This window comes from Crotalus tigris, unplaced genomic scaffold (assembly GCF_016545835.1).
Source record: "Crotalus tigris isolate CLP2741 ecotype Arizona unplaced genomic scaffold, ASM1654583v1 scf7180000018941.1685476, whole genome shotgun sequence".
NCBI lineage: Eukaryota > Metazoa > Chordata > Lepidosauria > Squamata > Viperidae > Crotalus > Crotalus tigris.
Window position 1 is genome coordinate 663,833 of NW_024097285.1, and position 72,089 is coordinate 735,921.

Below are 72,089 nucleotides of genomic sequence, written 5' to 3' on the forward strand. Positions count from 1 at the left end.
CACTTACTGTGGCCTCTTCTTATGTCTGCTATGGGGATTCTGGATCATCAGACTCAGACAAAAAGGATAAATTGCACTGATGCTTCTTACAGAAATTGTGGAGGTTCAATAAATAGTCAACATGATGAATATCAGTTCACAGCCTTGTGTGCTTGGTATTACTGAATGATGACCCCCTATTAGTACTAATCAAAACATTATGTAGCAGTCTATTTTCCCTAACTTAACAGTTTTTCTCCAATAAGAATGGGAGGGAAAGCTTGGAAAGATTTCCAGTTAAAAAACCATTATGACAGTCCCCTCTGTAAAATTCTATGGTTATAGACAGAGTAAGCATGTTCTAGGTTGCCTCAATCTACTAAATTATACCATCTTGCAGAACGAAGGAGATGTATCTTCCCTGAATTTTGGAAGGTCCCAACTCACTTGATCTTCCAGAAACTGTTAAAAGATGGCTGTTCCCCAGAAATTAGGGCTAGGAGGTTAGAGAGATCCAATATGCATGTGTTTATTCTGTGAACTTGTTGTATGATTTCTTTTCTTTTATATTATTTCTAACTTTATTTAGTTATGGGATAATATTTTAAAATACTGTTTTTATAAATGAGTTGTTAGTCACTGAAATTACAAATCTAAGATTGGTAGCCATATAAATGTTATAAATAAATAAAATAAACTGTAAACAACAGTGTAATTTGAAAGCGTCCTAAGTACCAATGGGATATTTATTAATAAAGACAACTTCATCTTTCAGTTTCTGTTTCTTGACTACTGATAGATCTTCTAGATTTGTATACCATGTTAAAGCATGGTAACATTTGTTGAAAATCATGGGATAGTATGATTTTTACAAAACGCTAAAGAACCCACAAGTTGAAGTGTTGGTGTATGACTGTGGAAACACTGGTTCAAATCCATCTTTAACTCAGTGACTGATGTTGGCCCAATCCCACTCAGTCCAATGTACAACTTTGTTGTCTTTGTTTCATTAGGATGAAATCATAGCAGTAATCCAACCCTGGAGAAAAAGCAGGATACGTCAATACTCCTCCAAAACCATTATGATTTGATGTGATATGATACAGACGGTAAGATACCTCATGACTAGTAACTGTTGATAGCTTACTAACCAGCTCCTTCTTGTTGTTTTTCTTCATTTCCCTTTGGGAGTATTGTGTCCTGCTTAAAATTGCATTCATTCTCTCCCAGCTTTGGGGCAACTAGGAAAGGTTAGAAAGATTTAAGCAAAAATAAAGATAAATCCCTCTACCCACCTCCCCAAATCTCCTGAATAAGAAGGAACACTATTCCTTCACCAGTTTAAGCATGTTCAAATTATATACACTATGTGTGTATTTGAGTGTTTTCTTCACCAGTCTAAGCCTATTCAGCATATGTATGTGTGCCTGTTCCACTTTTGTAATGAATTTGTCAAAGTTTATGAAAAGAAAATAGAGAGGAAATCACATTTGGTTTGTTCATGGCACCACTTCTAGCTGGAGGGTGACTGCTTGGAAAAAGGTGATGAGTGCTCAGTTGGTGACTAATATTAATAGAGGGTCAATGGACAAATTGATTTCAGGTTAACTCTTTCATATGCTAAGTTCTCAGCCTCTCCTCCACTGTCACTTAAGAGTCACTTCTTAGACTCAGGCTGATAAGCTGTTCCCTCTTTTCCTGTTGACAATTGCCCACTAATAATTTCTTCACAAACAGGGAGAAAGTAGAAAGACTGGAGAAAGATAGGAAATACTGCTTAAATTATGGGGAAGATTGGCTCTTTCTACTAAAGTCTACAGAATATTGGCCAATCTTAGTTTGTTTCCCAGATTTCTGAGAATAATACACAAAAGGAGTTAGGGTCATTTAACAACTGGGAATGAGAAGATAAATAGCAGTTAGCTGCAAAGAAGTTATCTTGTCATTATTTGTTTCCTTATGAGGAAGTGATTGAATAACAATGTAAAGTCTAGTTGGTCTTCTTACAGTAGAAGTTTTGCATTCATTCTGAAAGTCATGGAATTTTTAAAGACAATACACAGCTAAAGTCCAATGCCCTACAAAGACAATGTGCAAGTGAAAATGTATATTATGCACCCTTCTCAGTGAATTCTAAAGACTGTTATTTTTGTTTGCAGATTGGGAAGCTCTGGAGTATTCACTTACGTCCTATTCTATCACATTCAAACAATTCTCCCTTCCAGGAAAGGCAGAAATAGATTACATGGCACATCTGCTTCTCTGTTTCTGCACAACCCCACATGAGGTTCCAAATGGTACAAGATGGAAAAAAACAAGTTTATCCCCTCCCTACTAGTAATAAACTGAAGGGGAGCAAAGGATAGCTTGTCTCTAGAAAGATCAAAAAGTTGGAATTCCAGCCATTAGCTCTATGGAAGTAGGAAAAGAAATCAATTTGTCTTCATTGCCTTTGTTCCCTCTGCACTGGAAAAGTGCCTTATCCATGCCTTGATGCTGTACTTTAAATGACTATTATTATGGTCAAATGTATGTTCTAATGACTCTCCTAGGCTGATTTCACCAATTGTAAACTTTGGCTCCTCCTACTATCAGTCATTGGCTAATTTTTTTCTGTTGTCTACATTCAGTGCTTTTTTTTAAAAAAAAAAAGGTGTCAGAACTCACACACATCATACAACCCGCCTTGCCTACCTTGCAAGATTTACCTTTGTAGTTGAAAAAAACCCTTCAATTTTTAGTGTATCTAAAAGACTAGGATTTTGTTCAAGATAAGTTAATACTATTAATGTTACCATGCACTGTGTGGCTTTAAATTACAAGAAGGCATTTTATTAATCTTTTGGGACATTTACCACTGGCATACCCATTTAGTTTAATGAGTGGAAATGTCAGCTTTCTATGTGGAATGAAATTGGTCCAATAAAACAAAATTTGGTTGCTTGTAAAAGATTGAATTATTTTTAAGAAGTTGTCAAACAAGATGGAAAAATTTACATTTGGAGTTTAATATGGATACTGACTTGAAACAAATTAAACTTGAACCTTTGTCAGTGAACAGATTACTTTTAATTTACCTTTCACTTAAACCAGATTTAATAAACAGATCTGATTAAACCTCATACTGTAGATCTACCTTTACATCGGACTAATACATAATTAATATATATAATTATTAATAATAATATCTCCAAATCACAAGACATTGGCTTTATTCTTATTCTTCCCCTCTGCAGTTTGAATATAAAGTATAAAAAACTAAAAAGAGATTTTCGTAGACGTTTCAGGCTTTGAACTACCCAAGGAACCGAAACAGCAAAGTTTCACTGTTGGGCAAGCTTCCATACCAGCCACCTTTCTTTCCTCTCACTTTGCCTCTTTTTAACCTCACACCCCACCCTCTCATGAAAGATGGCCTCTATGTTTATGTGTGTCTCACCGCCACCATCAAGTTCCACACCACATGGTCCAACCCAGCCAATCGAGCCATGCTCTGGCTGTGGTGCTCCAGTGCCTTATGGCTCCTCCTAGAAGAGGCAGACAGCATCAGAGGGGACTCCACTCACACCGTACCGCCAGTGGGTCATTTTCAAAAACAAACAAGGATAGGAAGGGAAACAATAGGAAAAGAACAGAACTCTGGAAAATCCATCAAAAAAAGGTGCCGGAACTCCATTCTGGTGCGTTCTATGACAAAAAAAGGCCTTGTCTATATTAATCATTTTATCACCTTTCCCAATATAGAGTCCTCCGGATATATTGGGAATGTAAATCTTGATATTCCCAGACATATGAACATAGGAGCAGACTTCTGGATCAGGTCAAGAAATTAGATCATCATTTTGATTCTCATAGATTTATTTATTATTGAAACAGTTTCTATTAACTTACTTGTGTGACTTTAATTGCTGTACAATATAGGCAAATTAAAAACAGCAATAAAACAATTAAAATATTTTATGATCCTCTGTTAAAATATCTTCCACTGAATGCTGTATGAAAGACTGTATTTACCAAATTCCTAATGTGGATGCAAGCCTTTATAAAGAGAAAGAGCCCCAGTGACAACATCTTTCTCTGACCCTAGAATCTGATGCCTCAGGCATAGGTGCGCCACCCTCCTCCAAGTCTCACTAAAAGTCATGCACATCTATCCCTTGTCCAGACTTGAACCCTGACTGGAAATGTCCCTGATAAATCTACATCCTTACCAATAGCAGATTGAAGACTTATTAGTAGTTATTTCAGGACAGCTATATCGTAAGATGGCTTTTTAGAATGCAAAATGTAACAAGAACATGTTTACCACTTTCTTTATCCAAGGTGTTTGCATTCTTTCTGGCTGCATGTATCAACCTAGAGGTGTGATAAAAATAATCCTAATTTACAGATAGCAAACTTCAAATTACAGAGGAGATTGCCAATATCCTCAAGGATCCAAGGCTTGAATCCTAGAAGATTTTGCAAGGCTTTACCTCTACCATCCCAGGGATAACTCAGAGCAAATAGGAGTAGATGATCGCACAGCTATTTTTTCCTAAATTAAGAATCAGTGAAGAAATAGTTTTGGACCCATAACAGATTTTTGAGGATTCCACTTTTTATTTTCCTCAATGGAGAAAATTGTCTCATTTATTCCTACTTTTTGCTTTTTTTTTTTTTTTGAACTATTTAGCAATCCATATAAGGACAGATTCTCTTATCCTATATGACCACTATATTCATCTACGTGCCTGCAGCACTTAAAAAAAATAGAAGGAGAGGTAAGCAAATTTCATCTTCACAGAAGGCATCCTGATTTTCTTTCAGCAAAGCTTATTCCTCTAAGTGTTTATTTTTATTTATTTCATTATTGTTTCCACTAATTTGACTGGCTCCATATTAAATTATAATGTTCTGGTTTTCCACTGGGTTTCTTTTTAAAAGTTGGTGTCACATTGGTTATCATACAGTCGAAACCACTTTTAAAGGGCGAATTATTTACTTTTCCTTGGAGGCCAGAAATTTCTCATTTGAGTCCCTCAAAACCTCTCAAGTGGATGCCATCAAGACCTGGCAATTTGTTACTATATGCAGTCTCTTAAAATATCCCAGAATATCTTTGCCTATGAAATTTACTAAATTTAGTAATCCCAATTTCCTATTCAGAAACAGGCTGAACTTTCAGTCTCATATCTTCTCTCATAAAGTAAATTGCAAAGAAGCTTTCTGGAATTTCTATGTTCTTTTTATCCTTGTCATGCCTTTGCTGTTAGGAATATATACACTGGAATGTTACGTTATGTCCATCTTTGTTTTAACTGTTTTATAAATAAAAAACTTTAAAAAAAAACACTTCCTGGTTGTTTTTCTGCACTGAATATATTTTAAAAAGTATTTATTATTTCCCTTAATATTTTTTGCCATATGATCTTTTTTTTCTTCCATCTTATTTATCACCTTCTCCTTTTGTGCCAGGACTTATTTTTGTTTCTCTTAAGACAGGCTTTCCATTTCCTCAAGGAAAGCTTCTTAACTTTTACAGCTTCCTGGACTCTACAAGAGAGCCATGATTGCCTTGTCTTGGACTCAGTTGACCCTTTCTTACATTATAAAAAACATTCTAGCTGAGTGTTAATTATTGTCATTTTAAAGAATTTCCAGTATTATGATTTGGTCTAGCTTTTCCTTGCCTTCTTTGTTTCTTTCAGCAGTTCCTTCATGTTTAGTCACATGTTTCCTGTTTTGTTACTGTGTTCAGCCCTACTGGCCTTTTCCTATTTGCATATATGCTAAATTTGATAACAGTATAGTCATTGTTTCCTTTTCATTTCACAACTCTTATATCTCGCACCAGATTACACTCACCTTTCAGTAGGGCTATACATCCATCCAAATTTGAAAGGGAAAAGGTGATTCAGGGTACATGAGAACATTCACAGAGCAGTTGTCAGCAACTCCTTAAAGAAGCTGCATCTTTTCCTGGCTGCTGTGCAATCTCAAAAAAAAAAAGTTATGTTTGATTTAAGAAGATGTTGACAGATGCTCTGTACTGGGCCTTATTCATGATGACAATGAGGGTGCTTACTGCAAGGAGATGGAGGGGTTGGTAAACTGGTGTAAGGATAACAGCCTAGTTTTAAATACCAGAAAAACCAAATAAATCATTGTCAATTTCAGAAAAAGCAGGCACAGCCACAGTTCTCTGTGCATTAATGATTCACCTGTGGAAATGGTTACCAGCTTCAGTTAACAAGTAGGCTGGCTTGGTCGCTCAACAGTGAAACACTGGTGAAACAGGCACAGCAATGCCTGCATTTTCTGTGTTGCATGAGAAAAGCACATCTTCCTTCCCCAGTCCTTACCACTTTCTACAGGGGGACAATTGAGAGCATCCTGTCATACAGCATCACAGTCTGGTTTGGAAGCATCATTGCTTCAGACAGGAAGGCGGTGCAGAGAGTGGTGAGGATGGCTAAAAAGATCATTGGCAGTTCCCTCCCTCCCTCCCATCCAGGACATAGCACATAAGTGTTGTTTGAGCAGGGCCCATAAGATTGTCTGGGACACTACCCATCCTCTTCACAATCTGTTTTCCTTGTTACATTCTGGGAGGAGGCTCTGTGGTATCCAAAGCAGAATATCCAGATTCAGCCACAGTTTTATTTCATACAGTATAAACCTTGTGAACCCTCAAGCATATGTAGGGGTGTAGGTCTATATAGATGTTGTATATAGTATGTATATGTTGTATATAGTATGTTTAGGTATGTGTCTTGTATATGTTTACTTTGAGAGCTGGCAACTAAATTTCTTTTTTGATGTGTGTCGTTGTGCCCACAGTAAAAAATGACAATAAAGGTTATCTTATCTTATCCTACTGTATAAGCCCGCACACAATCACATTTTCCTCTTCAAATCCAAGTTATGGCAGAACCTTACCATTTAGGATTTAATTTAGTGTTCCAGGACCAGCTGTTTGAAGCTGCAATCATGTAGGGCTCTAGAACAGGCTGGCCAGGAATTCTGGAATGGGGTCTCCTGCTTGAGCAGGGGGTTGGACTAGAAGACCTCCAAGGTCCCTTCCAGCTCTATTCTAATTGATTGGTTGATTGATTGATTGATTGATTGACTAATTGTGAATTGCAGATTGGAAAGCTGGCTTAGCATGAAGCTTATATAAAATGTATTTACCCACTCATGGATCCATTAATTAATGGATAAGGAAGCATACTAAAACCCAGCCATCTCCAGATTTAAAAAAAACAAACAGAATTATGGAATTGGAAGACACTTAATCAATAAAAGAATCCAGATTAAGGACATCCCTGATAAATGGCTGTCTAGGGAGTGTTAGGTATCAGAATTTGAATAACTCTTCACTCAATACTCTGAAAAACTGCCCCATCCTTTGATTGTCCAATGCAACATAAGGCACATTCAGAGGTTAAGCAGGTATCCCTCAGCAGGATAGAGCAGAACAAAAGGGTTCTGTCTTTAGCTACAGCCTTGGTCAGCATCTAACATCCACCAAAGCTATTTTGATAGGTTTTGCAGAGAATGTACCTATCTGCATGTTCTCTCTACATCTTAAAAGGTCTATTTTTTCAAAAATGATACTATTTCCTACATAGCCCCATTTCCATTCATTAATATCGCCTTTTTTCATATTCTCATACAGTTGCATCCAGGCAAGTTCTGCTTCCTGCCAGTTTTGTGAAGCAAGACATGGATATGTGGTGAATTTGGGCATTCACAGAAAAGCTAGAATATTTTCAGGGCAAAACGACTGTTATTCAGTGACTGAGGTTTCTTTTTTTCAGAGCAATTTTAATGTTAGGGTGGGGTTTGTTTGTTTTTTTAAGATTCTGACCTCTGATTGTAAAAGGAGTTTGTTTTTCATCTTCTTGTTTTCTCATAGATTGCAAGGAGTCTGAGTAATAGGATGACAATACTCTTCCAAAAGTATAGTCAAGGATGCTCAGTGGTGTTTACCTTTTGAAAAGAGCCCTCAGTCAGTTTTATACAAATGGATGAGTCATCCAATTTGCTTTTCAAAGGACAGGCCCCATATAAAACAGTTCTGGTCTATAAATAATCTAGCTGAGAGAGTGGCTAAAAATTTTAGAGAAGGTTTTGCAACTGACAGATCATGTGCTCCTCCTTGAGTTGTAAAACTGATGGATTTTGAGGTGGGTGTGAGAAGGTTTTTTTTACCCTTATCTGTCCCTGAATGAAGATGGTATTTTAATACTATGGCTTGTGAAGTGGTGTTATACAAACAGAGAGGAGAGAGTCAAGGGAGTTGGGTGGCTAATAAATTCAAACAAACAAACAAACAAATAAATCAGGGCTTTTTTTCTCATAGAATGCCCAGAATGGAGTTCCGGCACCTTTTTTAGATGGAACCTTATAGTGTAGGCAAGGCGGGTTGTACGACATGTGTGAGTTCCAGCACCTTTTTTTTTTTTTTTAGAAAAAAAAATCACTGAAATAAATAATAAATAATCTAAAACCTCTTTGGCAGGTTCTTTTGAGAATACCTTAGTAACAGATTACTGTGATAGGCTGCAGCCAATTAGACTCAATCTCCTGACACCTGAATTTTTATATTTTCTCCTGAGCCTCTTATTTCAGCCCAGTTCTAGGAAAAATAGAAAGGCCCTTTTTTGATCTTACCCCCAGATGATATTGGGGTAACTGTCTATTGCTTTGCCCAGTAACATTGATTGTTCCTTCTCTGAAGTCCTGAAATAATTACATAGGTTTCTGGCTTTTATATCAAATGATGTAGCAGAATAGCCCATGTTTCTCTTCTCAGTCATAATACAACAGTAACAGTAGTAGTTTTCCCAATAAACAAATTGGAATATTGTATTGTGTTGCATTGATCTAACACAGTGATGGTGAACCTTTTAGAGACCGAGTGCCCAAAAACCGGCCCACCCCTTCTCCGCCCGCCCACTCCCATCCTGCTCCACCCTCACCCTGCCCACCCTCTGGGCCATCCACAGAATGCCGCAGATCATCCAGGCAACCCTGCAGCGCCATGGTGGCCATGCCCTCTGCCTGCACTCCGCAGCATTATCTGCTGCCCAGCTGCCATGTGCTTGGCTGTGCAGCTCTGCACGGGCCGCACCCAGGGGTGATTCTCCTCCGGGGGGGCTGTTGTTGAGGAGAGAGCTACGGGAGAAGGCGGGGCTGGAGCAATGGCATGCGTGCATACAGAGAGGGCTCCGAGTGCCGCCTCTGGCACTAGTGCCATAGGTTCACCACCACTGATCTAACACCACTGGACATGAAAGTTATGTTTTAAAGTTTTAATTTCATGCATTGTTTGTCTGCTGTAACCAATACTTTGCTTCTCAAATAAAACAATGTTATGATAAGAATTCTTATCTTTCTTAAATATCAACATTACATTGGTCATAGTTTCAATTGGCACTGAATACAAGCTTGTGAAAGGCCACCAGCATTCTGAACACACAAATTTCTTGAACCATCATTATTCTCTCCCTGGGAAGGTTTTTTTGAAATAATTATTTAATAACAGTAATAAATAATGTACAAATAGTTCTTCAGTCACAACTTTCAGTCTCTTTATTTGTGGTCTAGGAATAAAACATGGTTCATTAAGCTAAACTTCTGTCCCAATGCTGTAAATATTATTAGCTGCAATGTTTTTCCCTGTTCAAAGGGAATGATTTCATACTTGAGGAAATAGTGAAATGTTCCTAATTGGCACATTTGTATAAAATCCCTTTGTAAATACTGTATCAATGCCAGCAGTCAAATGGACAGAAAGATCTACCTGCTCTTTTTATCTTCTAAAGAATGAAGTCATTTCTTGTTGGCAAACTCTTCCTATTATACATGAGAAATAGATTATTCCTATTGTACATTTTGTGTTGAAAACAATCCATTCTGCATGGTTTCAATAATTTTATTACATTAAAGTAATTAACAAAAGGAAAATGTGCTTAAGCACATAAACATTTTGCTAAAATAATGTATCTGCAAGTATAACCAAAATAATTTTAAAAGACAAAATAAGATAAAGAAAGAAGAGTAAGGCTCTAGAAAATTCTGCTAAAAACAAAAATCCCTCCCAAACATTGATCATATTAGGCAAAAGTCTTCCTTTTAGCCAGTATACCAGTAAGCCAGTAAGCCAGTAAGCCACTAAGTCAGTAAACCATTACTGCTAATTAGTGTGCATTTCTCAATCATGTATCATATAATTCTTTTAATCAAACCCCATGCCACTGATACCTTGCTATATTCCAAATACTACAGATATAATCTAGAACAGGCATGTCAAACTGCTGGCCCATGGGCTGGATGCGTCACACCAAAACCGAGCCCACCCCATTGTCAGCAATGGGGAAAAAGTCCCGATACGTCATGCGACATCACGTGACATTGCAAGTTTGACATGCCTGATCTAGAAGAATATATGGATTTTAACACACAGTGATTGATCCAGAATCAGATTAATAATCCTGTCAATCTCAAACCAAAATGTGACAATAATAAAACAGATCACATCATATAAATCAATGATCTTCAGTTGCATCTTTAACAGAAGAGTGATTGTAATCAATTTTATTAAGCATTCTCTGAAATACCAATTAACCTACAAACCTAGGATTAAGATCTTTATGTTTTTGCAGTATCACTGACACTGGAATCAAGCTGCTTTAGAAATATTTTCACTTGTAGAAATGTGGTTAACAAAAAAGGAACCAGTCATTATTTGCATACAATTTTTTTTTGTTAGGGAGTGCTGAGTTTCCACAACCATAATTACATTTAAAAAACATTCTGAAATAACACCAAACTTAGCCATTTCCAATCCATTTATTTGTACAGAAAATAACATTCTGAGGAAGATACAGTTTTTGGTATCTTTTCTTATGGATGTTCAGTTCACTCCATAGAAATGGGGGAAGGATCACTGATAGAGTGCAGTGGCATCATCAAATGTAACAGAATCATTAGACAACAAGTTAAGACTGTTTGAGTTGGTTCAGATATGCTAAGACATCATTTGATTAATTATTGTTTTGTCCACTAAGGAAATTGTTTCATCTCTGATGATATGGGTTTGGTCTAGTCAGGAAATCAGTAAATTACTGGGCAAATGGACGCACTTTTCTTGACTCACTTGTGGTTGAATGATAGAATTCATTTATTTTTCTCCCTCCTCCCCCTAAAGCAGACATGTCAAACTCACGACGTCATGTGACATTATGCAACGTATCAGGACGGTTTTGCCATTGCTGGCAATGGGGTGGGCACAGCTTCCAGATGACACATCCGGCCCGCGGGCCAGCAGTTTGACACCCCTGCCCTGAAGGCACGCCTTTTCCATATATTTATTTTTATACAAACAACTGTAGACTTTTTTTCTGGCTTATTCAGACCATATTTATTCATGGGGTCACTTTGCTATAACAAAAAATAATATTTGTTACTCAAATCAGATAATTTTCAATGGCCACAACAGAGAGCATGGGGGATCGTTAAACAAAGCCTTCTCTCTTAACAGGTATCACCACAAGATGTTATGGGCAGGGTCCATTATGGCTGTATCTTCAGGACTACCTGTACTCTAAACATTAGATGTACCTAATAAATATTTGCAATAGAAAAAATAATTACCTCATACTTCATATAAAATGTATTATACATGCATTCCTCTCCATGGAAATAGAAAACAAATCACTGCTTGTGAAGCTAAGTTTTGCCTATGTAGTAAACAGATATGTAAATGGTAATGTATCAGGCAATTTTGACTTTCAATAGACAGTTATGTTCATTTTAATAATTCCTGTAACAATTAAGGAGGAAGAGAATGAAAATGACAGAAATGCTGCAGTGCATTCTCTTGGTGCTGCTTTGCTTTCCATCTTTTAATGGTCTCCCTAACAATAGAAAGCAGGAAGGCTGTTGTTCAACCTTGTTCCTGTTTAGTAATGGGAGCAGTGATTTCCCACAGCCATTTACTTTTTTTTTTTTTTTTTTTTTTTGGCCAAAGAGTTCCAGCCAGCTTAATAGTAGATAAAACAATGAAGGACTTCTTTGGGCATTGGAACATTTCATAAGGACAGCAATGTCACAGGAAAAGAGCCCCCTAAAAGAACATAAAATTATGAAAATTCAAAGAAAGTCTATATCACAGATGACACAGATCAAACAAGTGTTTCCAGTGAACATAAGCCTGACAAGAGTTGTACTCTAGTACAGGCGTCCGCAGCATGCCTGCAACCAAGCAAAGCCCCATCCATGGCATGTAGGCAAAACGCAAAACCACACCCCCTCAGGTCCACAGAAAAACTTTTCTCCATGGAACCGGTCCCTGGTGTCCAAAAGATTGGGGGCCGCTGCTCTAGTATGTTCTGATCAGGGATGCTCACAGGGCATAGAGAAAAAGCTCAAAGCCATAAAAATATAATCAAACTCAGCCTCTTTTTATGTATGAAGTAAGATATTACATATACTTGAAGATGCAATCAAATTTTATCAAACTATGCACTTCACATTTTACTTCTCAAAGCCCATTTTTAAAATAGTAAGTGGTAAATGAGAAGACATGTAATGGCAGATATGTGATGTAGTATTAAGAGTGATGAACCAAGATTGAGAAGACTAAGAACAATTCCCTGTTAGACCAGTTTGAAAATTCAATTCCTAAAAAGCAACTTGAAACAGAGCCATAAGCATATCATCCAGTCGCTATCCTTTCTTCTGAACTGCATTAGATCCTGGAACAATAATATCAACAAAAAGTAAACTCCACCTCATATAAAAAGGACATAAATTTCAAATGTTCCTATTTAAATTTTCAATATATTCTGAATACGTTTATCTGATGGTTTCCGGGGGGGGGGGGGAGGAACAGAGCACTTGCTATAAGATAAAGCTTCTTAGCCACAAAGGTTCAATTCCTCTATATAAACTGAAAAATTATTGCAAATTGTCATAATGAAATGACAGCATACTCTATGTCTGTGTTTCTTATCCTTGGTCACTTAAAGATGTTTAAACTTCAACTCCCTAAATTCCTCCGTCCAAATATCTTTAAGCAGCCAAGGTTGAGAAACACTACTTTATGGTATCAGAAATGAGGGAGAGAGAGAAAGAGGCATTGTTACCCTTACAGGAAGAAGGGGATAAACATAGAGGAGGATAATCATTTTCAGAGTCCAGGAAGCAGAGTGAGGCAACACTTCCCACTAATGGGAAAATGACCCACCCCCAACCTTTGCAGTGCATTGCTTTTCCTGCAGCTTTGAACCACAAACAGATTGGCTCAGCTATTAAACAGACAGCAGTGAAAGAAGTGTTGGACCTATTTCTAGAGCAATCCAAAGATGTCTTATCAATATTCCCTAAAATTCAATTCCCTGTCTAATCATGAAACTTTTGGTTGATTGGGGGCAATCATCTTTTTATAGAAAATTCAGGAAATTATTTTATCAAAAATTATTTCATAAATAATTGATGGCATATTTGCACAAGGGAATAAAAATGTGCAAGGGGACAAGATATTGTTGATTAAAGCTGGGGATCTAGCATGTCTCTCTCCCTGCCCCTTGTCCCATCACCATGGGGGCTAGTATATGAAGCCAATATTTCTTAAGCTCCTGCCCAGCTTCTTCTCCTTTTCTCTCTTGATTTTCTTTATTTTTAAAAAAGAACAATAGAACTCAGAAAATGAAAATGGTGATGGGTGCAAATCAGTGATTGGTTTGGGATGGTGCTCTCCTGTTCAGAAAAAGAGAAAACAAATGTTAAATTAGAAGTGAGTATTACAGAAGTTTGTGAAAGGCAGCCTCTCCAATTTGCCATCTGCTGACAGGTCAATGATGTCCATGATGGCACTTATTGTGTGAGTGCCTACTACAGCATACTTTCACAAAATTCAAAGTGTGCCCACCAAACCCACAAAGTTTGTGTTTCCTGTATTATATCCAATAAGGGAGAGAACACATACTCCCCTCTTGAAATGACTGCAGCTCTGCTGAAGGCCACAAGTGCTATCAGCAGTTCCCTGTTTATCAAACAACAAGTTGAGTGAACATCCATCTAAGCAGTAAAATAGCCCACTTAATACTGAGGGATTTATAAGCTGATTAATGGTGAACAGCCAATTCAGCTATAACATAGTCCAGACTCTCTGGCCCCTTTGATGTTGATACCTTGAGAACCAGGGCATCTATTTGTAGTTTAAAATTGCAATAAAAGCTCTGATTTAAAGTTATTCCTTTCAACACTTTTAAGAGTGAGAGCCTGAAAGTTTCAAAAGTAGCCAGCTGTTTTTCCAGAGCATTAAGGTTAAGCAAATAAAATTCTCTGGGACTTCACCAAAGCATTATCAGCAGTAAAAACTTTGAATCATGATAAATATGGTAGCCAAAGCCAGGACAGGATCTGGAAGTGCTTATCATACAGAAGGGATGGGGAGGGCAATGGAAGCCCTGGACCTGGCTAGTGTCAACTATGAGTTGATGACAGAAATCTTTAACACTGAGTTTTCTTTCACTGTCCTTTTCACCTCATTAAAGCACTAATGTTTGGGATATTTTTTTTCTTCCATTCAATCTTGTCTGATTACAACAATATTACAACAAGCCAAAAGAGTTGTGGAGCAAAGAACATTGCATGTTGTGGACCATTAAAAAAAAACCATAGAAATACAGTACCAAGTTTAAATGTGGATGCCAGAACTCTAAAAAAAAAAATGTTTTTCACATAAAATACTTATGATACCATTTGGAGATATTTTCAAAAACCCTCCTCCCTGTTCCAATTACAAATAAACTTCACTTGATACTTTAACATTAAGTATGTCTAATACCTATTCAGTAAATGCAGAGATAGCACTCATTGCTGGCCAAGGACCCAATGATTATGATAGAATAGGTAGTACCTGGCTCAATAGCAGTAACTGTGAGAAGGATATAGGAATCCTAGTGAACAATCATTTCAATATGAGCCAGCAGGGTGCTGCAGATGCCAGAAAAGCCAACACAGTCCTAGGTTGCATTAACATAGGGATAGAATCAAGATCATGTGAAGTATTAATACCGCTTTATAATGCCTTGGTAAGGCCACACCTGGAATATTGCATCCAGTTTTGGCCGCTACAATATAAAAAGATTTTGAGACTCTGGAAGAGCAACAAAGATGATTAGGGACTGGAGGCTAAAACATATGAAGAACGGTTGTAGGAATTGGCTATGTCTAATCTAATGAAAAGAAGGGCTAGGGGTGACATGATAGCAGTTTTCCAATATCTCAGAGGTTGCCACAAAGAAGAAGGGGGGGTCAACCTATTCTCCAAAGCTCCTGAAGGCAGGACAAGAAGCAATGAATAGAAAATAGTCAAGGAAAGATCTAACCTAGAAACAAGGAGAAATTTCCTAACAGAACAATTAATCAGTGGAACGGCTTGCCTTCAGGAATTGTTGGTGTTAGGGATCATCATTAGAGATTTTAAAGAAGAGATTGGACAGCTGTTTATCTGAAATTGTATAGGATCTTCTGCTTGAGCAAGCAGTTGGACTAGAAGAACTGCAAGGACCCTTCCAATTCTGTTATTCTGTTATGTTTACCAGTAGAGTAACTAATTCCTACTATATGGTCATTAATGGTAACATGGCCAATAAAAATGAAGGTATTGTGAGCACTGTAATATTAATATGCTCAATAAGAAGTACAATCCCACTCTCATTGCATGAATAAGATTAGTAAGAACATTACCATTGTGTCATGGCCTCCAATTGATCTCTTGGACTAGCCCAGGGGTGTCAAACTGCCGGCCCGTGGGCCAGACACGTCATGCAGAAGCTACGCCCACCCCATTGCCAGCAATGGCAAAACTCTCCCAATACCTTGTGGGATGTCATGTGATGTTGTGAGTTTGACATGTACGGATTAGCCCATTGGAATTTGGGGATGGGATAGATACTTCACCTAATAGAGAGGTTCTGTTGTAGCTATCAGCTACACTATAGTGCAAAATGACATCAGGAAACCATAGTGTATCTGTCTTGCCTTCCTTCTTGCTTGGTGGTGAGATTATTGCTCTTATACTGACACAGGGGAAGAATATTTGCTACTTGCACATTACATACAAGAATGTTTTGGCTTTTTCCATTGCTTTGTGAGCTCTTTATCCTATTGTTAAAATGTTAAGTATGACCCAACATAGAGAGGTTGCGTCTCACTGCCATCATTAATTTGAAGAAAGTAGGACAGTTCTGGGAATGAAATGCCTCTCTTTGTAATTTCAAGGCCTCATTCTTGCAGTAAATCTGTGAACAACCGAAATCCATACCTGTCATTTATCAGTCTTAAGAAAATAGGACTGGAGTACAGAAAATGAAGTATATTCTCTGATTTAGTTCCTTTGAATGCATTACAACTACTTCCTTAAGAGATCAACATTTGCCATTTTGCCCCAAAAAGCATCTGACAAATTATTTCCTTCTCAGTTTCACATATATAATAAAGTCTCCCAACAAACATTTGCAAAAAAAAAAAAAAAAAGGCAATCTCCTCTTGTTCCTTATGCAGGCATCCCTTCCTGCCCTAAGCATCTGACTTTCAGATTACTTCTCTTTAGCTTGTAAGTAACATACGTGGATCCAGCTTTTAAAGAGAAGAGCACTTTCTCCAATATAAGCACCCTGCAGCCATTGTTGAAGTGTACACATTTTCATTGGAGAAGGGGGGAACAAAAGGATAGCTGGGTGTGTACTGTAAATGGCAAAATACTTGTGCAAATGGGTAGATAATGACCAGTCAAGGATAGAGAGGGATAGCAACTGAGCCCTGTGGTACCAGTTCTCTCCTTAACTACAGGGAGGAAATAAAAATGGATCATGTCCTAAATATGTAGCATTCGCCCTAAGAAGAAAAACTGTAATTTCCTCAAAAATATTTGCAAAAACATTCCCATTTAGCAAATTTGCCAAAAAACAAGAAATAGGAAGACAAGAGTGCTTATAAAGCAAAGATGTGACTTATAGCAAATATTAACATACCCAGCCCTATGCACACATACACAAAGTGAAAGAATAATGGGTCTAAAATTAATGCCTCTGTCAACAGAACTGTTCCAATATTGTTCACTGTCTCTTGCAAAGAATGTGAGGAAGTGTTGGTCTGCTTGCCTGTGATTTGAAAATTGTCTTCCTAGGGTTGTAACTCCCCTGGTTTCTGACATAAAGGGAACTCAGAGAGGAAGAAGCTGTTTGCCTGTCAGGTTTAGAATTTGTGGAACTCTGCCTAACACAATAAAAGAGAGCATTGTTTCAAAGAACACATAGTCCAACCAACCATTTCCCTTTGTGCATACTCCTCCTGCTTGGGCCTTTGATCACTGCCAGCTCTCCAGCTATCATCCTTAAAACAAACAGGGTGCATCAACCACTCCCTGCCTTAGATGAAAACGGAAGCATCCAATAGCTGGTATTCTTCTGCATATTCCTAACCTTCACCTTGTCCTTTTGGAGAAGCCATGTACGATGGTCTTTTCTAAAATTGTCACTCTTTTTTTTTAAAAAAAATGTAATAACCAGTGATTAAATTTCCATACATTTACATGTGAGGAAAAAAATCATCATTCAAAAGAAAAAAAGGAAACCCTTTGTAAAAGATGCAAACTTTTATAGTAAGTATCCATTAAAAGAAACATTTCCAGTTGGGCCTCACAAAGAATACAATGCATCTTTGGAAATGGTCACTTATATGTGTGGTGTATATGCATATTAAAACTGCAGCTGTCTTTTACCATGCCAGTAAATTATGACATCTTTCAGTCACCTCAGATAATCAAATCAATTGATTGATTGAGTCAATATTTTGGAGGATGTATACCACTAGTGGATGGTGATAAAGATAGTAGTGGGCAAAACCACCTCCCTTTTGTGTTATTTCTGCATAGTGGATGGGATGCACAAACAGAGGGAAATTGAGGTTAAATAAATTATAGCACAACACACCCAAAAAATACTGCAAAAGACAAATTAAAAAAAAAATTAAATAAGCAAGAAAATGGTAAGAGAACACCTTTAGGATAGAATAGAGCTGGAAGGGACCTTGGAGGTCTTCTAGTCCAAACCTCTGCTCAAGCAGGAGAGCCTATACCATCTCAGACAAGTCACTATCTAGCCTCTTCTTAAAAATCACCAGTGATGGAGCACCCACAATTTCTGGAGGCAAGCTGTTCCACTGGTTAATTGTCCTCACTGTCAAGAGGTTTCTCCTTAATTCTAGGTTGCTTCTCTCTTTGATCAATTTCCAACCATTGTTCCTTGTCCTGCTCTCTGGTGCTTTGGTGAATAACGTGACCCCCTCTTCTTTGTGGCAGCCCCTCAAATACTGGAATACTGGCAGTGCTTTTTTTCTATAAAAAAAAAGTGCCGGAATTCACACATGTCATACAACCTGTCTTGTCTACCCATCCAAAAAAGGTGCCGGAACTCCGTTCTGGGCGTTCTATGAGAAAAAAAGCCCTGAATACTGGTATCATGTCTCCCCTATTTCTGCTTTACTTTAGACTAGCCAAACCCAAGTCCTGCAGCTGTTTTTTGTATGCTTTAGTCTCCAGGCCTTTGATCATCTTAGTTACTCTTTTCTGATTTTTTTCCAAACTCTCAAAATCTTTTTTGTGATATGGTGATCAAAACTGGCTGCAGTATTCCAGGTGTGGTCTTACTAGGGTTTTATAAAGCAGTACTAATGTGTCACGTGATCTTGATTCTATGCAGGACCAGACAGATTACATCCCAGAGCTCGGAAGGAGTTGGCAAATGTTATCTCAGAACCATTGCACCATATCTTTCAAAAATCCTGGAGCACCGGGGAAGTACCTGAGGATTGGAAAAGGGCTGATGTGGTTCCTGTTCTGTTCCCAAAGAAAAGGGATGGAGATGAAGCGGAGCAACAAAGAACAGACTTTCTTTATTCAATTCATCAACAGAACAATGAATAAAATGGCACAGGCCCTTTTATATTCCCCTGTTAGGGACAGCGTCAGCCAATCATTCCACGGCATTCTCCCACCTTGCGCATGCGCGCAAGGCTGGAGACAGCCTGTCTGGTCCCAGGCAACCATGTGGCCTGCCCGTGTCTCTCTGCAGCTTTCCAGAGCCTGCTGAGCAATTCAGAAGACCCAGGACATAACAGTTCCCATCTTCAAGAAAGGGAAAAAAACAGATCCAAGAAACCTCAGACCAATCAGTCTAACATCAATACCTGGGAAAGATAATCAAGAAACAGATCTGTGAACAACTAGAAGCAAACAAAGTTATAGCTAGTAGCCATCACAGGTTTGTTAAAAACAGATCATGCCAAACCAATCTTATTTCATTCTTTGATAAAGTGACCAAATTGGTAGACCAGTGAAACACTGTGGACATAGTATACTTAGATTTCAGTAAGGCATTAGACAAAGTAGCCCACAATCTACTGCTTGGTAAACTAGAAAAAGGTGTAATACACAACATCACAGTCAGATGGATTTGCAGCTGGCTGACAAACCATACTCAATGAGTAGTCTTCAGTGATACTACAGCCACATGGAGAGAAGTAAGCAGTAGGGTATCGCAAGGCTTTGTCTTAGGCTCAGTACTCTTCAATATCTTCATCAACGACTTAGATGAGGGAATAGAAGGGGAACTCATCAAATTTGCAGATGACACTAAATTGGCAGGAATAGCCAACACCCCAGAAGACAAGCTCAAGATTCAAGAAGATCTTGACAAACTGGACAATGGGCCCTATCCAACAAAATGAGTTTTAATGTGGAGAAAAGCAAAGTTTTATATTTAGGTAGGAAAAATCAAAGACATAAGTACAGATTAGGTGAGACCTGGCTCAAAAACAGTAACTGTGAGAGGGATCTTGGAATCCTAGTGGACGATGACTTGACTATGAGCAGCAATGTGCAGCAGCAGCCAAAAAAGCTAATACAATCCTGGGTTGCATAAACAGAGACATAGAATCAAGATTACGCAAAGTATTAGTACTGCTTTATAAAACCCTAGTAAGATCACACCTGGAATACTGCAACTGATTTTGGTCACCATACTACAAAAAAGATGTTGAGACCTTGGAAAATGTTCAGAGAAGAGCAACTAAGATGATCCAACCTGGAGACTAAAACATATGAAGAACGGCTGCAGGACTTGGGTTTGGCTAGTCTAAAGAAAAGAAGAAATAGGGGTGACATGATAGCAGTATTCCAATATTTGAGAGGCTGCCACAAAGAAGAGTGGGTCAAAATATTCTCCAAAATACCAGAGGGCAGGACAAGAAACAATAGTTGGAAACTGATCAAAGAGAGAAGCAACTTGCAATTAAGGAGAAACTTCCTGATAGTGAGGACAATTAACCAGTGGAACAGCTTGCCCTCAGAAATCATGGGTGCTCCATCACTGGAGGTTTTTAAGAAGAGATGAACAGTCATATGTCTGAGATGGTATAAGTTCTCCTGCTTGAGTGGTGGGCTGGACTAGAAGACCTTCAAGGTCCCTTCCAGCTCTATTCTATTTTAAATAAGGAGAATATGGGCATAATATATTATAAGACTGTTGAACTATCACTGAATTTATTCAAAGGGTAGCATTATAACTTGGAAATAGGAATCTCCAATATTTATTCTGTTGCATTAATATATGAGACCATGAAACTATAACCATATTTCCCAGGGTTCTTTTGGGATGCCTCAGGAAATTTACATGGCATAAACCCTCTATAGATTTGTGTTGAGAAAACCCCAAGTAAGTAATCTATTGGAGCGAAGTCACATGAAATTTTAGAGACCAATACATATATACTGAGAGATAACCTTTTACAGACCAGATCAACATATCTGGAAAGTATCAGGGTAAGAAAAACTAATTAAACCTTTGTAAATCAGTAAGAGTTGGAAGCAAAGCAAAGTGACTTGCTGCATTAAAGGGAGTTGTTTGTTATATCTGTGCTTAAGTTTAACATAGAGAAGATTGTTTCATAATTTAACTGTTGTCATACATGGCTGCTAAAACAATAGCTGATCCTAGTTTACAAGTATTTCACACCAAATAAAATCTTTTTTATCTTGCCAGTTCACAAATCTGCATATAAAACAGTAGGACTGTTTGACAAAAAAAGGAAACATTTTCACTCTAAGATTCTTTTAAAGGCAAAGAGGTTAAAGCATGCTCCAAGAAATGGGCCATTCTTGGGATCAAGGGAAGCAAAAGTTCTCTGTATATTGACTGTTAAGTGCTAAAACCAAGGTTCTTGACTATTTAACATCTAAATTTCCTTTTTTTGATTCATTAGACTTTCAGAGTGGGGCTAAAAATCAAAAGCACTTCCAAGAATAGTATAAGAATAATCATTGTTACCATAATCATCACCATCAGCAGCAATACCACCATTACTTTAATTATTACTACATTTATAAGCCACTCTTTCTCTGGGCTCTCAAAGCAGTGTATATAGGAAGCCTCCTCTTATTCACAACAGATCTGTAAGATGGTGGCAAGGGACAGGATTGTGACAGATCTAAACTACCTAGCACCTGATCCCTCTTCAAGCTTTACCACTTCACTGGCCAAAAGAGATACGATCTAGCCTATTACTTGCTTAGTATAATACCATCAAGAAAAGTATTGGGATCAAAAAAAGAATGACTATGACCTTACCATCCTATAAATCTATGGTCTCAGGATATATGTAACAACTCTAGTTGTTGTCGTTAATGCTGTAAGCACAGTACTATAAAGATGGATGATTAGAATTTGAAGATTTAGATTTTTATTGTTTCTTATATCAAATTAACCAACTAATATTTTTGATGGAAGTTATAATATTTGCTTATTACATCAATCATAATGACCGTCCAACTAAATGAACAACTTTTTAAATGGTGGCTTGTTTGTTTGTTTGTTTGTTTGGGAATATTTGACTCATTCCTATTATTTACATCATGTTTTGGTTTCAACTTTTTGACTGCTTATGTTTTAATCTAAATTAGGGATTTGAGGAGTTGCATTTCTCAGAGGCACTTCATTGAAGTGGCATAAGTCCTGCAGATAAGCAAGCAAACAAACAAGACATTCAAGGTAATATGCAAGAACTTGAAAAAGGCCTTGCTAGACCATGTTGCTTGACTATCTATATAGTCCATCATTATGCTCCAAAAGTGGCCTAAAAACTGCCTAGGGAAAGTATCAACATAGGGGATTAGCATCCTCCCACTATTGGTTTTAATAAACCAGTATTGAGAAGCAATCACAGATGGAGCTTGTAGTCTAGCAGTAATGACCTTAGTTAGAGTAGTGCCATGTTAATTTGCTTAATCTCTGTATATTTTAGGCTAAAGTAGGTTAAACTGAAAACAGTAACTCAACCAGGAGCTTCTCAGCTTTTCAGAGATTTAAAATTCCCAGTGTTTCTTTTAAGTAGAAAGAAGCACAAGAATCCTGGAACTAGAAAAGGCATTCCCACACACTTTTCCTAATATAATTCTCCCTTCAAACACTCCTTCTAATTGTTCTGCAGGGAAGGAAGTCTCTTCTGTGAAAGAGATAACAGGCAGAGGAATTACTAAAGCAGAGTGGAGAATGTAAAGATAGAAGGAGACCCCTCCCTCTCCAACAGGGAACCTAATGCTCTCCTCTGAAGTTGATCAGTAGGAACTTGAGAGCAGACCAAATGAAGGAGGTCTTCACCTAACACATACTTAACCACAAGTGTGATTGGTTTAAAGGGGAAATTAGAAAAATCAAAGGAAAATAAAGCTGTAAATGGTTATTGCCATGTTGGCTGTAAAAGCCTTTAGGATCAGGCTGAATACCATTAAATAATGAACCGAGGAGACCCAAGTTGAAATCTTGACACAACTATAATGCCCACTGGGTAACCCCAGGCCAGGATAAAGTGTGCAGGGTCTTCAGAAAACAAAGGAAAGGTGGTACATGCATCTAATAATTAAAATTTCTGCTTGTGAACTTTTCCTGAATCTGGTTGAGCTACTGGGATAGAGTAAGTAAAATGCTGAGCTAGATGGATCTCCAGCCTGATCCAAAAAAGCTCATTCTTCTGTTTTTATGACCCCTTGACAGCAGCTAGCAGTTTGTGTAAAACCCTTGATGTTAGTTTTATACAGGAGTCTTAAACTGTCTTTGTTTTATGTAGATTGGCTAGAATAGAAATTGGATTTATCTTCCAATGTTTTTTAGTAACATTGCCAAAAAAGAGCAGTAGAAACTCTCAGATGCACTTCTTAACTTCATGCTTGAGAATGATCACACTTCAACTCCTGTGGTTTTCTCAGCCACCCAGCTGCAGCTACATCACATATGCTAAAAACAAAAAATCCTCAACAAGCAGTTTAACACGCAATATGTGTGCCACACATCTGTCTTGTTCCACAGTTATTGTAACCAAGAACAACCATATAATAAATGCCAAGCACTTCCCATCAAGCTACTAAGTCCACATTACTACTCTTCTAGGAAACCTGCTAATTAAACTGCTCCAAGAAGTTTAATATACAGGGCAGGGGGGTGTAGTAAGAACATCAATGTTTTTCTCTTTGCACAAGCATCAGCCTTTTGCCAGGGAAATAAAATCAAGATGACACATGGCAGAGAACAAGTCTGGCTTTGTGAGCAGACTTTGGCGTGGAAACCTATGAAACCAGCTGATCCCAATTATTATACAAATGCATGTGTTGATTTATTTCAAATAAGCAGGATGAGGAAGGGAAGGGGGGCTCCAACTTAGGAAATGTGGAGCAATAATAAAGAAAAGTGTTATTTGATCACCTCTATTCTTTGCTATATTTGTCTTCTCTTCCCATCATCCTCCAACAACTTTCTTAATATAGCAGTTCCTGGTGGTCCTCTCTCCTTACCTTCACAAGAATATTTAAAGAGTCGGGGGGGAGGGGAACATTTACTATGCACTACTGCCAGAGAAAAGATGGGATTCACCTGGTTCCACCTATAAAAACAAACTCAATTATAGAAATTCAACTTTCGTGATGGGATAGCATCTTCAAAGATCCAAATGTTTCTTTAGTGAGAGCTGGGCATAGAACATAGAATAATAGAATTGGAAGGGATCTTGGAGTAGACTATGTGTGATATCCAGTTCTTTACTCCAGTGAAGGAAGACAATCAAAACAATGAAAATGAGAAACTGGCTATTGTTACAGTCACTTCCAAATAACTTCCAACACAGGAAGTTTTTAAGAAGAGACTGGACAGCCATTTGTCTGAAATGGTATAGGGTTTCCTGCCTGAGCAAGGGTTTGGACTAGATGAACTCCAAGGTCCCTTCCAATGTTGTTGTTGTTATATAATCTGCCACTTTTGTTGATTGTCTCACTTGGCCTAATAATATACTGGTTTTCATACACATATTCTACCTATTCAGAATGATATGAGTAATCCCTGCCCATGAATAGAGCTGTATGTTTGCAGTATCCATCAAATAGTCAGACCTGGCTAAAAGATAGTTGTGTGTCTTAGGCTAATATGTTTGGATAACCACTGGATGGCAGTAAAAAAATATTTTAAAAAACAGAGCCCTCTGCTGCCTTCTAGTGGATGTTCATGTTTTGCAGTTCAGATAAGGCAACCCTGTAATGTATAATAATGTCGCTTTGCTATTTAGTATACTAATAGTAATGTATAGTAATGTCACCATACTATTTAACACTCTGCCATGTTTGGAAAGAATTTGAGAAATGGGTAGCTTTTCATTAATCCAAAGAGCATAGTACTGTATGGGTCTTTCCCTATTGCTAAGTTACTCCCTTCCTTGAGTAAGCAGAAAACAATACCAGCTTGACCCTTTGCCAATCCCTATCCTGCCTCTATTTCCTGTTTCATGTCACTACAGTCTCTTGGCTTATCTCCAAGCTAATGGGGTGGCAAAGCCTAATAGATTTTATGCATCTTCAGGCTCTATTTGGAAAGGGGAAAACAACTTTAATACTGAAACAACTAAGGACAACTTAAGTCTGTCTTGCATATGGATTGAGAACAAAACAAAAACAACAACATAGGAAAACAGCAGAAAAAAAACATATTAGGGTATGTTTATGCCAGGGTTAAATAGAAAAGACTGAGAAAATCCCAGTGTTTCTGTAGGACTCTATAAAAATCAAGTGTGTATATCTGAAAAGTTGGGCCATACAACAACGACTAAAAAAAATCTCAAACTGTAAAACTGAAAGAACATTGTGATCTATGAAGGGGGAAAAAGGTAGTACATAGATTATGCTATATACTATAGCTATTGCTACTGGAAGAACAAAATGGCTATTATAGAAACTATTTTATTTTGAATTATACACATGCTTATGGATGACATAAAATCCATTCTTCCTTCTTTCTGCATCATCTCCTTCTTTTTTTGGACTGGCAGCAAGAAAGTTTGATAAAGTTGCTATAGACTGCCACAAAGATACAGAGAAACCATATCTAAAATAAAAGTTCCTTCTTTAGTATTTTTCTAAAGTTAGAGGCATCATATTTTAATTTATGCACTGCATTATATTAAGTTGTTATAATTTTAATTTGGACATGTTTTTTCCCATGAATAATGATAAAGATGAAGTCTCATGATGTCTGAAAGTCAAAATATGTTTTTATGGTAGAAAATTTTGTATTCATCCATGAACACTCATAACCACTATACATATTTTTAAGTGCCACAAAACTACACCTTTTCTGCAGTAGACCCACTTGGTTGCCCTTATAGAAAACAAACTGCAAATGTAGTTTGGAAAGTATTTTAGATAGATCTCTGAATCAAATAATACTCACAGCTTCTTTGTCTCAATAGCTTGGGCATTAAAAAGAAAATGCATCCAGGTATGACAACTGAAGATTCTTCTTAAAAGTACGTTCTCATTTTACTCCAGATTTAATGTTTTATTACATTCATTTTACTGATGAGTCAATATACATTAACTGCCTGAACTGCTCAAGCTATTTGGCCTCTTCCCAGCCACAATGGGGAAGCATTCTCCTTCTCTTTCTTGCTTACACTTGAAAAGCCTCTTGATGCATAATGGGGGCATTTTTGAAGTCCATTCACCCAGCGATTGACACAACTGATGGAGGAGACAGTTGACTGCTTTGCATGACAAGGGGATTTCAGAGATGATTGCTTGGATAAAGCATTAGACATCATCATGCAATTTGCTGACTTCCCCTGAAGGAAGAAAAAAGCCTTTCCTTAATCTACACAACAACCACTCTTCATAATCTTCCTTCTTAGCTAGTGGCCTCCTTGATGCAAGCTCTAAAAAAGGAAGAAAAATCCTTAGCTGCATTTTCTTAATCTTTGTCCCTGGTAAATCACAGTGCAATCCTATACATGTCTACACAAGAGCAAACCCCATTGAATTCAGAGGGATTAAGAAGATCTCTGCTAGATCAGACCAACAGCCTATCTAATCCAGCATCTGTGCAACCTGATGCTTTTGGAAAGCCAACAGATAGGACCTGATGCAACAGGATCATCAAGCTCACATCTTGGTCCCAGGGAAATATGGACAGACCCTTCCCTAACCCAAGAAGCATTAAAAATAATTAGAACTTTGTTTCTTTAAAAAAATTAAATAAACATTGGGAAAATGTGTGGACCACCCAGGTAAACAAACCTCTACTTTTTTCTTTAAGAACACATATTTCAGCAAATAAAATGATTGTAGTTGCATTTGTGTATATATTCCCATTCTCCCCATTTTTAAAGGCCATATTATATTAAATTTTATAGCAAATTTAAACAAGGAATCCAAAAGTTAAGTATTTATTCAGCATTTGAATTGTTTTAGATTCCTTTTATCAAAATAACAAGTCTTAGCTCAAATTTGCTGGTTAACAGAGAAGGAAATTGTAAACTGCTAGAGTCAAATGGTTTTCCATGCAAAGAATCTCCCATTTTTAGATATTTATTGTCATCTTCTCCATTTATACTCCTTTGAGATTGCTTGTTTCAAGTTATCGTTCCATTTAACACATGAACTTGCAGCCAGTAACTGCACCTAAGACTTATTCAATTTTACCAATTTCCTGAATTTTATTACTAACTTTGCTGCTTGCATCATCATGTGTATTCTTCAATAAACCAGTTTTTAGCCACTCATTCGTTTTTAGAAAAAAATGTGGCAATTGGTAGTAAATGTAGGAAGTAGGAACTGAGGTGGTAAGTTCTGGTCTAATCATGGCATTAATTCTTTGTTGTCTGAAAACCTGACAAGCCACAAGCAACACTAGTGGCCTTGGTAAAAGGCAGCTTCCTATGATCCCACTGGAAAGCATTAAGACCAAAGTCGTTAATCTAAAAAGAAATCTCTATCACCTTTTCATTCTGAGTTCTGGTGGTTGTTTTATGTGTTGTGCCAAGGAAAATTCCCAGCTGGAACCTGATTCTAGAATCATACAAAAAGGCTAGGCAAGCTTTTGTTAATCCAGCTCTCCCAATCTCCACATATGTTGGAATGCATCTCCCTTAATTCACTTTAGGTGGGATAGTTCAACTTGATTCAAAGGCCCCAGAGTAAGGAGCCCGGAGTAAGGAGCCTTGGGGTTACACTTTCCTTCTAATAACAGTTTCTGTTGTTGTTGTTGTTGTTGTTGTTAATTGCGAAGTCGTGTCCGACCCATCGCGACCCCATGGACAACGTTCCTCCAGGTCTTCCTGTCCTCTACCATCTTCTGGAGCCCATTTAAGTTCACGCCTACTGCTTCAGTGACTCCATCCAGCCATCTCATTCTCTGTCGTCCCCTTCTTCTATTGCCCTCAATCTTTCCCAGCATTAAGGCTCTTCTCCAGTGAATCCTTCCTTCTCATTAGGTGGCCAAAGTATTTGAGTTTCAACTTCAGGATCTGGCCTTCTAAAGAGCAGTCCGGGTTGATCTCCTCCAGAACTGACCGGTTGGATCGCCTTGCAGTCCAAGGGACTCGCAGGAGTCTTCTCCAGCACCATAGTTCAAAGGCCTCAATTCTTTGGCGCTCAGCCTTTCTTATGGTCCAACTTTCACAGCCATACATTGCAACTGGGAAAACCATGGCCTGGACTATACGCACTTTCGTTGGCAGGGTGATGTCTCTGCTTTTTAGTATGCTGTCTAGATTTGCCATAGCTTTCCTCCCCAGGAGCAAGCGTCTTTTAATTTCTTGGTTGCAGTCCCCATCTGAGGTGATCTTGGAGCCCAGAAAAATAAAATCTGTCACTACCTCCATTTCTTCCCCATCTATTTGCCAGGAATTGAGAGGGCCGGATGCCATGATTTTGGTTTTCTTAATGTTGAGTTTCAAGCCTACTCTTGCACTCACAGTTTCTGTAGCCTTTCATATTCTTTCTACTTTATCTTCTCTTCCTCCCTCTGCTGTGGAAAAACAGCTGTGAAAATAAAATGCCAACAGAGCTCATCTTTTATCTTGCTTGTCACTGGATTCAGTGAATCTGCAAGGGCAGAGAAAGCGCTTGTTTTGAGCCCTCATCTTGCTTCATTTAGGAGGCTAAAGAAGCATCACCATCTGACCCAGCGGGGTCAAAGGTGACTCCCCCAAGGGGAGTCAGGGAGGTTGTTCATCCTATTCATGACTTAAATCCTGATGATGGCTCTCTGCAAAGATTCCTTTATTCTAGTGGCTTTTTAAAAAAATAGAGTTAACAAGCCTAGTAAGAAATCCATGACTCAGGTAAATCCTTAAGGATCAAATGGGGAGGGAAGAGGGATAGGTTAGTGCTTGTTAATCCACAAACCTAAAAATACTCTTTGCCAAATCTTCTTTAATACACTTTAAAAATATCCAGTACAGCTTGTTCGTACCAATTACAGAGGGAAATGCTGGGAGAGGATTTGATGCTTTCTTAAGATTCCGCCTGCCCCCCAAGGAAACACAAACAAGAAAGACCATTAAGATAATGGCACAATCCTGTCAACACAATTTCTTTTGTACATCAAAAAGTACATCATTAAGAAAAAAAAGAATAGAAATGAAAATGCCTGGGGACGTACAATTGGCTCTGTTCAGGTGTTACACCATACTAGTGACTTGCAACAATGAATTCTTCATGATGCTCAAATGAACAAAATGTTTGACTAGAGTTAAAATGTGTTGTGACAATAGTTATGTGTAGTAGGTCACAAACCATGATGAAACAAATTGATTTTGTTTTAATTGACAAACAAACCTCTGAGTTGTCATTCTGCCTCCTGAAGACCCAAGACCATAGAGATGAATGTCCAGAACTGATGAAAATCTTTAACTGATGATTGACTGCATTGCATATATCCAGAGAACAAAAATTCCTACAAAATACCCTGTTTCTGTCCAGGCCTCTTTTAAGATACCCAGATGAAAAAGAAAATGTAAAATGTCAGTTAAACAGAGGATGCTACAGTTATCTCTTTGGAGACAAAAAATATCAGTGTGATAGTGAGGAAATCAGAGGCAGGAATGCTTCTTGGGAAAATGTTGGGAGTTCATTGATCATGGCTGAAGCTGAGGGAAATTGTCATTTAAAACATTGGCAACACACTCATTTGGGAAAGGCAACAAGATGAAGAAAAGCAACATTAAGGTTTCCAGGCAAATGTGTTCTTGGTTACACTGGCTCTTGGCGTTGACACCAGCAGGGCTTTTTTTCTCATAGAACGCCCAGAACAGAGTTCTGGCACCTTTTTGGATGGAACCTTGTAGGGTAGGCAAGGCAGGTTGTAAGATATGTGAGTTCCGGCACCTTTTTTTTTTTTTTTTTTTTAGAAAAAAGCACTGGACACCAGTAATAATAAGGTGTGTCACATGCAGGAGTCTTCCAGAATTGGGCAAGATGGAGCAATTTACAATAACTTCTAGGCACTTGAGATGGGCAAAGAGAGCATAAATCATGATTCACAAATATGTTTAGAATTGTCAGTTTGCTAAATGTTGGTTGACATAAAGCTTAGCTTAATACCATATCAACTGAGCAGCACAGGAAGATAAACTGTAATATGAGTCTTCCTCACCTATTAACTACCAGAATTACAGGATTATATTTTCTTGAAGTCTTATTGTGAATCCATCCAATAAGTCCCTAAATATTTATTTTGTCAAATAAGGCTCTGACTTCCCCCTAAGTCCAGCATAGTATTTTCCAGACCATCTTCCCACAGAAATATTCAACAGACAACTAAGCAGACAACGATGAGCTCATGCCTACATGCTTACAGTTTACAATCCCATGTTATATGGTTTGTTGTGTGTAATGTGCCAAAAATGGAAGCCGCAGTGTGTATCAATACCAGGAGCCCACAGTCATAGTTATGAGATTCCATAAACATGGAGACCAGGCTTTAGTGAGGAAGGAGGGAAAGAAAAGGTAGTTTGTGCAATTTGGCATATCAGTACACAATCTAGGCAAAGTTAAATACTGAGCCATTTAATTTTATTTCTGAATTATGTAAAGGGCCTTAATTTGGCTCATATTCTTTATGAAACATTACTTGCAAGAAAAGAACATATGTGTCCAGAAAAAAATTCTCTGTATGCAGCTTTGCACAAAATTCTTCCATGAACTCTTTTCAAGCGAAATATCTGCTTGGCATGTAGAAATCTTTTGCTAGATCTTACTCTTGTAAGTTGAGAAAAAAAATACATTTTTGCATTGTATGTTGCCTGCATACAAAATAGACTTTGGTCTTACAATGGTTTTAACACTGGAATCCCAGGATCCAGGTGGTGTGTTGTGAGAATCTCCTCCCAAATTATTTGCAACTCTCTAAATCCTTCTTTTTCTACCAATTACATAAATTACAGGAAAAACCTCAATTTGTCTCTTTCTCTAACCAAACAGTTGCTTTTAAATGATAGGTGCACATCTATAATTTTCAAGTCACCCAGATTGCAGTAGCAACTCCAAGAGAAATAATTTTGTCATTGGAATGCAGAATATCCAATGCTCAGCCAATATTACTGTGGCCAAGCAACTAGATTTATAGGGGATCCCTACATTCAAAGCTACAGTGGACTTCTTGGACAGATAACACAACTACTACATCAACTTGTGTCTATAACATAGATTATTAACCATAGGCTGCTCACAGAACCAGTATGAAGCACAGATTTTACTGAAGTTTGAAAGTGTTTTTGATCTCTGATAGGTATACACATGCAATTTATAATTCCAGGCTTTTTGTGCTTTATATAGGCCCCCAAACTTCTAGCTGCCTGCTATTAAAGAAGTTGGAAAAGTACTCAAGTTAAGTAGATTTCCTGAAAAATCCTTGAGAAGACTTGATTACTCAAAAGCCTGCCTGGTCCTGGAAATGGGCAAAACATTTTTGACTAATTGTCTCTGCTGCATTGTGAAAAGAAGCAACTAATTGAGCTGGGTCCAGGATGTAGAGGCTCCCAAGCCAGATTACCTCTAGTAAACTCCTGATCAATTATAGGACTTAAAATCTCTCTTGAGTTGATTCTTACTGGTAGTGACTATATAGCTACTTACACTGACTACAGTATGGAAGGGATTTTTCATTTTCCCGGTTTTCTTGGATTGCCCCCCCCCCAATTTCCTAGTCTAATTTACAGCTCTGGAATTTTGTGGTGCTCCCACTTAAGCATGTACCAAATTGGACCTACTTAGTTTTGGCAACATAAGCTAGGATATTGCTATTTGCTATGATTGTGGTGAATTTACTGAATTACAATTGTACATATTCAATCCTGAGGAATGTGATTTTTAAAAAATATGTTTGATAAACCCGTATGTAATCAGATGCTTATTTGATTACTTTAATTTACCCAGATAGGATGCATGCATGTATTTGACTTTAGAAGCTACCAAGAAGCACAAATGGAAAAAGTAAACAATGTAAAAAAGACCATCTAATGCAGGGGTATCAAACTGCCAGCACATGGGCCGGATGCATCAAGGCGAAACTGTGCCCATCCCATTGCCAGCAATGGAAAAAAAGTCATAATACGTTGAGAGTTTGACATCCCTGATCTAAGGCTATTATATCCTTGGTGAGTCATGGATACTGAAGCAATTCCCTAAGCAATATCAGGTGATTGGATGTAGTCAACACCTGAATTGCCTATAACCTCAGGCCAATGAAAAACAGGAAAGGGCAGCTTAAGATGGATCCGAGAAAGGTGAGGGCCCTGGCTGCTTTCCAAGGTGGCCAAGTGTTGCTAAAAGATGAAAGAGCTTGTTTATACATCAAGGTCCTTGCCTAACACTATAACTTTTGTCCTTTATTGACACCACAGGGTAAATATCAAGAAGGTCCCTTTCAACTTTGTTATTATGCTATTCTGTTAAGAAAGAGAAGACAAAAACTTCCAAACTCCATTTGCAGCTCAGCAATTACTAAGCTCATCTGGCCAAGTCAGCTTAGTAACAATGCCTCTCTGACTGGCATAATTCACGTGCTAAGAAGTAGCTGCTCTCGTCTTTTGCAAGACTACACTTGACAGAAAGGTATTCTTGACTGACACAGTGAAAAGATTTCATTTTTCACAGCCTAATAGTTAAGAACTACCTGGACATGAAGCTCAATGGATTTTAAGTCATTAAAAATAATCGCAAGCAGAATGCAAGTTGAAAAAGCTTTGTCAAACTGTGGTTAGTTCTCTGAAATCCCTATGATATTTATCCTTAACTGTTCCACAGATAAGGTTGCTGAGTAACAACAACTCTCACAGGTCACATGAGGAGGATGAATGTTTGCTGCTGCAGAGCAAATAGCCACTCTGCAAGCACAGCACCCCACCTGTGGGACAATGATGCCATCACAAATGGATGCAGGATATTGCACTGACACCTTTGTACCTGAGCAAAAGGCACCCTTGAGCAGGAGCAGTATGAGAAAGCCCACATAGGGTTCCATACCTTGAGGTTACTCCAGAACCTTTTTTGAAATGTTCAGCTTTCATTTAAAAAGACAAAAGCAACAAGCAGCTGTAATGCTTCCCATTCATGTTGTGCTTTCAAAACTGTTCCAACAATGTTACAGATGTTTTCTGGAGGCAATCTGAACATCTTTGCCGGAGGATTGCTATTGCTGTCTCATGTGTACCATGTATTTCAGTATTCTGCCCTGGTTGTAGAAGAATTGTACAGATTGATTGACCAGTTATTAGGAACATAAATGAAGATAACTCTCCTTCTAGTTTTCCATTTGCCTGTGCACAGCACTAAAGGTCTGTAACTTATAAACTGTACGACCACTGCTTCCTCATACACACAAGCATACACTTTTCTAAATTTCTCGGCGAATAAACCCCAAACATAACATTGCTATTCATTTGATAATCTGTAGATCTCTTTGAATTCAATCATGCAATAGGGCAGCTAAATCAATTAAACAAGGGGACAAAACAGACATGCAATCAAGGAATCTATGCATTTCTCTAATGGATGTAGATGATCTGATAGTTATTAGATTTTGTATTTCAAAAAAATTAAGAGTCAGCCATTGTGTGTCTTTTTGGCTCAGTCTATATCTATCTATCTATCTATCTATCTATCTATCTATCTATCTATCTATCTATCTATCTATCTATCTATCTAATCTTTTATGACCTGGAAGAGATGATTGATGCTAGGAAGTGGCAAATAATGGCAAGCTATTCAAATATCAAGATGTATAAACTATGCTGAATCTGTGCAATCTCCCCCCCCCCCAAAAAAAGCTCATTTGCAATGCACATAAAAAGGGGCAGGACTTTGATCAAGATACCCTCTTGACTTGTTTGACAACACCTGCAAAAGATCAAAAGATCAGGTTTATTTATATAATTCCCAAGCCTTCCACTCTTTGGCTCTACCCTTGCAACGGTTTCTTTAAGGAGCCTAGGGTTTGACCAAAAGCAGAATTTCTGAGCTCATCTGGGAGGGAGAGAGGGGAGAAAGGGAGAAGAAAGATGTATTTAGGGCACACCCAAATAGGGTTGAATCAGCACCTGCATTCTTGGACAGCTGCCAAGGACCAGATTAAAACCTACTCTAAGAATGCGTGGTGTGTCATTTCAAACAGGGCCAAGTGGCTGGATTTCACTATGATTAAAATTTTCCAGAATTTAAAATTTACCCTAATGTAAACTTTGCTCTAGGGGATTGTGGTGGATAATTGAAAGAATAGCTTTGCAAAACTTAAAAGAAGTTTATCTCCAAGAATCGGATCGGTTGGTAAAGGAAGGAACTATTCCCCAGGTCCTCTTAGATTTGGAGACAGCCTTATACCCAAAGGCTAGAGAAAAGCAAGAGACTGAGCTGAAATCATCTGGATAAGAAGTATCTTGTTTGTTTTAAAGGCAAGCCTGGATCTTTGTCAGTTAGTTCTCATCCACCTCACCAGGTTTTTCTTTACTGACATTTTGCCAGTGATGCATTACTGAGAGCTTGAAAACTTGCACATTATTTTGTGGCCTTCAATTCTTCTAATAAAGGTGTTGCTTTAATGAGAATTTTGGATGTATTCTTCTTGCCAAGATGGTTGGTTTTGCTTTTTGAGAAAACATGTTGGTGAAAGTTTGGTATAATATGTTTGGGACCTGGAGAGCTATAGAAATCTAGTATTTGTGAAGTAGCCAGACTTTCTTTAGGAGATTACTGAGAATGCCGAGATTAAACCTGCTTATTGAAGTTCATTGGCATAGAATGAATGGGAACTTCTTGTGTACGGCAAGCCCAAGTTAAGCTATGCACTTCCCAGCAGCAGTACATCTATTATTTTCCTCTTTAGCTGGTTTCCCTTCAAAGAATCCATGGAAACAAAAAAAAAGGCTGAATACTTCAGTGGCTTTTTATTTCTCCATGCCTTTTTATTTGTTGTTACTTAGCAAAACCACTTCCAGATTCCCAGCTGAGAAGCCTTCAGTCAATGAGGATGGAGTTTGCTATTTATAAACAGAAAAAAAAGGAACTAGCTGGTTTCTTCCATCCTCTTAAAAACAGAAAACAGCTGAATGTGAGAGGAATTAGGATTGGAACAACAGTCTGTCTTCCAGAAAAGTCACTAACTCACCTTATTAATTCTTGTCATAAGTCAAACAAAGTGCAGTAACATTTTTTCCTCACAAAACACTTTTTTGTCTAAATTAATGGAAGGACAAATATTTTTTTATCATGAAGAGACCAGATTCTATGGTACTTCATATGCTGCATAACAAACCTGGGTTTACCTATAATCAAGCAGACATTCAATTGGAACAACTGGCTATTTCCTAGCAGAAACTAATAAGGGGATTTATAGATGCATACATTAAAATATGCATCACTGACTCCCTTATATATCTGTTTATATCCTTCTGAGATATAGTCACTGAGCTAATGTTTGGCTAATGAAGTCTCAATAATTGCATCCTAGTCTCACTTTGTTACACATATATTTGTGACTAGTTGTTCTATTCATTTGCTTACGTAAACTTTGTTCTGGTGAGTCATTCCTTTAAAAAAAGATGGGGATAGAGAGATAAAGAAAGAACAAGAGAGTATATATTATAACCAAGGTCAAAGAGAATGTAAGTAATTATACAATACAGTCAATTACTAAAGATACAAACAATTATAAACCACATTATTAGGGAGCTGAAACTAACATGTGTTTTGGTTGCATTCATAAAGTGATACTGTAGCTTTCAGACTATTAAAAGTACAGTATTAGTCCTCCTCATTGTGCATTACTTACCGTAGATTTCCTCTAGCAACTTCTTCGTACTTTAAAAAAGATAGAGACAAACTGGAAAGAGTTCAAAGGAAAACAATAGAGATAGCAAAAATACTGAAAACATCCTAGGAAGAAAGATTGATGGTTCTCACTATTTGATAGGGCAATATTATGCACTTGAAGGACTATCACACTGAAGAAAGAAAGCCTTTTTCTCAGATGCCCTGGAAGTCAAGGCTACTCCTTTGGACAGAAAGATTTTAGATGAACTTGAACATTACCTTAATGGTAACAACTGTTCAAAAATGAAATGTTTCCTATTGAGATGATAGACCCTCACTCATGGGTAGTCAAGGAATGATCAGACTGGGCCCTCAGTCTTTATATTTCTTACACAATAGAAATGTATTGCATTTATATGTTGCAGATTTCTAGAAACTCAAGGATTCAGCTATGACTGCCACACCAAAGCCAATCTGTACAAATGACCTGTAGATTATTCAGCATAATTCTTACTGATGGATATCTCTGTTTTGCTGTCTCTAATCATTATATAGTTCAAAGGTAATGATATATTATGCAATAATTTGCCTTTTTTTTTTTATTAAAAGTTTTATAAATTTTACAAAAAAGAAAAAAGAATACAAAACAAGAGACAACATATACAAAAAAATAAAACTAAACAATACATATATAAAAAAAAAACCCCCCACCCCTCCCAAAACCCCCCCCTCCCTTCCCCCCCCTGAGCTTCCCAGAGCAGAATATAGGCTTAAAAAGTAAAAATAAAAATTAAATTAAGAACTTTATATTTATATATATAAAAAGATTATCTATAATATATATGAAAATAAAACTTATGAAAAAACTATATAATATTTTTGTATACCCAATCTAAATTGTATAAATTTTATCCATTTATCCCAAACAGCAAGAAACTTCTCTTGCGTTTGTTGCTTTAAGAAAGCCGAAATCTTTGCCATTTCCGCCAGATAAGCTACTTTAAGAAACCATTCCTGCAATGTAGGCAAGGATTCCTTCTTCCAATATTGTCCTACTAACAGCCTAGCGGCTGTAATCAAATTTAACATCAATACAACCTCCTTTGTATCACAATCTGTAACAATACCTAACAAAAATAATTGCGGAGTAAATTTTACCCTCCTTCTAAAAATTCTCTGGATATTCCACCATACTTTGATCCAAAATGCTTTTATCTCTCTGCATGACCACCAAATATGATAATAGGAAGCCTCCTTATAACCACATCTCCAACATTTGGGTTGCACGTCAGGGTACATATAAGACATTTTTTGTGGATCAAGGTGCCATCTATAAAACATTTTATAAAAATTCTCCCTTAAATTCTGTGCTTGTGTAAATTTGACATTTCTCACCCAAATTTTTTCCCAGGTGTCCAATGAAACTGGCTCACCAAAATTCTGCGCCCATCTTATCATACAATCTTTAATTAGTTCCGTTTCTGAATCCAATTCAACTAAAACCGCATAAATTCTCTTAATGTGGGTTTGTCTTGAATCCTTCACTTGCTTAATAAGATTTTCATCTTCTCTAAGAAAACCCACCTTACAATCCATCTTCCATCTGTCTAATAATTGCCTATATTGGAACCAAGAATAAATAAAGTTTTCTTGTGCTAACTCTTCCCGTGATTTTAATTGCCAGTTTTGTCCATCCCATTTAAGTAACTGTCTGTAGGACACCATATCCATTTTAACCCCTCTTTTTATTGCTTCTATCGCATGCCAAGGTATAGCCCATAATGGTACTTTGAAATCACTTTTATAATATTTTCTCCAAATCCTAAGTAAAGAGATTCTTAAGATATGAGATTTAAAAGCCCAATCCATTTTTTTATTGAATATTAAATAGGCATGCCACCCATAAAGTAAGTCCCATCCCTCTAGATAAAGTATCTCAGAGTTTGTCAAATTTACCCAATCACTGATTAGTGTTAAAACCACCGCATCATAATATAATTTCAAATTTGGTACCTTAAGTCCACCCCTCTCACGGAAGTCTTGCATAATTTTAAACTTAACCCTTGGCTTTTTCCCTGCCCAGATAAATTTATTAAGACCCTTCTGCCACTCATTTAAATTAATCTCATTTTTCAAAATTGGTAACATTTGAAACAGAAAAAGAAACTTGGGTAAAATATTCATTTTTATCACTGCAATTCTTCCCATGAGGGATAATTGCAACTTTTCCCAGTTCTTCAAGTCCTTCTGTACCCTGACCCACAACCTTTCATAATTATTTTTAAATAATTTTACATTAGAAACAGACAACATCACCCCCAAATATTTTACCTTATTAACAATCTCAAAACCCGTCAGGTTAGTCAAAATCTGCTTCTCCTGACTAGACATATTTTTAGGTAAAATTTTGGTCTTATTTACATTAATCTTGAAACCCGAGACCAAGCCATAATGATGAATCAACTGTAATAAGTTTACTACAGAATAATCAGGTTGCGACAAAGTAACAACCAAGTCATCCGCAAAAGCTCTTAACTTATATTCTTTTTTATTAACATATATTCCTTTAATTTCCTGAGACTCTCGAATTTTGATCAATAATATTTCCAATGTTAAAACAAACAACAATGGCGATAAAGGACACCCCTGTCTAGTACCTTTCTCTATTGTGAAAACCTCCGAAAGACCTCCATTAACAATAAGTTGTGCTGTTTGTTTTTGATATATTACCTTAAGGGCTTGTAATATGTTTTCACCAAAATTCATTTCTTCCATTACTCTTAGCATAAAATGCCAATTCAATTGGTCAAATGCTTTTTCAGCATCTAAAAATATGAGCCCTGCAGGAACTTGGTTGTTCTTATCTAAGTATTCTAATAGATTAATAATTTGTCTAACATTGTTTTTCATATACCTTCCTGTTATAAACCCTGATTGATCTTTATGCACAAGCAATAATTTGCCTTTTATCATTCCTGTTCAGTAGAACAACTTCTCCTTTCTGTTTATTTTAGAAGACTAACTTTTTAAAATCATGCTAGATCATGATTATGAATGGGTAGGCTTTACAGAAGTTATCATCTTGTTTTGAATTCTAATTTCCATGCAATAAGATCCGGGAGTCAATTCTTGTTGGAAACTCAAAAAGTCATTGTCGACACAATGGGACTTGACTGAATCAGTCAACCTCTGAAGGGAATATAGGAGAGAACCATGAATGCACCCATTAATGCCTTTGTGGACAAATGGAAAATTAAGAATATACTGTATAATCCATAACATACTTTAAGCAAAGGATAGCGGCTGTCTTTGAGAGATGTTCATCATCATTTATCAAATCACATATCAAAAAGTTGATGCAGCCATGACAATGCTTAAATTGGGTTTAGACTTAAATGAAATTACACTTAATTAAAACAATTAGTGTAATTATCTTGTGTTGTTTACCTTTATTCTTTTTGCCTTCTGTTGAATTAAACATTGAAATTCTAAAACAATAGCTCAGGAATTTGGGAGCTTTATATTTTTAGTTTCTATGATTCTGAACTTCAAATTGTATCAACATAGAGGCTGAGCAAATCAACATTATCTTTTAATGCAATTAGAAATCCATTTACACAGTTCACTCAACAACAAGTTTCATTTTTCAGGCATTTTTTTTATACAGTGTCAAATATGCTCCCAAAATTTTTACAACTACAAAGATGGTTGCAGGAAAAAAAGGATTTTGATAACCAGCATAAACTTGGATAGTTGAAATCTCAACCTCTTGTGGACAATTGAAATATTAAGATAGAATCCCACTCTCCATACCTATTCATATTTGTGCAGAAATCCTTCCATCCCACCAGTTTATGTATTTTAATAAATTTGCCAGTCAAAACATTTTCTTGATAGGGGTACCCTGAGAGCAATATAAAATTAACCCACTCATTCACCCACCCATCCCCCTTGGGACACAAATTATTATTTAGCTCTTGCTGTTAATTAATGTATTTTCTGCAGTAAGGCCCCCATGAACACAATGTCAGGATCATGGAATGCTAGTAGTATTATGTTTCAAGCCGGCATAGAGCAATACTGCACACAGTTAAAGGAATCAAGCCATTCAGCTGTTACTGTTCATAGTAAGAACTCCATAGGCATTATGAAAAAATTCAAAGCAACTTATTTTTCATCAAGAAGACATTCCTAACAGAAAAGAGAATACAATCCAGATAGAAACCATTCCTGGTGGGCTTGAAATCATTTTGACTTTGATTTTTAGCTAATTTTCAGAATAATTTTAGATGTGATTCAACATGAAGGATGAATTTGAAACTTAATCTATCAAAGACCATGGTTCTTTGTGCTCAAAAAAGAAAACAGAATGAACTATTATAATTTGTACATACAGAATGATAAATTAGAGCAAGTAGATTTTTTGAACCCTGGTAGAATGTTTACTAAAGAGGGGGAAATGGATAAAGAATTAATAGAGAAATTTTAAAGTGTTAAAAGGATTGAAAGAAAGGTAATGAGCAATATGCCATATGTCATAAGAAATGAATATTTGTCAGAAAAAGTGAATATGTGTATCTAAGGGCTTCTGACAATGTTAATTTACAAAACTGAGCCTTGGGAATGCCAGGAGGACCTTAAAAGTTGAATGCACTGATAATGGGCTACTCGGGTGGTATACTCAAGTGTAGTAGAACAAGAAGGATTAGGAATGAGGAATAAATTTAGTTGAGTGATCAGTAAGAAAGAAATACATTGAGGTGGCTTGGTCATAGAAAGAGAATGAATGAGAATGAACTCACCAAACAAATGTATGAAGAAATGATGTTTGGGTCTAAAATAAAGAGAAAAGTGAAAATGTCATGGCTGGAAAAAACTGAGGAGAGCTATAAAAAGAAAAATGAAAAGTTTAAAGAACATAAGGTAATCTATGAAATGGCTTGCAAGTTATAAAAAAAGTATTGGGAAGTGTAATAAATGATTTATAAACTAGATTCACTTTGATATCCTTTTTTCTCTTCTCTCGGATTTTAATTTTTTTTTTGCTCACTATTTTTCATTCTTTTTCCATACTTTGCATTACACTGTTGCTTGACACTTACGTTGAAATATGACAGCATGGCTCAGGCTAGAAAGAGCAAGTATTGTACACAAGTACCCTATCTTTCTGATTTCTCCATTCCTATCAAATACCTTGTAGTTGTATTTAAATTATAGTAATTATTGTTGTGCACCAACAAGAGTACATAATTTCTCAACATTTGCAGTCCTGATAAATGTGTAGCAGAAATATCTATCTATCCATTCATCACCTACCTCTCTACTTGCCTATCTACTTACCTTGTATCTACTGCATTCAACCAGATTCTCATTAATGCAATAAATATGCACAATAAGTATAACGATCATAAAAATTGAATGCCTGTATGAGACACCAATAAAAATCATTAGTCGTTCATCAGTGTCATCCAGTCATTCACAGCCCTCCCTGAAACAGTTTGAATTTTAATAGCTTCAGATAAAGACCTCCAAATGGAAGAGTCAAAAAAGTAAAGATGGTGGTATTAACTGTATTATTGTAGCCACAAGCTTTTTTGTGATGTGCTTAAAAAAGGGACACGACTTTGTCCAGTCAAAGCCACCAGCTTGATGGTTTTTTATCATACTTCTCCACCACCCACCATCTACAGGATGTCCCTGGTTTCAGGAAGGCCAGTAATTCTGATGGCTATCGCCATTGTACAAATGCAACCACTTGAAAACATTCGACCATCTCCTCAATTGGTAATAGTGGGGAATCACAGGCAGTTTCTTCTGGGATATACAGATGGATTTAATTATGACCCATGCTGGATTTCTAGAGTTTAGAGACTAATTGCTCTACATTATTAAAATAAAATAATTTTTCACAATGCCTTCTCCTCTGTCCTTTTCCATAAAGCTGTGAAATTTTCCAAAGATCAGGAGGAAAAAAATGTTATTCATAATAAACCTGAGGAATGGACAAAGTCTGCGAGCTTCAGTTAAACAAGGCTGTGCCTTGTTAGAGCAAAGCAGTTTGTGCACTTGTGGCTTAACAAACATAAGCATAACAAATGTGAGGTGAAGAGAAGTCTGGCCATAACAAAGAGCTGCCATTTTATTTGCCTAATCAGAAAATATAACATCCCTCCCTCTCCAATGTTTCTGAACTTTTTACCAGCTAAATTAACTAACTAACTCAACAAACAAACTCAAAGCAAAAAGAAGAAAAAAAAGGTCTTTACCCAATGCATAAACACAAACTTCCCTCACCAGCTGATTCACCCATTATATTAAACCATAATGTGATTTGTTTGATTTTTGTTTGGCACAGAGTGTAAATCATGATTCATAGATTAGTATGTAACATAAACATATTCAGTGATGGATTATTCAGTAAACCATAGTTATGCATATTACAGCTGACCACAAAATTGTACAGTAGTACAGTTGTTACATTTATATTGTAAATGTTAAAAAGAAAAGTGATTGTTAACAACTCAGCTAATTTCAAAAGAGGTCAAACGAACTGCATCCTATGAAGATCCTAGCATCAGTAAAAAAGTGCTTTGCCTTTGCTTTCTTCCAGAATGATTTTTTCCCCAATCCCAATCTAGTTTACAGTCCTCGAATTTCCTTGTGATCTCCTCTTCAAATGCTAACCAAGTCTGCATAGCTTTTGGAGATTAACATCTTCTTTTTTAAAATTGCTATGATATCTGCAAAGAATGAAGGGAGAGAAAGGGAAGTGGGAATATGTATAAATATAAAATATTTATTTACTGAGAATGAAGGAATCTTCAGATTTGGATACAACTAACAAAACAGAAAAACTTAGTTTCCCAATATTTAGTAATAGAAAATAGATACTTGATTGCTATAAGATATAGTTTTATGAATAATTTCATGGATAACTGATTGATTATACTCTGGTTGTTTCTTTCAGTTCAGCAACATTCATAAGGTAGGTTAGAAAACAGTGGTTGCAACCCTGTGATCAAAGCTCTGGTTCTTTTCTATGGGCATATGACATTGTTTGAGGTCTCTCTTATGGATGCCCATTTCAGTTTGCATAATTAAAAAAAAGAGTGCTTCCATGACAGGTTCCTATTTTGCTATACCACTCCCAGTGACACAGAGGTGCAGGGGAGTGTGGGTGTAAATGCAGTAGTAGAATTACCAACAGTTTGAGGGAGACTTTATTTTTCTACTCAGTGAAATGGAGTGGAATCAGTCTTGATTTTGCTGCTATGTTCGGTTTTAATCTTATTGCTGTGTGTAGATTTGTACCTGTTTAGAGATTTAGAGTGCATTTAAGGCTAATAAAATAATAAAATAATATAACAGCAATTCAAAGATAATAGGCTCCAGTTCTGTGACTGCAGTTCTGTGATGCTGAAGTACACCTCTTTCTATAGAGTTTAGTCTTCATATAACCTTCATTTAGTCTTCATTTAGCATGTAGTCTTCATATAAAGGCTAGCATTTTTGTTTTTCTAGTAAATAAAGAATAAAGGGACAGGAACTCTGTGTTTTTTGTTTTTTAACATGTATATCACTGACTTTGGGGGAGGGAGGCTGGGATGTGAGTCTCTAAACCTGTGCCCAGATGTCTGGTCACAAAGGCACCACTGTTCATCAGCAAATGAAAAAGTCAATAGCAGCCTTTTTCTAAAAAGAATCTGATCAGGGGGAAAGTGTCACCCATCAGAATTGAAGCATCAGCAGGTCGTTAATGCTATTAAAAAGGAAATACAAATTCTCTTCCAATGCCTTGCATCTTTTCCCCAATCACTCAAAATTAGCAATAATCAAGAACCAGCCTTGAGATGAAATTGTATACCATGCAGACATACCAAATAATTTCAACTGGGAAAGACAAATACAAACATAATTTATTTTTTTTCCCCTTAAGTAAATTGTGGCAGGAAGTTTCCCAGAAATTTTTTAAACATATTCTTGCCAGGACAGGGAAAGATACTCAGTACTATTAAAAAATCAAGATCAGCAGCATACAAATCTAATAGAATGAATGAATGAATGGTCCAGTAAATAAGATATCTTTTAAGTCAAATTGAAAAGTTTTGCCTAAAAGATGCCCCTTCTGCTCCCTTCCTCCAATGTTGTAGGGATTAATAAACTGAGGTGAAAAAAAAACTTCAAATATCTCCAAATGGCCATTTTCTGTTCCTCAAACCTCTGTCAGACTTACTTCAGTAGAATACAAAATGTCATCTTAATAAACAATATTCAGCTTGATACTAAAGGCTCACTTTGACATTGCATTTAGACCCCCCAACCTTTTGGGCACCAGGGATGGGTTCCATGAAGAGAGATTTTTCCGTGGACCAGAGGGGGCATGGTTTCGTGTGCTGCCTGCATGCCACAGATGGGGCTTTGCTTGTTTGCAGAGACCAGTTTTTGGCCTGCCATGGACCGGTTCTTTAGGTAATTTCTTAGAGAGAAAGTTTTTTAGGAATTCTTTCCTACATGTGATATTTCCAAATGCAGCATTTCATTATTACAAGAAGAAATTTGTTTGGCAGGGCAGCACAGTATGACCTGGAAATCCTGTTACTTATGCAGAGGAGGATTTTATTAATGGCTTCGTGAGAGGAAGGCTCCATAGGACATCTCAAAATAGTTATCCGTTATTTATGGTAATGTTTCTCAATTTTAGTAACTCTAAGATGTGTGGATTTCAACTCCCAGAATTCCCCATCAAGCATGAAACACGGTTTATAGCATTAGAAGAGCAAACTGTAAAAGACTTATGTGAATACACATCTGTACCAAAAGCAAAGGTCAGTCAGGTTCTCTGGCTGGGTTTACAGATGACACCATCAAATCAAAGGACTCAAGTACACAAAGTTAAACCATCATGAGAATACATAACCAAATTCAGAAATATTGGGGAAATGTACAAGGAAATTCCCACTACCCATCTATTGGAAAATTACTCTGAGTAATATCTAGATTAGTTTACACCTTAGTTTACACTTGCAGTCAGTTTTACTGTCCAGCTCAGGGCAAGTTCACAGACTGTTCAGTTTGGCTAACAAAACTAGAGCTTGATGTTTATTTATTAAACATCAGCAAGCATCACATTAGTTACCTAACAAAACAAGACAAAAGGCAGCAAAAGCAGAGAGAGACACCAACAATAGGCAAGAGATAAAAAGAGTGAAGAACTTAATAGCAACAATCTACATTATCTAGATATCTCTATATCTATCAAAAGGCACAGAACTTTCCACTGCCTCTGGAAACAATACTGCAGATAATTAGCATGGACAATCCAAAAGGAAATGGCCTTGATTATTCCAGCCTTAACCCCTTTCTGTACATAACAGCAGCAAAATAGAGATAGAAAGTAGGACACCAAGTGATCCCTCCTCTATTTTGCACCATGAGGGAAACAATTTGGTGGAGGGAAATAATGTATCCAACAGCATCATCAATCAAGTGAGACCATTAATTATTCTGGCTTCTCACCTGTTTTAAAAACCAAGATTTTAAAGCTTTTTTAAAAGAGAGCACTCAGGGCAAATTGAATCTTGGGAAATGGTATAGGGTTTCCTGCCTGAGCAGGGGGTTGGACTAGATGACCTCCAAGGTCCCTTCCAACTTTACTATTATTATTATTATTATTGATCATCGCACAGTCAGCCAGATGTTCAGACTGGATTTGGCATTTTGTCTACCTATCGAGTCCTTACCCAGGACCTGGGATAGGCAGATTTGGATGTTTGATGGTATTACAGATATCGTCGCAGGATGGAAGCAGTTCCTAGTAAGGCCGCCTTTTGCAATTGACTAATAGCAAATTTGTCAGTGCCAATGGTGTTCAAGTGGTGCTCCAGTTGTTTTGGGATTGCACCCAAGGAGCCTATTACTAGTGGTACTACCCTTGCTTGCTTTTGCCACAGTCTTTCTATTTCTATTTTTAGGTCTTTGTATTTTGTTATCTTCTCCAGTTCTTTCTCATCTATTCTGCTGTCTCCAGGCACTGCCAGGTCCACTATCCAGACTTTTTTGTCTTTCTTATCGACAATTGTTAAGTCTGGGGTGTTATGTTGCAGGTGCTTGTCTGTTTGAATTCTGAAGTCCCAGAGCAGTTTAATTTTATCATTTTCTATGACTTTCTCTATTTTATTATCCCACCAGTTTTTGCTTACAGGCAAATGATATTTTTTGCACATCTTCCAATGCACCATTGTTGCTACTTTGTCATGCCGCTGCTTGTAGTCAGTCTGTGCAATCTTCTTGCAACAGCTTACCAGGTGGTCCACTGTTTCTTCAGCTTCTTTGCATAGGCGGCACTTAATGTCTGTTGCTGTCTTCTCAATTTTGACTGTATATGCATTTGTCCTTAAGGCTTGGTCTTGTGCAGCCAGAATTAGTCCCTCGGTCTCTTTCTTCAATTTTCCTGCTCTTAGCCATTGCCAGGTCTTGTTATTATCTGCTTTCCCAGATATTTTTTTCATGTATTGGCCATGTAGTGCTTTGTCTTCCCATGCCTCTATTCTGTTGTTGTTATTATTATTATTATTATTATTATTATTATTATTATTATTATGGTATTTGCAGTATTATTTGAGAGTTCAGTCCTAAGTAGCAGCAGATGTTTCTCAGAGCACAGAGAGAAAAAATCTGCTATGAACTCCACATCAGAAAGGGCATCCAGCTAGTAAACACTCAGCTCCATTCAATTGCTTCGACTCTACCCCAAATTAAGAGATTACAGAGTCATAAAAAGAAAAAAAACCCTTATAACATTGTCTAGTTTTGGTTTAATGTAATAATGTGAACTCACCCATTTATGGCTTAGCATTCTGTGTGAACCAGGTTATATTGGTTTGCTCAACAAACCAATTTTAAAAATGCTAGAATAGTATTAGGCATAACCCCCCCCCAATACAGAGGAATGTCCTTATATAAATGAAGTCTAGAAAATACTAAAGAAAGCTTAATAAAACAATGTTGTAAAATAGACCTAGCCATTTTTATATGAATAACTGAATGATTCCTGCAAATCTATGTATCAAGCATTCAAGCAGTGCCATCTAGATCAGCGGCCCCAAACATTTGGGCAACAGGGACTGGTTCCATGGAGAGAGATTTTTTTCCAAGGACTAGAGGGGATGTGGTTTCATGTGCTGCCTGCGTCCTGCAGATGGGGCTTCACTTGTATGTGTTGGCCAGTTTCTGGCATGCCGCGGACCAGTGCCAATCCATGGATTGGGAGTTGAAGACCCCTGATCTAGATTACATATATTTACTGTAAAAGCATTTAATGTAAGGTACTTCCAGATGACATCACTCCACTACTAACCAGGCTTTGTTTTTTGCATTTTGTTAAATGCAGAACACCAGAGAGATTTACACCAGAGAATATGGAGCTATAGCCCTTCTCAGTGGCGGTCAGGCAGTGTCCCTGTAGGTATGTTGGTGAGCACTTGGACAGGATTTTGCCTAATTATCATTTCAGTTGCAAATACTTGAAATATCACTTAACTGTTAATGGTTGGATATTTTTTTAAAAAAAAAACTAGTTTGAACTACATTGAACTTTGTTACATCTGTTCAAGAATGACCTGTCTGACTCTGCTTAATGATTGTTCTTATTGTTTAGATTCATTATAGCAACAAGGTCTGTTTCCCTATCAGTATCTGGAAAAGAGGACAGTATTAATGACCTGGACAAGTAGGTGAAAAAAGGAATATCTGTGTTGCACACTAATCCATACACCATCCTAGTGTTCCCACTGCACTTCTAAAGAGAGGTATGAGAGAGCTGAGTGGGATAATGACAGATGAAGTTTCTGCTTGTAAATCTAGGTCCTTATCTTCATCTTTGCCTCCTGGGAGTCAATTCACAGGTGGTTTGGCAAGAAAAGGCAGCTGCTCAGGTTGTAACATCCATACAAGTAAGGTGTTGCCTCAAGGATGGAAAAGTTTATCTCTTAAGGAAGTTTTTTTGAAACTTTATATCTAGTCTCTGGCACCTAATAAAGTGTAACATCATTCCATGGTGGCATTGACAAGCAATACTAGTTCAGCTGTCTTTAAAAAAAAAAAAAACCCTCTCTTGCTACTTTGCAACCCCATTGATGAAAAACTAGAATTTAAGTGTTGCAAAAGATTTAAAAAAAAAACCTTTACTTGCCTTTTCTTTTGAAACTTACAGTCAGTGCAAAGTTCTTCACTGTTGAATGCAGCTGCTTCCACTGCTGAAAGTTTAGTCAGTCAGACAAGATACAGTTTCTTTCAAGTTCTGAATCCAGGTCCACAAATCTGAGCCAACCCTGGTTAAAACAATGCCAGATTTAAGGTTTCTTCTATGCTTCATAGCCACACCCTTTCTATTCTGATTTCCAACATGTACGTTTTGTGCCGCAGTTCTGCCGTGAGCCATGGAGGCACAAGAAGCAACTGAAATAATTAAAATAAACTGAAACAGTCCTAATTTGACTGAGGTCTAAGAACAAAAGAGGAGCTCAGGCATATCTGCAGAGTATGGACAAAAAGGTCAAAATGGTAGTTGAGCTGGTTTAATCAAAGCTCTGCCTGTTTCCTATGTGTGTCATATCCACACATAAAATCAGGTAGAATTTAAGTCATATTATTGTAGCTGGTGATTTTTTTAAAAAAACTGTATATAGTCCAGGAAGAGCTAGTCCTTGGGTCATGTTCCTTGAAAGAAGAAAAGAGGTAAAGGTATTTTTTTTCTTTTTTAAGGAATGAATTAATATTTTATCCTCTTTGATTAAATGGTGCCTCAAAGCTAAAACAAAGGTAACTGGAAAGCACACCAATCTCCTGGATATATCCTGGGGCATTGCACGTTTGAGACAGGCAATAAAAGAAACACACGTGCATTTCTTATTATTCATGCTGTATTGAAATAGTAAAAAGATGCTATGTGAGTCCCACGGATGATAGTTTCTGTGAGAGAAACAGAAAAATGTCAAAAGGAGTGAGGGCTGAGAAATTGGGAGATGGAATAAAGATTATCAGAGAGAAAATTGATGGCTGCGCCAACTTCTGGTTCTGGTCCTATCCATTCTTTAATTCAATCTTGCCATGCTCAGCCTTGCTTTGCAGGACCAAACAAATAATTCTGGAGACACAAAAGTGTAGAGAAAAATTGCCTGTTCTTATAGGCCAGGGGTCTTCAAACCTGGCATGCTGGCTGAGGAATTCTGGGAATTAAAGTCCACAAGTCATAAAAGGGCCAAATTTGAAGACCCCTGTTATAGGCAGAACTTCTGCCTTTAGATTATTAAGGGGTTTTAACCTCAACAATGCTAGGATTGGAATTTAATAGGGATCCCTATTCATATTGGTGACAAGCACAGGATGAATGCAAGAGAAATCCATGGACCAGGCCGATTCAGTCATGCCTGTGAAGTTGGATTTCAGCTCAGTTTTCTGTTGGGTTGCTGGATAGGTTTTTTTGATCTGTCCCTAATGCACAAGTTGCTGGATATTTGTAAGGTTAAAATGGAACAATTTTTCATCAGGAACTTCTAGTTTCAAGAGATTACAAAATGAAAATGCGTATATATATCCAAGTATTATGAAGTATCAATTTGAAAAAGAATCTGAATTAGATTAGGGCATATACTGTGTGATACATTTGAGTCTATAGTAGCCATACTATATATACAGCCATACTTTACATATACAGCAGTTGCACACACAGCCCTTATTTGCATGTAACTTGAGAGTTCTTGCATAATAACAAGCTCAAGGTACAATAATGACAAGATCCACAAAGGATTCTTCAATTGTATTGATCTACTAGCAGGGAAATGAATGGGCATTAAGAAGGTATTCAAGGTGGGCTGGATCTCTTGTGGGCACACATGGACTCATGACTGATGATGCATTTGACCCCTTCCTTGGACTCAGCCTGCTCATCTCCTACACTAACCCTATACAATACCATAACAGGAACCTTGCTTACATATTATCAGATGACATGTTGTGCTCTTTCTTAGAGAGTTCTTAACCCAAACTCTAGCTGTATCTTAGAACTCTTTATTACATAACAATTCTAAACATAGCATTCTCACAGTTATCCATTTTCTCTACTCCCTCTACTCCTTTTTCTGTCTGCTAAAATGTAACTTAGACATTGAATACTAACTTCACAGCCTCAAATATACCAGACATCCTAAGGAAACTCATGAGAGGGTATGAATTATAACCCACATTAATAAAACTGAATAATATTGAATAATCTTTTACCAATGAAGTTTAGGAAAATCGGCTAAGACTTGCTCTATCACCGATAAAAGATGTTTTGAACTCTTTAAAGGCCTTTTCTTTCATTGCTCTTCAACTGTCATGACCAGAACAATAATGTCAATATGTTACATCATAATTTTTAATCATCCTTTGCCCATTCTAACTAGAGTTGATGGGAATTATACCACAACACAACTAAGGCAACTTCAGCCTAGATCCCAAGCTATTAAGCAGATATGAGTAAAGGGACACATTTTTACTTTCATTGTGTGTATATAAATTCTAGGATCGCTCTGATCTAAGCATTGTCAGATTGATACTAACCATGGTTCATGAAACAGGATAGAAAACCACAGCAATTAATAGTATCAAATGATTAGCTAGGAATCCTTCCAATCTCTATCGCTCAATAATAATAATAATAATAATAATAACAACAACAACAACAACAACTGGTGGGATCATAAAATAGAGAAAGTCATAGAAAATGATAAAATTAAACTGCTCTGGGACTTCAGAATTCAAACAGACAAGCACCTGCAACATAACACCCAGATTTAACAATTGTCAATAAGAAAGACAAAATAGTCTGGATAGTGGATGTGGCAGTGCCTGGGGACAGCAGAATAGACGAGAAAGAACTGGAGAAGATAACAAAATATAAAGACCTACAAATAGCAATAGAAAGACTGTGGCAAAAGCAAGCAAGGATAGTACCAATAGTAATAGGCGCCTTGGGTGCAATCCCAAAACAACTGGAGCACCACTTGAACACCATTGGCATTGACAAATTCACAATTGCAAAAGGCAGCCTTACTAGGAACTGCTTCCATCCTGCGACGATATCTGTAATACCATCAAACATCCACATCTGCCTATCCCAGGTCCTTGGTAAGGATTCGATAGGTAGACAAAAATGCCAAATCCAGTCTGAACATCTGGCTGACTGTGCGATGATCAATGATGATGATGATGATGATGATGATGGAAGGGATCTTGGAGGTCATCTAGCCCAACTCCTTGCTCAGGCAGGAAACCCTATACCATTTCAGACAAATGGCTGTCCAGTTTCTTCTTAAAAACTTCCAGTGTTGGAGCATTCACCGCTTCTGGAGGCAGGTTGTTCCACTGATTAATTGTTCTAACTGTCAGGAAATTTCTCCTTAGTTCTTCTAACAGCTTTTCTCTTTGATTAGTTTCCATCCATTGCTTCTTGTCCTGCCTTCAGATGCTTTGGAGAATAGCTTGACTCCCTCTTCTTTGTGGCAACCTCTGAGATATTGGAACACTGCTATCATGTCATCCCTAGTCCTTCTCTTCAGTAAACATACCCAATTCCAGCAACCATTCCTTATATATTTTAGCCTCCAGTCCCCTAATTATCTTTGTTGCTCTTCTCTGTACTCTTTCTAGAGATTCTTTTTTATATCGTGATGACCAAAACTGAATGCAGTATTCCAAGGGTGGCCTTACCAAGGCATTGTAAAGTGGTATTAACACTTCACGTGATCTTGATTCTATCTCTTTTTTTAATGCAGCCTAGCACTATGTTGGCTTTTTTGGCAGCTGCAGCACACTGCTGGCTCATATTTAAGTGATTGTCCACTAGAACTCTGAGATCCCTCTCACAATTACTACTATTGAGCAAGGTACTACCCTATACTACCGTATATCTGTGCATTTGGTTTTTCTTGCCTAAATATAGAACCTTACTTTTTTCACCATTGAATTTCATTTTGTTAGATAGCGCCCACTGTTCAAGATTCTTCTGTTAAATTAAGCTTTTTTTCTGGAGTGTTGGCTATTCCTGCCAGCTTGGTACAGTCTCTCTCTCTCTCTCTCTCTCTCTCTCTCTCTCTCTCTCTCTCTCTCTCTCTCTCTCTCTCTCTCATTCTCATTCTCATTCTCATTCTCTCTGTGTGTGTGTATGTATGGGGGTGTGTTTGTGTGTGTAATTAGTATTAAAAAGCACACTCATTACACGCCCAGTAACACTGTATGCAAGCATACACTCATGCCTAACTTATGACTAGCCAAGCAAATATAGACTGTACATAAAAGAAGTTGATCAAAAAGGTTCATTGTATTTATTTTGCCTTGAATAGTAAAAATATGTCCTTGTCTTATTATAGTGCTTAATTAGCACAGCAAGACAAACATTCTATTACACTGTTACATGAGTAGTCAGTTTTCTTGTTATTATTTTCAGATCTGTGGTGTGTTATCAGAAATCAGTGACAGGCTTCCGGTGGCGCTACGCTGGCGATGGCGGCTACTTTGTAGCCGTCCTCCTGAGAAAGTGTTAGAACCGCTGAGAACAGCAGGCATCAGCTGTTCTGCAGTTTAAAACCTCCTTCCCGGGGAAAGGAAGGGAGGGGAGTATCACCTGAATAGTGGTAGAGCCTCTGAAATCCCCAAAAGAATCTTTTTGGGGGGGGTAAAAAGAGTGCTCCCACAGAGTTCAGGTTGTCTCCGCTTCTCAGCTGTCTTTGTCTCTTGTTACTGGGGACAAAGCAAGACGCCGCTCCCACCTCTGCGACTAAAGAGATCTGGTGAGTTATTTTAAAAGCGGACAGAGCTGAACAGAGGATTTTATTTTTTTGGATCTTATTTGGACTTTAAGTTTAAAGATTTATTTTTATTCTCTTTTTTTTTCTTTCGCTGAGAAGGAAAGTAAAATGGCAATTGGCAGTTTTTTTTTTCTTTAAGGGATTGGAACGGAATGAAATGGATTTGGTTACTTAATTACTTTTTTTTATAATGATTTTTTGAAGGAGGATTTGGGTTTCAGGAGGATTATTTTCCCTCTTTGTTTAACTTTCTTTTTGTTACTTTTTTAAGGGATTTTTTTTTGTATTTTTTTGTATTTTTTTTTAAGAAGGAGGAAAGAAGAAATAATTATTATTTTTTTTTGAAGATGGCTTCAAAGCGCCAAGTAACTTCTACAGTACTTAAGGTGGCTTCTTCTCCTGCGATATTACCAGCACAACAACCTAAAGCCATACCACCATCTTCTCCTCCTTTGCAACCAATAACGATAAAAGACTTGCAAGATATAATGGGAAATGTTATATCTCAAATTAGAGGTGAAGTGAAAGAGCTTTTTAGTGGAGAATAACAGTATTCTGAGGCAAGATATAGTTCTGGCTTTAAAAGGACTTGCTTCTGTGGTTGAAAAATTGGATTCTCGTGTTGAAGAAGTTGCAGATAAAGTGGAGGTGTTGGAGGAAAAATTTGAAGGAATGGAAAAAAAGGTGGAAATTTCACAAGATGAAATTGTTATGTCTCAATATAGAGAGATGGAATTTGCTTTAAGAATCAGAGGCCTGAGAGAGGATATGCAACAAGACCTGAGAGAGATGGTAGTAAATGATTTTGCTGTGATTCTGGGCAGAGAAAAAGAGGAAATATCCAGAGAAATTGAAAAAATATTTAGAGTCAATTCCTGGATCGCAAAGCAAAGAAATCTGCCAAGAGATGTGGTAATTTATTTTGGGAAAAGATCTCTGCGTAATGAAATCATACAAGCTTTTTATAATAAGAGATTTCAGATTGCTGCACAAGATGTTATAATTCTAAAGGAGATCCCATCTAAAATTTTAAGAAGAAAAGAGTTTGCTTTTCTAGCAGATGAACTTAAAAAGAGGCAGATGCCATTCAGATGGGATATTCCGATTGGAATAGTGGTGAGCCATACAGGGACACGTTATAGACTCAATACTGTTTCTAAAGCAAAGGAGTTTTATGCTTCGGTCCTGGGAGCACGCTCATCACCACCTATAATGTTTAAAGCTTTGGATGGGAAGGAGGTAGAACAGCAGTCTGAAGAAGCTGTATTGATGAAAGCTGGAAAACCACAGGCTGAGTGGTTTCAACAAGCTGAGATGAAAGAGCAAAGAATGACTCGGGCAGCACATAGACGTAAGGAAAAGGAACAACAGAAGAAAGAGGTAAAAGAAGTTTCACAAGAATTTGCTTCTGAGCCTGTGGGAGGAGCAAGACCTAAGAGATCTTCAGTGCAATCCTCAATGGCAGATCTTCAAGCAGTCTTCTCCAGGCTATTGGATGAGGGAGATGGTAAAGCTCCTGACATGGAATGCTAATGGCCTTAATTCCCCTCAGAAGAGAAAGAAAATATTTCACTATTTGAAGCAACATAATAATGACATTATTTGTTTGCAGGAAACGCATATTATTTCTAAGGATCAAAAATATTTAGTTAATGCTCAATTGGGATCTCATTTTGTATCCTTTGCTTTTGGGAAAAAAGGGGGTGTAGTTATTTATGTTAAGCAAAATTTATCAGCTTGTTTAGTAGATTCTGATCCTTAAGGGAGATATGTAATGATTGAAGTGGGATTGTATGGTAAGAAAATACTTATAGTAGGTTTGTATGCACCAAATCAACAACAGGAACAATTTTACAGGTTGTTATATCAAAAATTGACTTTATTGGATTATAGATCTGTTATATTAATGGGAGATTGGAATGGAGTTTTAGACACATATAGAGATAAAAAAGGATTTTCTACTTCTTTTAAACAGGCCAAATTACCTAAGGCCGTTTTCGATTTGAAAGAGGACTGGGAGTTGCGAGACTATTGGCGAGAACATAATTTGGAAGAGAGAGACTTCACCTTTTTTTCGGGCAGACATCAATCTTTCTCAAGAATTGACTTTTTTTTTTATTACAACGGACTTATATTTTAGGGTAAAGAATGTAAAGATATTTCCAAGGACATTGACAGATCATAGTCCAGTGTGGATGGAACTGGTTACTGAAAAAGAGGAGAGGAGATCTTGGAGGTTGAATGAAAACTTATTTAGACAAGAAATGAATGTTCAGAAACTTAAAGAGTTTTTAAAGGAATATTTTGTTTTAAATATGCATAAGGGAACTTCAATGTCAATGGTATGGGATGCAAGTAAAGCTTATATGCGTGGGTTTTTATGATCATATCTGGTGGTCATGTAAAAGTATAAAAGCCTTTTGGATTAAGATATGGTGGAATATTCAAAGAATTTTTAAAAGAAGGATAAAATTTACCCCACAACTGTTTTGTTGGATATTGTTTCTGATTGTGATGACAAGGAGATTATTTTAATGTTAAATTTAATTACAGTGGCAAGGTTGTTAATAGGGCAATATTGGAAGAAGGAATCTTTGCCTACTTTGCAAGAATGGTTTTTTAAAATTTCTTACTTAGCTGAAATGGCAAAAATTTCGGCTTTCTTGAAAGATCAATCGCAAGAGAAGTATCTCTTGGTGTGGAAAAGATGGATAAATTTTATACAATATAAGTATGATATAAGAAAATATCATTTAGCTTTTGAATAATTTATATTTAAAGTTTAAGATTTTTTGTGTTTTTTATTATTATTATTAATATTTTTTAATTTTTTTAATTTTCTTTTTTTCTCTCTGTTTTTTATACATAATGGAGTTAAAGTATTTAATAATTAGTTTACTGAATGTAATTATATTTGTTTAAGGTTTTTTGGGTTTAAAAGTTTTTTCTTTTAAGTTCTAGTTAACCCTGTATTCAGCTTTGGGAAGAATGGGGGAGGGTTTTGGGGTGGGGTGGGAGGGATTGGGGAAGGGGTTTTTATTGTAAAATTTTAAAAATTTATAATAATAATAAAAAAAGAAATCAGTGACATTTGACATCCTTTTTCTCTCATTTTTTTCCTATTCTAGTATCAAACTGACTCCAGATTTGTGGAGTTTTTGGACACTGACTTAAACCTGTATTTCAAGAGCCTTTTTTTAACAAAATAAGTTTTTTTATTAATTTACAGCATTTAAAAAGTCATAGCTTTTACTAAAGTAAAATAAATACTATGTTCAGTTTCCTCTCCCCCTCCACCAAATAAAGAAAAATAAAACTCAGAACATAGAATAACAAGGTTAGAAGGGATCTTTGAGGTCTTCTAGTCCAATCACCGGCTTGAGCAGGAAACTTTATATCATTCAGGAAAAAAAAGATTGTCCAATTTCTTCTTGAAAACCTCCAGAGATAGAGCACCCATAAATTCTGGAGGCAAGCTGTTCTACTGATTAATTGTTCTCACTGTCAGGAAATTTCTCCTTAGTTCTAGGTTGCTTCTTTCTTTAATGATTTTCCACACATTATACCTTGTCCTGCTTTCAGACACTTTGGAGAATAGGTTGATCCCCTTCTGTGAGAGCCCCTCAAGTACTGGGAGACTGCCATTCTTTCTAGAGTCTCAGCATTTTTTTGTATCATGGTGACCAGAATTGGGCAGAGTATTTCAACTGTATTTATACTGCAGTATAAATCAGCACTATCTGCCACTCTAAGTCATTTTTCTCATCGTACTATGAATTCCTGACCAACACTGGGATGAAAACTATGGCTCTATCTAGCCTATTCTCCCCATTACTGGGTTTCAGCCAGCAGGAATGACAAAGCCAGGGTTTTATGAGGCCCTGCCCACAGGCAATCAGAAGGGAATAAATAGGGGGGGGGGGAAGCACTCTTCTTCACACTTCATACATATTGGTACTACCTATAAAACCAGCCTGAAATTTTCCTACACTCTGTAAGAGAAATTGTGAAGGAGAATCCTTGTAAAGATTGGAAGATGCTAGCCTTATAAGCATTAGAGTCCCCTGCACTGCAAATGAGAAATAATTCTGGAAGCAAATATCCATATTGGGAATGAATGAAATGCTTCAGTATGCTAGATTTTTTTTTAAAAAAAAATACAGTAATAGATTATCCAAACGCGAAGTAGCAGCAATGAATATATAAGACTGAAATACAAGATGGCAACTAAAACTCTTGGGTTGCTGCTGTGGTTCTGGTACTTAGGCACAGCTCATACTGCTGTGATATGTGCTCTGGGCCTCCTTTCATCACATTTTCATAACTTAGTTGCTAAGTCAGGAGCTGGCATTTTAATTTTAATTCTCATAATAGTCCCACAATCATTTTGGAAGAGGCCTTCACCATCTCTTCCCCACTCCTGCCAGTAGATAGCTTAGCATTGTTGGTAGAAGGCTCAATCCTTGGGCTAATCCTGACCATCCTTCTCTATCACACTGGGAAACTTCTGCCTCCCTCTGTATAATCAATTGTCCCTCTTGAGAGAAAGTGTTATCCATATATTCTAGGTGGTCCCATGGCATTAAGCAAGACTTGGGTGAAGGCAATGGCAAGTTCATTTCTTAATAGCATTTATTTATACTGATCTCAGTATCAGACTGCCAGTTTCATTCACCTTCTTATATGAGTTTGTACATCCAGGCAAAGCATAGCTGCAAATTTTCACTTTGATATCTAAACTTAAATATTTAAGTAAGACATGGATGGGCAAACAAGAGAAACTGAAATCATCTTCCCCATCCCCCACCCTAGTCAGTGGAAAAAATTTTCTTCCACAAAACCGGTCCCTGGCACCAAAAAGATTGGAGACCTCTAAGAAAATGACATAAACACATTACTGTACTGTATAAGCATTTAAAGGCATTTTGAAGACATTTCCCCAGCTTTTTGCCCGTCAAAAACTTTTTAATGCATCTAATCCTTAAGTATGGAGGGAAACAGTACAACAGTCACTAAATTATATTATTTCTCTTCCTGCTGTTATTTTTCTTCTGATGTCTTCCTTCTGTTTGTCTTTAACCTGTTGCAGAAGATATTTATGTAAAGCTGAAAGAAATAAGTGTTCAAATTAGAGAAATATAAGGAGTAACATTTGCTGAAAGCCAAGCCATATGGGAGGCTTAGGTTTCCAAATCAAAGCATATGGCATCTGAACCCAAACTTTGGAAAGGCTGGAGTTTACTAAACTGCACAAAGTGTTCTGTACACTCTGAGAATATTACAAACGACTGCACTGTAAGGACGGCATCACAGCTGGATGTGTTTAATGTCTCTTATTCACACATGTCTGATACTCGGCCAAAGATTCTCACCAAGCTATCCATCCTTCACAGATCCCAAGTTGTCTACTGACAGATGATTCACATTGAAGGGCTTGGAAGCATGGCATAGTTGTGCAGACAAGACTACTGTAGTTGTCTAGTCATTAAGACATGCATATGGAATATAGTTCTGGCATAATTTGGATTAACATGAACTCAGAATCTACCTTTCATTCTTTTTTCGTAGAAGTTTGTTTCCATTTTGCTTTAAATTAATTAAAACATATATATAGATATAGATATAGATATAGATATAGATATATAGATATATATATACACATACACACATACAAATTTTATTGTTTTTTTAAATTCTTAAAGCAACATATTCAGGACACACCATGGTGCTGGGGTAATCAAACATCTTAAAATAACACTTATATACATAATATAATCAATACATTAAATATTCCCTCTCTTTTCCTCTCAAATAGCATAGTATATTTAGAATATCCAATTCTAGCTTAAATTTATTCAACCTGAACCTGTTTTTAAGCTTCATCAATTTTACCATAATCAAATTAACTTTAAATAAAAACATTTGCAGTTGAAATATCCCTCCCATATATGTTCTACTTTCTTAATTTTATCAAAATCTTATTTGTTTCTTCTTCCATTAATCTCCCTTATTTAGAGTAAAATATTAATCTATCCTGTACCTATCAAATCTATCAATTGATCTATCTCTTCAAGCTAAAAAAATAATATCATACCTTAAATCATGTCATTCCATTAAACAAAATTCAAGTCTCCAGTTAATTAACATAATTAATAACATCCATATCATCAGAAAATCATATCATCTTATTAAATTTCAATTAACTATTTAATCCACTTCAAATCTGAAACATCTCTTCAATTTTCATCATTCCATTACATCCTAATTTTCCTAGAAATAAACCTAACATTCTAAAAGGAACATTCCTAGTATTCTAAATTGTCTTTAATCCCTTATATGGAAAAATATCTCATTTTTAAACAAAAATATTAATTTGACACATCTAAATATATGTATTTATCAAACTATTCTATAGATATCTAATCCTTCACTTAATCAATCTGTTTAAGTTAACAAATTAATATCAAACCTTAAATCATTTCAATCCTTTAAATAGAGTTTAAATTTCACATGTTATAGGACAAACAAGTTATCTTATTTAATTAACATTCAATTAATTATTGATTCACTCCAACTCTAAGACATCTTTTTATTTCAAACTCAAAATCTCAGTCCTTACATCAGTCCATAGTTCTAGGTTGCCTTTAATCCAATTTAAGAAATTTTAAATTTCATTTTCAATCTTATTCTAGCTATCCTCTTTTGCCAGGTAGGTTTCCATAACAGGGCTTCCCTTCTAGATAATAGGTCTCTTTTTATTGCTTGTAGTGTCACTTGATTCGATACAGACCATCTTGATCTCTGATTTAATCTTCTGTTTCTCTTGTCCATAAAGCCTCGTTGCTTCAGAAATCCAAAGTTCAGTCTTTGCTTTTCCTGGTCTTGCTTGTAAAGCAAAATAAGATTCTCCTTATCCTCAGTTAAATCCTCTTCTTGTATAATCTGTTTTGCAGAGTAATCAAATGTAATCTGAGAGTCAATTTTACATTTTAAAGTAGAGATTCTGGCTCTTAGTTCTGTAGTAGCCTCTTTATTGTAGTACATATTTCTTCTTTAGCCTCATAGATCTTTTCCAATATAAGTTTACAGTTTAAATGTGATTGAGGCTTCTCCAATAGCAATAGTTGAAGAAAACCTTTTCCTTTTTAGTGAAGGTTACAATTGAACATTATCTACCCCCACAGATCATACAGCTAGTTTAAATTATCTTTTTTCTTGAAAAACAGTTTGAAGGCCAAAGCTCTCTCATCTCCAAATAGACAACAACCCAATATTAACTTTTGACCAGTAGGTGTCCTCAGTGAGCTAAAGAGACTTCTTCAAACGCCATTTTTTCCTTTTTTCTATCTTTTAAAGGGAGAATAGAAAAAGAAATACTCTACCGATATAATACCGCTCCAAAAAACACAAAAAACAGTTTTTTCTACAGCACAATGTAAGTAGGAATAGAATATAGTCTTTAAATGAATATTTGTTTATTTTTTATGTCCTTTTTGTAAAACGTGTTTGTTCCCACGATTACTAAAGCCGCTTTCTCCAGATGGGGAAATAATACCACAAACAGCTTCTACAGGCAAAAACAGAAGGGGTATGGAGAGGAACAAAAGGGGTCTCACCCGGATCATCTGCGGTGGGTCTTCAACGCTTAGATGACGATGTGACTTTTGGCTGGTGCAGCAGGGTGATCAGCCATCTTGCAGGCCGATCTTTGCTCCATCGGCCCTAAGGAGAAGCTGGAGACTCAGGAAAGCTGCCGCCCTCCCCTATCTACCAGCAGGCCTCCTCCTCGGTGGTTGCCCCTCCAGGGCAACTTTTGACCCCCTAGGGGGGTCTACCAGCGAAGGAAACTCCGGATGGCCTGGAGAGAAGTTTCCAGGCGCAACCAACATCGTCGTGTTCCGGAACCGGAAGTCAGACCCCATTTATATTTTGAGCTATCCCATATGCACTCTCAAAGAAACATTACTTTGCCATAACACTAGTAAAGATGTGATAAGATTTCCAGTGCCATAACACTGGTAACTGGTACGATTGCTCAATTTCACCTTCTTTCACCCCTTAGAATTAGGGCTACCAGAATTAGCCCACAAAATTGGGACAACTGGACAGTATCAAGGAGATGGAAAAAATACCACATGTCTTCTGCGTCATATAGTCATCCAGACGTTTGCAGCCCACAATATAATCATTGCTGTCTTTTCTAATATAAGTTCATTGCTGTCTTTTCTAATATAAGAGAATATGTGTAGTTCAGGGTTGAATTGTGGAGTGAGTGTTTTCTAATAGTTTTCCATTTTGTTTTCCATTTTGACAAAGTTATAGCAACTCCGACACATCAACCAAAAGTATGGATCCACATTTCCACACCATTCCGAAGATTTAATAAAAATGTTAAAAAGGCAACAAAAGACCAAAACATCCTCACCGGCAGCCAACACCCAGATAAGCAGGGATTAACACCAGAAAAAACAATTAAGCAGAAAACAATACACCAATCAAGAACTACCAAGTAGAAAACCACACAACCAGCAACAATGGCAAAGCAAGCTACTTTCTCTCTTACTCGCACTGGTGATTTTACCTAGATGGGCAATAAAACACCTGAAAACACAAAGCTCAAATAGCACAAAGAACACCACACTTGCCTTTTGCTGGATATGTTTACCAGCTAGGCTACAATTACCTATCTTTTCTATTTTCCAAGAATGCCTATGCAGCATGAAGTCCATGCTGCATCAAAGTACTTTCTTAGAAATTAAGAAGAGATTACAGGTAGTCCTTGTTTAAAAATCACAATTGGGACCAGCAACTCTATGGCTAAGTGATATTGTCATAGTGAGACATCATATGACCACAACTTTGATTTTACTGCTGGCTTTTTCATTGATTCTGTTGAAAACTGGCTGTGAAATGTGCCAATGGTGATCACATGATCACAGGATGTTGCAACAGTCATAAATGCCTGCCAGTTGCAAAGTTCCCAGATCTTGGTCATATGACCACGGGGACACTGTGATGGTCATTAGTGCTTTTTCAGTGCTGTTGTAACTTCAAAGGTTCACTAAACAACAAGGTACTTGTTAAGGGAAGTGCCTTACTTTGCCACAGGTCTTTTTGAGTTTTTTTAGTGTCAAGATAGGGGTCAGGGGACTGGCTTTGCTTCAAAGGGAGGGAAGTATTCATAGCCACACCTGATTCCATGCAATTATAGAGATTCTAGCTGAAAATTATAGGCTACCACTTGTGTGTTTGAAGTTCATCTTCTCATGTAAATTTTTATTGTTAATTTACAAATAATAATTTCATGTTATCATTGTCGGGCTTCTGACCTCAAACTATACAAATCAAATCCTACAAATCTGCAAAGATCCCTGTAATTTATTAAGATTCATTTATTGTAGCCTGGAGCTTTGTGATGCTGAATTGACACAGTAACCATGTGTGTATTTTGAAAATTATTTTAACGATGCACGATGTCAGCAATTTCTACTAATCTTTTTTTTTTCAGAGTTGAAAAATCTGAAAAAAGGATACCAAATGTCTTAACTCTTTGCTGCCATCTAAGAGTTTTGACATTCAAATGTGGTAGTCCTATTACTATGTAAAAGTAACCGTGGCTAATTTTCCTATATGCAGGAAAAGATTAGTCTCTGTTCTTTCATGCCACAAGTCAACCTGCAAGTCTGGCTATTAAAACTAGATGATGTCAGAAGAAAACATTGTTACTCAGAAAAGGAATTTTTTAATATATATGTATATGTACACACAAAAAAAACCTTTTAAAGAAGATAAAAATTAACACAAAGTAATAGAAAGAGAGAGAAAAGATGTAAAAAGAAATCAAAGAAAAAGAAAAAAGAAAAAGCAAGAAAAGAAAAAAAATAAAGGAAAATAGAAAAGAAATAGAAAGAAGTAGTTTCCAGTAGCTGCTAGTGATTAAAGGCTCCAATAAAGCCTATACCGACACCTGCCTCCCATCTTTTTTAATTTTGATCCTAGGTGGCTGATCCGAGGAGATAGCATTTTGATTTTCCAAAACATGTCCCGCTTAGCACCACATTTTGGCCTTGGGGTAAGTTGCAATAGTAGCCCTTCAGATGCTACTGAAAATCACTAATTCAACTGCTTTTTCTGTTGCCCAACTTCCCTAGCAAACAGTAAATGAGGCAGAGAGGTCCACTGATATAGGCAAAACTTCCTGAATGTCCTAAATCACATTGAGTGTGATCTAAATTATAATTACTATGATTGGATTGTAAAACCCAATTGCAGTATCTTCCCAACTTGGTATTTACCAGATGCGGCTGCTTGGATTTCAGATTCCTCAGTAGACATGGCCATTGTAGAGAAGTCTGAGAATCCATAAATATCTGGAACTGAATCAGATTGGAGAAGACCAATATATTGTGAAGAATTAGGGAAGTCAATAGACATCAGGGTGTTCCTAAGGAACAGATGTATGTCTTCTGAAAGAAAAGAATCCAGTTGCCTTCTCCTTAAAGCAGTTTTCTCTGATAAATTGTTATATCAACCCCTTTAGAGAATAATGAAGTTCAAAAGATTAGTGAACCTAGAGTTTCTATATACTGTATATGCATGGATATTGTAGATATTACACTTAAAATGAAAGCAATTAATTGGATACATTGTTAAATATTTCAAGATAGAGATAGATAGATAGATAGATAGATAGATAGATAGATAGATAGATAGATAGATAGATAGAGATAGATAGATAATTTTAAAGGAATGTCAAATGATAAATTATGGACCAGTTAATCCAAAACAAAGAACTGTTCACCTACTTAATATTCTCTCCCTGGGCAGGTCTAAGCATCAACAAGAGGAAACTCATTGACATCTATATGTACTGAAAGGTATTATGGTTTTGGGACAGAGGCATCTGGATCCCAATTTCAATTTGATCATGGAGATCACTGAATGATCTTGGACCACTCACAAGTTTTTCATTCAGAGGAGAAAATAATTGCTTCAAACAGATTTTTGTCTGATCCACATATAGCAGGGGTAATAGTAATAGTAGTAAAGTTGGAAGGGACCTTGGAGGTCATCTAGTCCAACCCCTTGCACAGGCAGGAAACCCTACATGATTTCGGACAAATGGCTGTCCAGTCTCTTCTTTTCTTTTTTTTTTTATTAAAATGTTCTATAAATTTTACAGAAAATAAAAGACAATACAGAAACAAAAAAACAACATATACAAATAAAAGACAAACATTACCCAACAAAAACCCCCCTTCCCCCACCCCTACCCAACCCCCCCTTCCCCCCCCCCAGGGCCTCCCAGAGCAGAATATAGGCTTAATTAAAAAAAATTAAAAAAAATTTATATTTAAAAAAAAAGAATATAAAATGAAAAATATATGTATATATAATTAAAAATTATGAGAAAACTATATAATATTTTTTATATCAAGTTTAAATTGTATGAATTTTATCCATTTATCCCAAACAGCAAGAAATTTCTCTTGCGTTTGTCCCTTTAAGAAAGCCGAAATCTTTGCCATTTCCGCCAAATGAGACACTTTAAGAAACCACTCCTGCAATGTAGGCAAAGATTCCTTCTTCCAATATTGTCCTACTAACAGCCTCGCAGCTGTAATCAAATTTAACATCAATATAACCTCCTTTGTATCACAATCAATAACTATACCTAACAAAAATAATTGTGGAGTAAATTTTACCCTCCTTTTAAAAATTCTCTGGATATTCCACCATATCTTAATCCAAAATGCTTTTATCTTTCTACACGACCACCAAATATGATAATAAGTAGCATCCATAAAACCACATCTCCAACATTTAGGTTGTAAGTCAGGGTACATAAAAGACATTTTTTGTGGATCAAGGTGCCATCTATAAAACATTTTATAAAAATTCTCCCTTAAATTCTGTGCTTGTGTAAATTTGACATTTCTCACCCAAATAGTTTCCCAGGTATCCAATGGAACTGGCTCGCCAAAATTCTGCGCCCATCTAATCATACAATCTTTAATTAGTTCCGTTTCTGAATCCAATTCAACTAAAACCCCATAAATTCTCTTAATGTGGGTTTGTCTTGGATCCTTCACTTGCTTGATAAGATTTTCATCTTCTCTGAGAAAACCCACCTTACAATCCATCTTCCATCTATCTAATAATTGCCTATATTGGAACCAAGAATAAATAATATTTTCTTGTGCTAACTCTTCCCGTGATTTTAACTGCCAGTTTTGACCATCCCATTTAAGTAACTGTCTGTAAGACACCGTATCCATTTTAACCCCTCTTTTTATTCCTTCTATTGCATGCCAAGGTATAGCCCATAATGGTACTTTAAAATCACTTTTATAATATTTTCTCCAAACCCTAAGTAAAGAAGTTCTTAAGATATGAGATTTAAAAGCCCAATCCATTTTTTTATTAAATATTAAATAGGCATGCCACCCAAAAAGTAGATTCCATCCCTCTAGGTGAAGTATATCAGAGTTTGTCAAATTTACCCAGTCACTAACTAATGTTAAAACCACCGCATCATAATATAATTTCAAATTCGGCACCTTGAGTCCTCCCCTCTCACGGAAATCTTGCATAATTTTAAACTTAACCCTTGGCTTTTTCCCTGCCCAAATAAATTTATTAAGGCCTTTCTGCCACTCAGTTAAATTGATCTCATTCTTCAAAATCGGTATCATTTGGAACAAAAAGAGAAACTTGGGTAGAATATTCATTTTTATCACTGCAATTCTTCCCATAAGGGATAATTGCAACTTTTCCCAATTCTTCAAATCTCTCTGTACCCTAACCCACAACCTTTCATAATTATTTTTAAATAATTTTGCATTAGAAACAGATAACATCACCCCCAAATATTTTACCTTATTAACAATTTCAAAACCCGTCAAATTAACCAAAGTCTGCTTCTCCCGACTAGTCATATTTTTAGGTAGAATTTTAGTCTTATTAACATTAATCTTAAAACCCGAAACCAAACCATAATTATGAATCAACTGTAATAATTTTACTACAGAATAAGTAGGTTGCGACAAAGTGATGACCAAGTCATCCGCAAAAGCTCTTAACTTATACTCTTTTTTATTAACTTCTATTCCTTTAATTTCCTGCGACTCACGAATTTTGATCAACAATATTTCCAGTGTTAAGACAAACAGCAACGGTGATAGTGGGCAACCCTGTCTAGTGCCTTTCTCTATTGTAAAAACCTCTGACAAACCTCCATTAACGATAAGTTGTGCCGTTTGTTTTTGATATATTACCATAAGAGCTTGCAATATCTTTTCACCAAAATTCATCTCTTCCATTACTCTTAACATAAAATGCCAATTCAATTGATCAAAGGCTTTTTCAGCATCTAAAAATATCAGCCCTGCAGGAACTTGGTTATTTTTATCTAAATATTCTAATAAATTAATAATTTGTCTGACATTATTTTTCATATACCTTCCAGTTATGAACCCAGATTGATCTTTATGCACAAGGTGATGCACAACCCTCATAAGCCTATTTACTAAAATTTTTACAAATATCTTATAATCCACATTTAAAAGAGATATAGGCCTATAATTCTTTGGTAAAGTAAGATCTTGATCTTCCTTTGGAATCAATGATATAAAAGCAGTACGCCATGAGGGAGGAATCTCTTGACCCTGTAAAATGCCATTAAAAAGATCACCTAATGGTTGAGTCATCTCCTCCAATAAGGCTTTATAATAAACAGCTGTTAACCCATCCGTACCCGGTGCTTTCCCTGGTTTCAATTGTTGAATTGCTAGCGAAATTTCCTCCTTAGTAATTATACCATTAACTTCATGTTTCTGATCCTCTGTCAATCTAGGGAAACTAACCTCACTTAAGTATTTATTTATCTCTAAAATTTGCACATTAGTAGATTTATATAATCTTTGATAATAATCCAAAAAAGATTTCTTAATCAATTCCTTCTGATAAACTAATTTACCCTTGTAATTTATTTTGTCTATTGTTCTCTGTCTCTGTTTCTTTCTCAATTGATAAGCCAACCATCTCCCTGGCTTGTTAGCATTACAGAATGTGTTTTGTTTCATAAACAATAAATTGGTTGCAGCTTGGTCTGCTAACAACATATTAAATTGTGTTCTTAACAACTTTAAGGATTCTTTAATACTTTCATCAGAAGGATTTAAAATCAAAGACTTTTCTTTTAATTTAATTTCATCTTCCAATTCTTTACGTTTCTGAATCTGTTTTTGCTTATGACAGTTATTCATTTTTATCAAAATCCCACGCATAAATGCTTTCCCTGCATCCCATACCATTGACATTGAAGTCCCCTTATACATATTCAAAACAAAATAATCCTTTAAACACTCCTTTAGTTTCTGAACATTTTTTTCTTGTCTAAATAAATTCTCATTCACCCTCCAGGATCTTCTCTCCTCTTTTTCTTGAGTCAACTCCATCCAAACTGGACTATGATCCGTCAAAGACCTAGGGAAAATCTTGACATTCTTTACTCTATTATATAAGTCCGTTGTGATCAAGAAAAAGTCAATTCTTGAGAAGGATTGGTGTCTATCTGAAAAGAAGGTAAAGTCTTTCTCCTCTTGATTACATTCCCGCCAATAGTCCCGTAATTCCCAGTCCTCTTTCATATCAAAAAAGGCTTTAGGTAGTTTTGCCTGCTTAAGAAGAGGAGAGGAACCTTTTTTGTCCCTTTGTACATCTAAGACACCATTCCAATCCCCCATTAGTACCACGGATCTATAGTCCAGCAAATTTATTTTTTCATGTAAAAGTCTGTAAAATTGTTCCTGTTGCTGATTTGGTGCATATAGTCCCACTATAAGTACTTTCTTACCATATAAGCCCAATTCAACCATCACATATCTCCCTTGGGGGTCAGACTCCACTAGACAAACTGGTAGATTTTGCTTAACATAGATAACAACTCCCCCCTTCTTCCCGGGAGCAGAAGATACGAAGTGAGATCCCAAACGGGCATTAACTAAATATTTCTGATCCTTAAGTAAAATATGAGTTTCCTGTAAGCAAATAACATCATTATTACGTTGCTTCAAATAATAAAAGATTTTTTTCCTTTTCTGAGGAGAATTCAATCCATTAACATTCCAGGTCAGAAACTTTGCCATCTCCCTTGGCACTCAGCCTGGAGAAGACACCTTGGAAATCTGAAATTGCAGCATGTGTTGCATAACTCTTGGGTCTTGCTCCTCCCACCGGCGGTGATACGTTTCCAGGAGAAATCTCTTTGGCCTCTTTCTTACGTTGCTCCTTCTTTTTGCGTTTGTAAGCTGCACGAGTCATTCTCTGCTCTTTAACCTCCATCTGGCGTTGCCATTCAGCTTGCAGCATCCCAGCAGAAACCAAATCTAATGCCTCAGACTGCTGCTCCGCCTCTTTGCCACTCAGGGATTTCTGAACAGGTAAAGTTGAGCCTGCACCTAGGACTGAAGTATAGAATTCTCTAGCTTTATCAACCGTATTCAATCTATAACGTGTCCCCGCATGGCTCAAAACAATACCCATCGGGATTTCCCATCTAAATGGCATTGATCTAACTTTAAGCTCGTTAGCTAAGAAAGCAAAATCTTTCCTGCTTCTTAAAATTTTTGATGGGATTTCCTTTAGTATGATGACATCTTGGGCAGCTATCTGAAATCTTTTATTATAAAAGGCTTGTATGATCTCATTACGCAGAGACTTCTTCGTAAAATAAATCACCACATCTCTAGGCAAATTCTTCTGCTTAGCAATCCAAGAGTTAAGCCTGTACACTTTTTCAACTTCTCTGCGTAATTCTTCTTTATCCATATCCAAAACCACAGCCAAATCAGTAAGGACCACCTCCATCAGATCTTGATTCATATCTTCCTTGAGGCCTCTAATCCTCAAAGCATATTCCATCTGCCTGTACTGAAACATCAGAATATCTTCTTGTGAAGTCTCCACCTTCCTTTCCACATCTTGAATTTTATCATCAAAGGAATCAACTTTATCTTCAACTTCCTCGAGTCTTGCATTCAGCTTGACCACCACTGTAGCCAAACCTGAGACTGCTGCAAGTATATCTTGTCGCAAAATATTATTATTCTTTTCCATTTGATCCTTCATCCCACTTATCTCTTCTTTAAAATCAGATTTAATTTCTGATTTAAGCTGTATAGTAAATTGCTTCATTTCCTCTCTCATTTGAGCTACAGCCTCTCCCATTATACCTCTAACCTCTTGTGCTGAAAGTCCAGGCAAAGGAGGGGAGGGTGGTGGCTGTGCCGGTGGTGCATGTTTAAGTTGTTGTTGTGGTTGTGCAGTAGAAGCTATGGGAGAGGAAATCACCTTGGATGTTGTAGAAGGCGGCTGTCTCTTTGAAGCCATTTTAAATAACACAATTCTCACTTCCCTTTCCCCCCCCCAAAAAAAAATGAGGGGGAAAAAGAGAAAAATTTTACTTTTAAAAAGAGGCAGCAAAAACACTATAATCCTTGAAAATCCAGAGAAAAAAAACCAAAAAGAAAAAGAAAATCAAAAAAGAGGATTCAATACCAAAAGCAAAAGTAAAGTCCAGTCCTTAACAGGAGAAAGTGAAACAGGAGAAAGTGAAACAAAAGACAAAGAAAAAAAAACTCTGTCACTTTCAAAACGCCATCTTAATTCCTTCTCCACAGTAAAAAAAGAAAAAAAAAGGAGAAATAGTCAAAACTAAGTAAAAAAAAATAAACACCTAAATTATATAAGAAAAATCCTTTAAACTGCTCTGTCCGTTTTTTAAGAATTACTCACCAACTCTCTATAAGCACGGAGATAGAAGCGGCAGTTTCTTTTGCTTCCTAGGAAGCAAAAACAGCTGGGAGGCGGAGACAGCAAGAGCTCCGAGGGAACACTCCTTTCACCCCCTCTAGGATTAAATCCAGAGAGGGTTCAGGGGTTCTACCTCTACTCTTGCACTCTCTATCCCTTCCCTTTGCCAATACGAATTGCAAGGGTAGGAACCACACAAAAAAAATGGTTTGCGGCTGGATTTACTCTTCACAGATAAGACCATAATAATAATAATAAAGTTGGAAGGGACCTTGGAGGTCATATAGTCCAACCCCCTGCTCAGTCAGGAAACCCTATACCATTTCGGACAAATGGCTGTCCAGTCTCTTCTTAAAAACTTCCAGTGTTGGAGCATTTACTGCTTCTGGAGGCAGGCTGTTCCACTGATTAATTGTTCTCACTGTCAGGAAGTTTCTCCTTAGTTCTAGGTTGCTTCTCTCCTTGATTAGTTTCCACCCGTTGCTTCTTGTCCTGCCTTCAGGTGCTTTGGAAAATAGCTTGATTCCCTCTTCTTTATGGCAGCCCCTGAGACATTGGAATACTGCTATCATGTCAAACTCAATTTCATTGAGAGCCACATCAGCATTGTGGTTGCCCTGGGGGGGGGCAGGAGGGCATGGTCAGGTGGTCACAGTTGACTGGGTAGGTGTGGCTATGTGGTCATAAAAAAGGAAATGCTTCATCCAACAAAGGAAATGCAATAGATCAAATAAGCACACAGATTGCTCTTCCCTTTTAGGCTTGTCTTAAACCATCCTTTCCTTCCAGCGAAAGATGCCTCTAAATAGATGCAGGATGGCTTATCCTGAGGTCCAAACCCTACTGTTCAACATAAAAGGAAAACTTATTAAAAATATAACCAAAGAGTAATTACAAAGTAATTATGTAATCACTTTGTAATTATAAAGTGATTACACAATGTTGAATGTTACTGTAAATTAAATGGAAATAAAATCAATCAAATTTAGTTTTATCTTGGCTCCACCTACTAATTTTCTTTTGAGTGGTGCAACCCCTAGCATGCTACCGAAGACCAAATAAGGATCTCAGACCAAGAAATGCTATTCATTCTTGAAGTAGAACTGCTGCTCATGATACTTAACTTAAAAGGAACAGAATTGTTGAGATAGCTTGCAATACCTAATAGCATGCCATTCTCAGATGGTGATAGCTTGGCTTGAGATACTTTCTGATAATTTCCTAATTAGATCAATAGGATTTATTGAGGATCAAAATGGAAGTGATGGAGAAGAATTATTTCTAATAAAATCATGCTTCATCTGACCTCAGTTTATATCATATTGTCTCATCTTTCTCATCTTTCCTACTTCCTTCTACTATTGGTATCTTGTGATTTATCTGTTGTTGTTTGTATCTTATGAATTATGATTGTATCTTATGATTTATGATCTATTATTTATCACTTTGTTGTTTGTATGTACACTGAGAGCTTATGCACTGGAGACAAATTCCTTGTGTGTCCAATCACACTTGGCCAATCTATAATTCTGTTCTGTTCTATATTGATGATTATCTTTAAATGACCTAAACTATTATGGACCCAAATAACTGAAGAAGGGTGTCTCCCAAAACAAGCAATTAATGCCTTGAGATATTTGAGAAAGTTCTTCTTTTTAACCCATATGGGAAGAAGCATTATCAACCACAGAACACAGAGATACCTTTATAGAGATTTCTTTTAGTGAAGAAATTGTTCCCCACACTGAAATAAAAAGGCTCCATGGATATGGGAAATATAAAAGCTCTTTTATTTTTTGTAGGAATTTTAATTAAGGTGTATCTGCCAATCTGCTATTGTCTGGCTACATTTAGTGATGAGAATAAACATTATTATTTTATTATATAAAATTAGGTTCTATTTGTTGTGTTTTGTGTTGTTCTCCTTTTGCCCACTAACCAAATATCATTAAGGAAGACATATTTTAGGAGTTGGCAAGACATATACAGGAAGAGCTGAAATAATTAGCTGTAAATTGTTTGAATTCCCAGAATTTCAAGATTCACATTTTTAATTATGAAATAAGAACCTTGAAGTGCTAAAAATACAAACCTGCATTACTCTGATATGAATAAAAGACAGAGAACTACAGCCTTAGACTTTTTAGCATTTCTTGATTAGTTTGATTTTCATAATCTTCTAAAGCAAGTTCTTTATGCTATTTCTTGATAAATTCCAGTGAAACCTAATGTTCACTGCATTTCTACTAGTCTGTATAATCAAGCAACATGTCCCACTGTATATTGCTTATAATAGTTAGTTACCAAATGCAGGAAACTAATACATATGAAGGCCTGCCAGTTCTCAAAAGCAGATATATTTGAAATGCTGCTATTGGCATCTCTCAAAATCCTGTCAAGTTTCAGTGAGTTCAACGTTTCAATGATCCAATAGTTAAATCAAATGTTAAAGATACATGCCAGTAAACTTGGCTTCGGCAAACCTCTGAATGCTTGTTAAGTATTTTCACTGAATCCTGAAGAGAGGAGAATTGGGAGAACAACAGTCTTCCAGCCTGGTGGGAGTAGTAATGGTAGGGAAGGAATAATTAGGACCTCTTCTACCATTTCCAGAACTACTATTCAAGGTCTCTCAGGTTGCAAGACTGTGAAGCAGACTCATTACCTCAGCAAAAGCACAGAAAAGGAGGGGAAAATGGATTCTAGTTATTCAGCTGTACTCTAATTAACCTTGCCTGTTTTTTCTGTAATATCAGCTTCACCCTGGGATT